This window comes from Triticum aestivum, chromosome 7D, assembly GCF_018294505.1.
Source record: "Triticum aestivum cultivar Chinese Spring chromosome 7D, IWGSC CS RefSeq v2.1, whole genome shotgun sequence".
NCBI classification, from domain to species: Eukaryota; Viridiplantae; Streptophyta; class Magnoliopsida; order Poales; family Poaceae; genus Triticum; species Triticum aestivum.
The window spans coordinates 393594443-393666037 of record NC_057814.1 but is presented as its reverse complement, the minus strand read 5'-3'; the positions used below and the strand labels follow the sequence as shown (position 1 = coordinate 393666037).

Here is a 71595-nt window from a genome sequence, read left to right as displayed (position 1 = left end):
TCGGTGTTCTGGGAATGGGGGTCCCCAGACTTGCCTGCCTGCGGCCCACGGCATGGCTAAGCCAGCGGGCCGTATAGCCCATCTTCATCAACAAAGCATTCAAGACCCTCGTGAGGCGTGGCTAAGCCAGCGGGCCGTACAGCCCATCTTCATCAACAAAGCATTCAAGACCCTCGCGAGGGGCCAAGCCTCCCGAGGGGGATGACGCAAGACCTCCTCAGGAGTGGCCTAGTCAGGCAGGCTCATGAGGAGTGGAGATATCAAGGCGGGGCAAACCTCACGAGGCTCTCGTGACGTGAGCCATGACGATTGGCGCCAGGCGGGCGCCAGGCAGGCGCCAGCGCGCCCAGCGTCCTTGTTTCCTCTTTGGTGCTAAGGAAGCAAGCGCAGGCGAGGAGTACCGAGGCATCAGGCAAAGGTTGCCATGTCGGTGCAACGAGACCAAGACCAGAAGGACGGCAAGACGGAGGTCATCGTGGAGCCCAAGACGGCGTCACCACCAGAGCCTTTGGCAGGCAAAGACCGCTTTTGTCAGGATAGCTTGTATTAGCTGCCCCCCTTCAAATTTGCCCGCCATTGTTGGCTCCCTTCCCGCTCGATATTTGGGAAGAGGACCAGGGCCTATATAAGTAGAGCTAGCCACCACAGTAGGGGGGATCGAGCAGTTCATCCAGCTCTCACCCGCTAAGTTCACCAAGCACAAGAACACCTCAACCTCAGGAGGCTGTTCTTCCCCTTGTACTGTTCTCCATCAGCCCAAGAGGCAATCCACCACCACCACACTGGAGTAGGGTATTACACCACAACGGTGGCCCGAACCAGTATAAATCTCGTGTCCTTCTGTGTTGCGAGTTTGTCGAGTTTGTCTGCGAGATCTTAGTGAGCTAGGGCGTAGATCGGTAGGAGGGAAAGACTTCGCGCGCACCCCAGAGTTCGAACCTTAAGGGTTTGCTGGAACCCCACAACCGTGGCTCACCATGGTACTACCGTAGGATCTGCGCACGGTACTACCGCACCCAGCACGGCGGTAATTTTTTACTGCCGCCTGGGGGAGCGGTACTACCGCCCACGGTGCGGTACTTCCGCCCAGGCGGTACTACTGCGATGACACGCAGTACTATCGTGCAGTCGAGAGCGCGTGGGGGTTAAGAGCGGGCAGGGGGAGTTCCAACTCCCCCATACCCATTCAACTCTTTCTCCTCATGCCGTCTCTCTCTCTCCTGCCCAAGTACGGCGCCGGAGACCCTCGCCGGATCTCCGTCTCCGGCCGCTCTCCTCGCATTCCGTCCATTGGGATCGTTCCCCACCACTTCCTCTTGCCATGGAACAAGGTTTCTCCCCAAATCCCTCTCTCTTTGGTTCGTTCTTTCTTTTCTAGGTTTTTGGGGAGATGCATGTTGTTCTTGAGATTTTAGGCCAAATCTTTGCAAGAGTAGGATGTAGGAGAGTAGTAATGCATAGAGATGGACTTGATATGTTGCCCCGTGGTAGATTTGATCAACCGTAGTACCGCTTCATTGTCACGGTTGTGCTCAGATCCATTTGAGGTTCGGATCTGACACCGTGCGGTACTACCGCTCCTCAGGAGGAGTACTACCGTGCGAGGTGCGGCACTAAAATTCTACTGCCGCTCCGAGACGCGGTACTACCGTGCCACCCTGGCGCGGTACTACCGTGGCTAGGAGCAGCACTAAAATTTTAGTACCGCGCACCCATGCGGTACTACCGTTGGTGTCAAATCTCCCATGTGGCATTTACCAAGTGCGGGCTCTACTTGTTTCACCTGTTTTGCTGTGGTCTTTGCATTGATCCTTCTCGTTTGTCTTGCGTGTTCTTGTGTTGTGTGTCATAGGTGGTGGCTCCGGTTTCAATGCCCGTCGCTCGAACCCCGTTCGCGACACGGGCTCCAAGCGCCTGCGCAACCAAGATGAAGCTCCAGAGGGCTCCAATGCCCCCCAACGCAGAACCAAGACCACCGCCACCAAGCACAAGGAGCCCACCATGGGCATGGATGAGATACCTGTTGCTGAGTTTGTCACTCGAAGGAAGATCAACCCCTATGTGAACCTTCGTGCAAACTTTAGAGCGAATGATCTGTTCTGGACCAAGCAGCAGAATCTCATCTATCTGGATGTGATCAAGGCCAAGCAGAACGTCTACGTGGACGTGCACTGGATTGACATGACTCACATGAGGCAGGATAAGCACCGTGACTATTTTGGTGAGGCTTTGGACCTGATAGAGCAGTTTGGCATTGAGGACGTGATCTCTTTTCACCTGGACTTTGACCCTGAGATCGTGGCCCAGTTCTTTGACTCGGTCCACTTCCATCCTAATGAGGAACGGTCCATGACCTGGATGACCAATGGACAGAAGATGACTGCTAAGTGGAAGGACTTCATGGCTTTGCTACAGGTGCCTGATGAGGGGCTCAACACGCCTGTTGGTGTTCGCCCTCATGCCAACCCCGAGTCCGCTAGCAAGAACAAGCTCCAGCAGTATTATGTTGAGAAGAAGCTTCCCAATGACAAGAAGACGTGGGTGCTGAACCCATTCCTTGACATCATGCATCGTATCTTCCGCAACTCCCTCTTTCCTCGCATTGGTGACAAGGACAAGGTGCATGCCTATCTTGTGGATATGATGCTTATTTGTGAGGAGGCGCGTCACTCTCAGACACAACCTCTTGACGTCTCACACATCATGTGGTGCGAGCTTCAGTTTGCGGTGTTCAACCGTAAGGTACCCATCTATGGACCTTACCTATTTCTCTTGATCACGAGGACTTGGGAGAAGCTCTACCCGGAAGATGAGTTTTTGGCCCCTGACTGGATCCGTCACGACCCCATCAGGCTCTGCATCAAGCTGCAGTGGGCTAACACTACTACTCGTGTTGAGGCAGAGGCTGCTAGGATGGATGTTGATGAGGAGGAGATTGAGGAGGAGGACGCAGATGAGGTCAGCTCTGCTGGGTATGCCCCTCCCTCTATTGAGCCCTCATGGGCTAAGAAGCTGAAGGCCAAGATGAAGGCCTTGTTCTGCATGCAAGCAAAGGGGCAGTACCAGACTCACGTTGCCTCCAAGGAGAGTCACCGCCGCGACAAGAGGATCTTGAGGAATTTTGGAGAGGACATTTCCAGCGGATCCGAGAAGCACATCACTCCAGAGGCTGCATGGATGGCAAAACAGGGCTACAAGTGGACTGATTCTGAGGAGGAGCCCATCCCCGCTGCTGAGACCGACGAGGAGCATGACGAGTGATCACTTTAGCTTGAGCCACCACTTGTGTCGTAGGTGTCCTCTCTGCCTTTTTGGTGTCTCGATGCCAAAGGGGGAGAGAGTGTAGGATTTGCAAGTTGCGAGTCGTGTGTCGTGTTTGTCGCTTTGCTTTCGTCTCGTTTGAACTTCATTTGCTTTGGTTTGGTTTGTGCTTGTGAGACCTTTCTATCATATGGTGTAAGACATATGCACTCTAGCTTACCTTGTTGAGCCTATGCTATCTTGTAATCTTTACTTTATGCTCTTAGTTATTATCTTTCCTAGTGTTAGCCTTATTGTTGCAAGATATGCCTTGTCTATAAAATATAGGGGGAGTGTTAATCCTAGTATGTGTGCCGTGCAATCCAAAGCACTTCTCTAGATAGCACACATCTAGGGGGAGCCCGTCTATATTTTAGAGATGTGGGGTTTGCCCATGTTCTGTGTTTTCTTCCTTTGTGCAAATCCCGTATTGTCATCAATCCACCAAAAAGGGGGAGATTGTAAGGGCATATTTATCCCTTAGTTGTTTTGGTGATTGATGACAATGCTTTTGCGGACTAATCATGTCATTGAGTATTTCAGACATATCATGACAATGCTTTTGAAGACTATTGAAGACGGCGTTTCTCTACGTTTCTTTTTGGTGGATTTGAGTCGTAGGAAAGCCGTACTATTAAGAGGGGGTCCGCTTTGGAAAGGTTTGGGTGGAATCATCACGTACACGTCTACTCCTTTTGCACCACCTTTCCTTTGCCTCTTTGGAGCATCCTTCGTTTTTACGTGTCTCTGTGAAATGAAGGACTCCTAGTTTTGCTGAACTGGGGCTTGCGGTAGTACTGCTCTTCGGAGCGGTAGTACCGCAGGCCCTTGCGGTAGTACCGCGGGCTCTTGCGGTAGTACCGCATGTGCCCACGGTAGTACTGCTCATTGTGGGCGGTAGTACCGTGGCCCCAGAGTAGGCCCAGCGGCTCGAACGGTTGTAGGGGCGGATGTAATTTTTTTACATCCGCGCCCTACATGGTAGTACCGCGCCTCAGGTGCGGTAGTACCGCGAGCTCTGGGCAGGCGCGGCAACATAAGCGGAAGTAGGGGCGGATGTAATTTTTTACATCCGCGCCCTACGCGGTAGTACCGCTCCAGGCTTGCGGTACTACCGTGTCGGATTTTTGCATAGATCCCAACTCAGCGGAAGTTGCCACGGATGTATTTTTATATGCCCGTGCCTTCCCAAAATCTGGACTATCCCTGCCTTGCGGTAGTACCGCACCAACGGTTCTACCACCCTCTGCTTCATCGCATCAGGGCTGCTCTGGCTTCTGCTGCATGGGCGGTAGTACCGCGGTGCCTTGCGGTAGTATCGTGTGCCCTTGCGGTAGTACCGCGTCCCCGGTGCGGTAGTACCGTGCTCCGCAGGCTGAGTTGGTGGATAACGGTTGGTGATACGTCTCCGTCCTATCTACTTTTCCAAACACTTTTGCCCTTGTTTTTGACTCTAACTTGCATGATTTGAATGGAACTAACCCGGATTGACGCTGTTTTCAGCAGAATTGCCATGGTGTTATTCTTGTGCAGAAACAAAAGTTCTCGGAATGACCTAAAAATCAACGGAGATTTATTTTGGAAAATATAAAAAAATAGCGAAAGAATCAAGGCCTGGGGGCCCACACCCTCTCCACAAGGGTGGGGGCGCGCATGCCCCCCTGGGCGCACCCCTGCCTCGTGGGCCCCATGGAGCTCCACCGACCTCAACTCCAACTCCATATATTCGTGTTCGGGGAGAAAAAATCAGAGAGAAAGATTCATCGCGTTTTACAATACGGAGCCGCCGCCAAGCCCTAAACTCTCTCGGGAGGGCTGATCTGGAGTCCATTTGGGGCTCCAGAGAGGGGAATCCGTCGCCATCATCATCATCAACCATCCTCCATCACCAATTTCATGATGCTCACCGCCGTGCGTGAGTAATTCCATCATAGGCTTGCTGGACGGTGATGGGTTGGATGAGATTTATCATGTAATCGAGTTAGTTTTGTTAGGGTTTGATCCCTAGTATCCACTATGTTCTGAGATTGATGTTGCTATGACTTTGCTATACTTAATGCTTGTCACTAGGGCCCGAGTGCTATGATTTCAGATCTGAACCTATTATGTTTTTATGGATATATGTGAGTTCTTGATCCTATCTTGCAAGTCTATAGTCACCTACTATGTGTTATGATCCGGCAACCCCGAAGTGACAATAATCGGGACCACTCCCGGTGATGACCATAGTTTGAGGAGTTCATGTATTCACTATGTGTTAATGCTTTGGTCCGGTACTCTATTAAAAGGAGGCCTTAATATCCCTTAGTTTCCGCTAGGACCCCGCTGCCACGGGAGGGTAGGACAAAAGATGTCATGCAAGTTATTTTCCATAAGCACGTATGACTATATTCAGAATACATGCCTACATTACATTGATGAATTGGAGCTAGTTCGGTGTCACCCTATGTTATAACTGTTGCATGAATAATTGCATCCGGCATAATTCTTCATCACCGATCCAATGCCTACGAGCTTTTCACATATTGTTCTTCACTTATTTACTTTTCCGTTGCTACTGTTATAATCACTACAAAACCCAAAAATATTACTTTTGCTACCGTTACCGTTACTTCCATACTACTTTGCTACTAAATACTTTGCTGCAGATATTAAGTTATCCAGGTGTGGTTGAATTGACAACTCAACTGCTAATACTTGAGAATATTCTTTGGCTCCCCTTGTGTCGAATAAATAAATTTGGGTTGAATACTCTACCCTCGAAAACTGTTGCGATCCCCTATACTTGTGGGTTATCAAGACTATTTTCTGGCGCCGTTGCCGTGGAACATAGCTCTATTCTTTGAGTCACTTGGGATTTATATCTGCTGGTCACTATGAAGAACTTGAAAGACGCGAAAACTAAAATTTATCCCTCAACTACGAGGGGAGGTAAGGAACTGCCATCTAGCTTTGCACTTGATTCACCTTCTGTTTTGAGTAAGCTTGCGACACCTAAACCTGCTTCTGCTATTAATTCTAATATGTCACATGTTATTGATGATGCCACTTCTAGTATGCATGATACTTATGATGAAACTACTTCTATGCTTGATACTAATGTGCCACTTGGTGAATTTCTTGATGAACAACTTGCTAGGGCTAGAGAGAATGAAATTATTGAAACTGATAATATTGATGAAAGTGATGATGAAGATTCTCCCCCTAGATATGAATTGCCTGTTGTGCCTGAGGGCTATGTTATGGATGAAGAAACTGCTAGACTTTCTTGCTTGCAATGATAGAAGTGATCTTAAGAAATTACTAGCTAAGCTGAAACAAAAAACTCTGAATGCTAGAATGAAATATGATCCTGCTTATGCTACTTCACCTATCTTTATTACAGATAAGGATTATGAATTCTCTATCGACCCTGATATAATTACTTTGGTTGAATCTGATCCTTTCTATGGCTATGAATCTGAAACTGTTGTGGCACATCTTACTAAATTAAATGATATAGCACCCTGTTCACTAATGATGAGAAAACCCGCTATTACTATATCCTTAAATATTTCCGTTCTCATTAAAGGGTGATGCTAAGATATGGTTTAATTCTCTTGATCCTGGTTGTGTGCGTAGTCCCCAGGATATGATTTATTACTTCTCTGCTAAATATTTCCCTGCTCATAAGAAACAAGTTGCTTTAAGGGAAACATATAATTTTGTGCAAATTGAAGAAGAAAGTCTCCCACAAGCTTGGGGGAGGCTTCTCCAATTACTTAATGCTTTGCCTGATCATCCTCTCAAGAAAAATGAAATACTTGATATCTTTTATAATGGACTAACCGATGCTTCCAGAGACCACCTGGATAGTTGTGCTGGTTGTGTTTTCAGGGAAAGAACACCAGATGAAGCTGAAATTTTATTGAATAATATGTTAACAAATGAAAATAATTGGACACTCCCTGAAACAACTCCTAAGCCAACCCCGAAGAAAATGGGTATTCTATTTCTCAGTCCTGAAGATATGCAAGAGGCAAAGAAATCTATGAAAGAAAAAGGTATAAAAGCTGAAGATGTTAAGAATTTACCTCATGTTGAAGAAATACATGGTCTTAATTTACCGCCTGTTGAAGAAATACATGGTTTTTATCCATCACCTATTGAAGAAACACATGGTCTTGATAACCCGACACAGGTAGTAAAGGTAAATTCTCTCTATAGATTTGATGAAGGTGATATTCCTCGTTATAAGTCTGTTAGCCAATGCTTAGATGAGTTTGATAATTTTATTGTCAAACAAGAAAACTTCAATGCTTATGTTGGTAGACAATTGAAACACAATTCTTATATGCTTGAACACTTGAGTGATTATATGTCTAGAGTTAAAGGTGAACTTAAACTCATTAGTAAACGTGCTTCTATGGTTACCACTCAAGTAGAACCACTGAAAAAAATAACGCGCTATAGCGTCGCTAATAGCACGCTATAGCTATCGAGAATTGCCTCGCTAAATATATCGGTGTACAATGTCTCGCTAATAGCATGCTATAGCGCGATATAGCACGCTAATAGCATATTTTGAGGTCGCCGCTATTTTGCTGTAGCGCGCTATTTTTTTCATTGAGTAGAACAAGTACTTAAAGCCCGGAATGATTTGCTCAATGAATTAAATAGTAAGAATAATGATTTTGCTGTTAGAGTTGCAACTAGAACTGGTAAAATGACTCAGGAACCTTTGTATCCTGAAGGCCATCCTAAGAGAATTGAGCAGGATTCTCAGAGAAATAATATTGATGCACCTAGTCCTTCTAAAAAGAAGAAAAAGAAAAATGATAGGACTTTGCATGCTTCTAGTGAACCTGTTGTAGACACATCTGAGAATCCCAATGATATTTCTATTTCTGATGCTGAAACACAATCTGGTAATGAACATGAACCTAGTGATAATGTTAGTGATGATGTTCATGTTGATGCTCAACCTAGCAATGATAATGATGTAGAAATTGAACCTGTTGTTGATCTTGATAACCCACAATCAAAGAATCAACGTTATGATAAGAGAGACTTTGTTGCTAGGAAGCACGGTAAAGAAAGGGAGCCATGGGTTCAGAAACCCATGCCTTTTCCTCCCAAACCATCCAAGAAAAAGGATGATGAGGATTTTGAGCGCTTTGCTGAAATGATTAGACCTATCTTTTTACGTATGCGATTAACTGATATGCTCAAGATGAATCCTTATGCTAAGTATATGAAAGAAATTGTTACTAATAAAAGAAAGATACCGGAAGCTGAAATTTCCACCATGCTTGCTAATTACACTTTTAAGGGTGGAATACCTAAGAAGTTAGGAGATCCAGGAGTACCCACTATACCATGCTCCATTAAAAGAAACTATGTTAAAACTGCTTTATGTGATCTTGGAGCCGGTGTTAGTGTTATGCCTCTCTCTTTATATCGTAGACTTGATTTGAATAAGTTGACACCTACTGAAATATGTTTGCAAACGGCTGATAAATCAACTGCTATACCTGTCGGTATTTGTGAGGATGTGCCTGTTGTGGTTGCAAACGTTACTATTTTAACGGACTTTGTTATTCTTGATATTCCCGAGGACGATAGTATGTCTATTATTCTTGGAAGACCCTTTTTGAATACTGCAGGGGCTGTTATTGATTGCAACAAAGGCAATGTCACTTTTCATGTTAATGGTAATGAGCATACGGTACACTTTCCGAGGAAACAACCTTAAGTCCACAGTATCAATTCTATTGGAAAAATTCCATCGATCATTTTTGGAGGTTTTGAATTTCCTCTTCCTACTGTCAAAAAGAGATATGATATTCTTATTATTGGGGACGTGCATATCCCCGTTGAGGTAACATAGTGTTATTCGAAATTTCTCCGGTTCCATGTTATTCGGAATGAGTTTGTTAACAAGACTTGATCAACCTTGTTAGTGGATTCCTTTTGATGAGCATGAGATGGATGAAGTTAGAAAGCACAACCTTCTGTACCCTCCTTTTACTTTCTGTTATTTAGTTGAAATAAAGTAAAATTAGTATTTTCTCTCAGTTTTCTGAATTATCCGTGCAATATAAAAATACCCCGAAAATAAAAGTTCTCCAAATGCCCTGAAATTGAAATATGATTTTTTCTGGAATATTTGAGAATATCTGGCACTGAGAACACAGCAGGGGGGCAAGCACCTGGCCACGAGGGTCCAGGGCGCACTCACCCCCCTGGGCGCGCCCCCCTGCCTCGTGGGCCCATGGTGGCTCCCCTCCACTTATTCCTGCACCCACACACTCCTTCTTCCTCCCAAAAAAATCACCAACCAGCTCATGCACGAGTTCTAGCTCATTTTGCTGCGATTTTCGATCTCCTTGCTCAAAGCACCTCTCACAAAACTGCTTTGGGGGATTGTTCCTTGGTATGTGACTCCTCCAATGGTCCAATTAGTTTTTGTTCTAGTGCTTTATTCATTGCAAATTTGTGCTGCCTAGGTGACCATGTTCTTGAGCTTGCATGTCAAATTTATATGGTTCCAAGTAGTTCTAATGCATGATATAGTCTCTAGGCACTTGTGGGAGTTGTTGCTATCAATTTTGTTGAGTTTGGTTTACTTTTATTTGAAGTTACTAAAATTTTCAGAAATTTTTCAGAGGAAGAAATATGTTTAGGAAAATGTACCAAGGTGGCTCTTCAAGGAAGCAAGGATCCAGGCTCGCAATGCGCGATGCCGATGATGAACCACCAAGGGAAGCTCAAGTGCGGGCTTGTGAATGGCCTTCAGAGGACTTCATGGATCGAGCAGGAATCAAGGAAGAGTTTAACGCATATGTGTGTAACGCGGGCCTTGTGAGCTTCGAGGCAGATAAGTGCCGTCAGCATTATTATCTCACTGATTCCTTTGTGAGGAGGTTTGAATTTTCATCATCACGCAATTCTCAAACTGTCATGTTTGATCTCTATGAAAATTCTTACACTATGGACTTAGAGGATTTTACCACTGCTTGCAAACTTCCACAATGGGGTAGTCCTAGTGAACCTCGCAAATCTGAATTTAGAGATTTTCTTGCTAGTCTAACTATGGGGGAATCTAGAGACATAGCACAAGCTACCATAGGGAGCATTCATTTTCCTGCTATACATTATTTTGCTCTCTTCATAGGTAGGTGCATAAATGGTAAGGATGAAGCATGCCACATTTGTGTCCCCGACCTCAGTGTTCTCAGGAGTGCTGTATTAGGAGATAAACATTATAATTTGGGAGCCATTGTTGCACGTAGATTGCATAATAATAGATTTAATGGAGATTTCTTTGGTGGAATTTATGCAACCCGTTTAGCTAATTTTCTTAATATACCCATACGTGAGTATGATATTGAGTTGCCTCCTGTTTATTTAGATTATGAGGCTATGGTTCGTCATCGTTTTGTTGAGAGGAACGATCAGTTCCTCCAGTACCGACTAATCTTTGACAGACGACGCACCTATCACGTCGCTCTCCCTACTCCTACTTTATTTGACTTTCAGGCGAAGGGGAGATATTTCATAACCAGGGAGGAGGCGAACAAGTACGAGAGGAGGGCTGAGATAGCTCGCCTCCAAGCTGCAGCCCACGATGCAATAACTGCTGCATCTCGGTACTACCCCAGCTATAACTTTGGATATCCGCCAGGCCAGCCGTGGCAATAGACCAACTTAGGCCAAAAGCCTAAGCTTGGGGGAGTACGTATTTCTCACCGACATTACATTTATGTTCACACACTCATTGCTAGTTGTCAGTGCTCATACTCTTTCATTGTATTATCCATGCTAGTTTATTTTCCTTTTTTCTGCTTTCTTCTTGTGTGTTTGAAAAACCTTAAGAAAACCAAAAAAATAGTAGTAGCTTTTAGCTAGTTTACTTTCTTGCTTGTAGTAGTAGTAATTAAAAGAAAACCCAAAAATATTTCATGTTCTTCTTTTGCCTATTGGGAGCTTTCCCGTGTAAATAGTTTTATTTCTTTTCTTTTCTTTGGGGGTCGATAGGAGAAGACCACGATGAAATTGTTGAAGTGGCTCTTATATGCATTATTGTTGATTTAACCAAGAAGCCATATTGCCTTGTCTTCTCCTGTTTATTGAATGCTTGCAGATTCCAGCTTAATCCAATGCACGTGCACTATTATTATTATTCACATCATTCGGTCATGCAAGTGAAAGGCAATTATGACGATATATGATGGACTGATTGAGATGAGAGAAGTTGGTATGAACTCGACCTCTCTTGTTTTTGTAAATATGATTAGTTCATCGTTCCTGATTCAGCCTATTATGAATAAACATGTTTGCAATGACAATTAGATATTATAGTTACTTATGCCATGCTTAATTAGCTAGGAGTTTATAATGGTTTACCTTGCGTACCAACATGCTATTAAAATGGTTGTGATGTGGTATGCTGGGGTGGTATCCTCCTTTGAATGATTCAAGTGACTTGACTTGGCACATGTTCACACATGTAGTTGAAACAAATCAACATAGCCTTTGCGATATTTATGTTCATGGTGGATTATATCCTACTCATGCTTGCACTCAATGTTCATTAATTTTAATGCATGTTCCTGACTGTTGTCGCTCTCTAGTTGGTCGCTTCCCAGTCTTTTTCTAGCCTTCACTTGTACTAAGCAGGAATACTGCTTGTGCATCCAATCCCATAAACCCCAAAGTTATTCCATGCGAGTCCACTATACCTTCCTATATGCGGTATCTACCTGCCGTTCCAAGTAAATTTGTATGTGCCAAACTCTAAACCTTCAAATGAAATTCTGTTTTGTATGCTCGAATAGCTCATGTATCAACTAGGGTTGTCCGTATCTTCCATGTTAGGCGGGTTATTCTCAAGAGGAGTGGACTCCACTCCTCACTCACGAGAAAATGGCTGGTCACCGGGATGCCCAGTCCCATGCTTTATGCAAATCAAATCAAAATAATTGCAAATAAAACTCCCCCGGGACTATTGTTAGTTGGAGGCACTCGTTGTTTCGAGCAAGCCATGGATTGATGCTTGTTGGTTGTCACGCCCAATATGCGACCCTATCCGAGAGGAACTCGAAGGTCCCACCAAGGATAGACCCGCATATTGAAACGCTTTTGCAAGGTGGATATCATTACATCGTACCATTATATAATAGTTGGGGATACATACATAAGGCACAAACACCCCAAGATTACATCAACATCATACATGAGAACAACATCCGACTACGGATGAAACACAAACAGAAACTCAAACGACATCCACCCTGCTAGCCCAGGCTGCCGACCAGGAACCTAACCCAAGATCGATGAAGAAGAAGAAGAACTCCAACACAAATAAACATCGCTCTCGCGTCATGATCATCGCATAACATGTACCTGCAACTGTTGTTGTAGTAATCTGTGAGTCACGAGGACTCAGCAATCCCATTGCCATGGGTATCAAGACTAGCAAAGCTTAATGGGTAAGGAAGGGGTAAAGTGGTGAGGTTGCAGCAGCGACTAAGCATGTATGGTGGCTAACTTACGAATACAAGAGTAAGATGAGAAGCTACGCAAACGGTCGCGAACTAGAAATGATCAAGAAGTGATCCTGTACTACTTACGTTCAAACATAACCCAAACCGTGTTCACTTCCCGGACTCCGCTGAAAAGAGACCATCACGATTACACACGCGGTTGATGCATTTTAATTACGTCAAGTGTTAAGTTCTCTACAACCGGATATTAACAAATTCCCATCTGCCACATAACCGCGGGCACGGCTCTCGAAAGTTTATACCCTGTAGGGGTGTCCCAACTTAGCCCATCACAAGCTCTCACGGTCAACGAAGGATATTCCTTCTCCCAGGAAGACCCGATCAGTCTCGGAATCCCGGTTACAAGACATTTCGACAATGGTAAAACAAGACCAGCAAAGCCGCCCGATGTGTCGACAATTCCGATAGGAGTCGCATGTATCTCGTTCTCAGGACACACCGGATAGGTCAAGCTACGAGTAAAAGCAGCCCTCAAGTTGCCTCGAGGTGGCCCCGCAGGCTGCCCGGGGGTGTTAAAATAAAGATGACCCTCGGGTTGGCCGACACAAGGGAAGGGTAATAGGTTGTTAGGCAAATGTAAAACCAAGGTTGGGCCTTGCTGTAGGAGTTTTATTCAAAGCGAACTGTCAAGGGGTTCCCATAACACCCAACCGCGTAAGGAACGCAAAATCAAGGAACATAACACCGGTATGACGGAAACTAGGCCGGCAAGAGTGGAACAAAACACCACGCATAAGGCCGAGCCTTTCACCCTTGACCAAGTATATAGATGCATTAATTAAATAAGAGATATTGTGATATCCCAACAAAGTTCATGATATCCATGTTCCAACATGGAACAAGCTGCAACTGCACCTGCAACTAGCAACGCTATAAGAAGGGCTGAGCAAAGCGGTAACATAGCCAAACAACGGTTTGCTAGGAAGGGTGAAAAGGTTAGAGGTTTTCATGGCAATTTGGGAGGCTTGGCAACAAGTGGTAGGTAGCGCGACCTAGCTATAGCATCGAGACAACTAGCAAAGCAATGATAGTAGTGAGATCCAAGGTGACGGTCATCTTGCCTGAAATCCCGCTAGGAAGAAGAACGAGTCCATGAAGAAGATGAAGCCACATAGACGAACCCAGCGTAGACGAACGAATCCTCACGATCGCAATGAAACAGGAACTAACTGGAAGGAGCACAACTGGAAAGAAGCAAACAACATGGTAAATCACACAACACATAACAAGACATGATGCTCAACCAAGTATGATGCATGACAAGGCTACAAGATGCTACTCATGGCAAGAGATGATGCATACAAGAACAACACATCAAAGCAAGTTTAAATGAGGCCGGGAACAACATATAACAATTCCGGTAAGTCCTCATATGCAAATTTCAAAATTGGTCCAGATCTGAATAAACCTCATGTTTGAGTTGTTCAACAGCAAGTTAAGATGCACCAAGATGATCTACACGAAATTCTAGTCAAGTTACATATAAAGTTCATTTAATTTGGAGCTACGGCCTAGAAGATGTGAGCAAAACAAGTTAAACATGGCATTGATGCAAAAAGCATTCAAACATCAAGCAAACACACTCAAAACATGGATGCAACAAGGTAACATGAAACTACATACAAAACTAAGCAAGTTCCATATAGAGCACACTCAAAACGGAGCAACGATTCAACACATACACATGAAACAAGTTTAAAGGACAAGCTGTCCAAAACAACAACTGGGCATCTTGCAAGCATCAAAACAACATGCTACGGCACCTCAACATGAAAACAAATGGGATGGACGTGATGTACAGATAGAGCATGACAAAACATGAACACTGAGCTATCTCAAGTAATCACTAGAACATGCTCAAAAGGACATGGCAAGATTTCAAATAATAACAGTTTCACAGACTTTGCAGAAATTACTGGACATGGCAGAAATAACATCAGATTGCAATGTTTAGAGCTATCAAACGATATGTTACAGCAAGCTAACATGGCAAACTAGAGCATGGCATGCTAATAATAAATACAAAGAGAAAAACTCCCTTACTGAACTTATTCCAAAGATCAACCGAAAAGATGGTAGCACCCATGCAAACATGGCAAATGATATGACAAATTCAGAGTTGGTGAAAATAACAGTACATGGCAGAAACAACGATAGGTAGGCATGTTGGTGAGCTTGTACAACTCACTACAGAGTATTTCATGGCATGTGAAGTCCACCAACAGTAATACGGCATAATTACGAAGCTAATCATGGCAATAGGATAGACATAGGGTGCATGGATCACTAGCAAGACACATGGAAAAACTGAACTTCATGTTAACAGGCTGACAGCAACAATATTTAGCAATTTGAGAGTAAGATTACAACAAGCTACAACAGGCTATAAATACAAAAAAAGGGCCTGGATGGATAGAGCATAACATGTATAACAAAACATTCTTAGTGAACATCTCAAGATTATGCATAGAATGACTTGTAGCAGCAGGTTTACATAGCATCATGTTATAACAGATTCAGACGCAAAACAGTAACAGCAAGTAGCTCAATTCACAAGCTTGTTGCACTCACCACAAGGCACACAAAAATACATGGATTGCACCACTTTAAATATATCATGAATATGCTCCTAAAACATGTATTCATCATGCTCAAAGGATGCACACACAAAATGCAACGAAAATGACAAAATAGCAAATTATAATAGTCTCAGCAGGTTAGCATCATATAGCACTCTTGCAACGATGATAAGGGCATCAATATGGATTCCAACAAGCATGGCACTATGGAATGAAATGAAGAGCATCTCTTAATGAACATTTTGACATTTCATATGCACAAAACGGACTAACGAGCATGAAGTTACGGCACGACGAACATGGCACCAGAATGTAAAATTCCACGGGACTTGGAAGAAAACATACCCTCCGAAACTAGGCGGGGTCGTTCCAGGACGGAGAGATCCGGGCGCGGGGAGGCCGTTTGGTTTGCGGGGCTGGTGGATCTGATCCACCCCGGACCGAATCTCCGGCGAGAGCTCCGGCGACGTTGGCGAACTCCGGCGAGGACAGCGGACGGCTGAGAAGACCGGGGCGAGGCGCGGGACGCGTGGATCCGAGCCCGGCGGGGCCGGATCCGGCAGCGGCGGCGCGGGCACGGCGTCTCCGGCAAGGAGGCCGCCCGCGGCAGGCTCAGGCGGCGCGCGGGGCGGCTGGAGGCGCGGGCGGCGAAGCGAGCTAGGCGGCGGCAGCGCACGGCGCCAGGGAGGCGGCGTCGGGTGCGCGCGGCGGAGACGACGGCCAGCGGCGAGCTTCGGCTGGAGGCGGCGGACGCGGCTCGGGGCGCGGTGGCCGATGGAGGTTCGGTCGCCGGCGGGAGGAGGTGAGGCGGCGGAGCTCCCGGGCGGCAACCAGCGGAGGCGGGCGCGGCCCGGTTCGGGCCCGGCAGGGCCGGATCTGGGCTCGCGGGCCTGCGGTGGCGCGAAGTGGGAGACGGCGGCGGCGGGGACACGTGGCGACTGCCAGTTGGCTGCGGGGGCGGGCGGACATGTCCGGCCGCCGGGCGCACACGTCCGGCGGCGCGAGGAGGGAGAGGACTAGGGTTCCATCCGCAATTTCGGGGGAAGGCACATATTTATAGCTAGAGGGAGCTCGGAGAGTCCAAATGGGGAGCGGTTTTCGCCCACACGATCACGATCCAACAACCGAGAGCATGGAGGGGGTTTGGATGGGCTCATGGGTTGTGGTGGAGGGGTGCTGTGTCGCAAAGAGAGAGGGGTTTCGGGCTATGCGGTTAACCGTTAGGGCGTCAAACGAACTCCAAATGGAACAAAAATTAACAAGCGGTCTACCTACTCTAAAACAACACCGCATGCCAAGTTTCATCCCATTCCAAGAACATTTTTATGCCACTCACGAAACGAGGTCCGAGAGGTGCAACAGGCGCGTGTGAGAGTGTCGGAACGTGAAACGGACAACGGGGAAAATGACCGGATGCAAGTTTTGAAAAACATGAGGATGCAATGCATAGGATGACATGGCAAAATGCAACACGCAAGCAAATGACATGGCAATGACGATGAATAAACGGAAGACACCTGGCGCATCGGATCCGGTGCGTTACATTGGTGGAGGGGGAGTATAAACTTTACAATTCTGTTTTGGGAACCACCTATAATGTGTGTAGCATGGAAGATATCGCCATCTCTTGGTTGTTATGTTGACAATGAAAGTATACCGCTCAAAATAGTATTTATCTCTATTTCAAAACTGAGCTCTAGCACCTCTACAAATCCCAGCTTCCCTCTGTGAAGGGCCTATCTATTTACTTTTATGTTGAGTCATCACCCTCTTATTAAAAAGCACCAGCTAGAGAGCACCGTTGTCATTTGCATCCATTACTATTAATTTATATTGGGTATGACTATGATTGGATCTCTTTTACCATGAATTACAATGTCTAGTCAGTCCTTGATCTTTAAAGGTGCTCTGCATTTATGTTTTGCGGTCTCAGAAAGGGCTAGCGAGATACCATCTTGTTATATCACATTATGATTGTTTTGAGAAAGTGTTGTCATCCGAGATTTGCTATTATTTCTCGCTAATTGATTATGCCATTGATATGAGTAACCATGAGACCTAAGAGTTATTGTGAATATGGTTAGTTCATAATCTTTGCTGAAAACTTGAATGCTGGCTTTACATATTTACAACAACAAGAGCAAACAAAGTTTGTAAAAGTTTTTCTTTATCACTTTTAGTTTATCAACTGAATTGCTTGAGGACAAGCAAAGGTTTAAGCTTGGGGGAGTTGATACATCTCCGTCGTATCTACTTTTCCAAACACTTTTGCCCTTGTTTTGGACTCTAACTTGCATGATTTGAATGGAACTAACCCGGACTGACGTTGTTTTCAGCAGAATTGCCATGGTGTTATTTTTGTGCAGAAACAAAAGTTCTCGGAATGACCTGAAAATCAACGGAGATTTATTTTGGAAAATATAAAAAATACTAGCGAAAGAATCAAGGCCAGGGGGCCCACACCCTCTCCACGAGGGTGGGGGGCGCGCCTGCCCCCTGTGCGCGCCCCCTGCCTCGTGGGCCCCCTGGAGCTCCACTGACCTCAACTCCAACTCCATATATTCGTGTTCGGGGAGAAAAAAATCAAAGAGAAAGATTCATCGCGTTTTACGATACGGAGCCGCCGCCAAGCCCTAAACTCTCTCAGGGGGGGCTGATCTGGAGTCCGTTCGGGGCTCCGGAGAGGGAAATCCGTCGCCATCGTCATCATCAACCATCCTTCATCACCAATTTCATGATGCTCACCGCCGTGCATGAGTAATTCCATCGTAGGCTTGCTGGACGGTGATGGGTTGGATGAGATTTATCATGTAATCGAGTTAGTTTTGTTAGGGTTTGATCCCTAGTATCCACTATGTTCTGAGATTGATGTTGCTGTGACTTTGCAATGCTTAATGCTTGTCGCTAGGGCCCGAGTGCCATGATTTCAGATCTGAACCTATTATGTTTTCATGAATATATGTGTGTTCTCGATCCTATCTTGCAAATCAATAGTCACCTACTATGTGTTATGATCCGGCAACCCCGAAGTGACAATAATTGGGACCACTCCCGGTGATGACCATAGTTTGAGGAGTTCATGTATTCACTATGTGTTAATGCTTTGGTCTGGTACTCTATTAAAAGGAGGCCTTAATATCCCTTAGTTTCCGCTAGGACCCCGCTGCCACGGGAGGGTAGGACAAAAGATGTCATGCAAGTTCTTTTCCATAAGCACGTAGGACTAAATACTTTGTTGTAGATATTAAGTTATCCAGGTGTGGTTGAATTGACAACTCAACTGCTAATACTTGAGAATATTCTTTGGCTCCCCTTATGTCGAATCAATAAATTTGGGTTGAATACTCTACCCTCGAAAACTGTTGCGATCCCCTATACTTGTTGGTTATCAGTTGGATTTGTTCTTCCACTATAAAAGGGGTGTCTTCTTCTCCGAGTTTACTACCTCTTTGATCCCCAAGCTCCATTGTTGCTCCAAGCTCCATTTTAGCCCGATCTCTTTCCCTAGCCAATCAAACTTGTTGATTCTTTAGGGATTGGTTGAGAAGGCCCCGATCTACACTTCCACCAAGAGAAATTTGATCCCCCCCCCACTAATCCTTTGCGGATCTTGTTACTCTTGGGTGTTTGAGCACCCTACACGGTTGAGGTCACCGCGGAGCCATATTCCATTGTGGTGAAGCTTCGTGGTATCGTTGGGAGCCTCCAATTAAGTTGTGGAGATTGCCCCGACCTTATTTGTAAGGTCCGGTCGCCGCCTCCAAGGGCACCAATAGTGGAATCACGGCATCTCGCATTGTGTGAGGGCATGAGGAGAGTACGGTGGCCCTAGTGGCTTCTTGGGGAGCATTGTGCCTCCACACCGCTCCAACGGAGACGTACTTCCCCTCAAAGGAAGGAACTTTGGTAACACATCCTCGTCTTCACCGGCTCCACTCTTGGTTATCTCGTGCCTTTACTTGTGCAAGCTTATTTGTGTTATATTCCTTGCTTGCTTGTGTGCTTGTTGTTGTTGCATCATATAGGTTGCTCACTTAGTTGCATATCTAGACAACCTACTTTGATGCAAAGTTTAATTTGGTAAAGAAAAGCTCAAAAAATTAGTTGCCTATTCACCCCCCCCCCTCTAGTCAACTATATCGATCCTTTCAACCAGGCTGAAGCCTTTTAACATAAGTGTCGCAACCCCAAACTTTTAGAAACCACAGCTTAGGTTTCTTGCCAAACCACAGTTCATACGGTATCGTCTCAACGGATTTAGACGGTGCCCTATTTAACGTGAATGCAGCTGTCTCTAATGCATAACCCCAAATCGATAGTGGTAAATCAGTAAGAGACATCATAGATCGCACCATATCTAATAAAGTACGGTTACGACGTTCGGACACACCATTACGCTGTGGTGTTCCAGGTGGCGTGAGTTGTGAAACTATTTCACATTGTTTTAAATGAAGGCCAAACTCGTAACTCAAATATTCGCCTCCGCGATCAGATTGTAGAAACTTTATTTTCTTGTTACGATGATTTTCCACTTCACTGTGAAATTCTTTAAACTTTTCAAATGTTTCAGACTTGTGTTTCATTAAGTAGATATACCCTGATACGTCTCCATCATATCTATAATTTTTTATTGTTCCATGCCAATATTATACAACTTTCACATACTTTTGGCAACTTTTTATACTATTTTTGGAACTAACATATTGATACAGTGCCCGGTGCTAGTTCCTGTTTGTTGCATGTTTTTTGTTTCGCAGAAAATCCATATCAAACGGAGTCCAAACGGGATAAAAACTGACGGAGATTTTTTTTGGAATATATGTGATTTTTGGAAGAAGAATCAACGCGATACGATGCCCGAGGGGGCCACGAGGCAGGGGGCGCGCCCCAGGGGGTCAGGCGCGCCCTGGACCCTCGTGGCCATCCCCGTAAGGCGGTTGGAGCTCTTCTTTCGCTGCAAGAAAGCTAATTTCCGGATAGAGATCGTGTCCAAAATTCAGCCCAATCGAAGGTACAAATCTCCGGTTATAAAAGAAACGGTGAAAGGCCAGATCTGAGAACGCAGAAACAGAGAGAGACAGGTCCAATCTCGGAGGGGCTCTCGCCCCTCCCATGCCATGGAGACCAAGGACCAGAGGGAAACCCTTCTCCCATCTAGGGAGGAGGTCAAGGAAGAAGAAGAAGAAGGGGGGCCCTCTCCCCCTCTCTTCCGGTTGCGCCAGAACGCCGCCGGGGCCATCGTCATCACCGCCATCTACATCAACAACTTCACCGCCATCATCACCAACTCTTCCCCCCTCTATGAAGCGGTGTAACCCCTCTTTTACCCGCTGTAATCTCTACTTAAACATGGTGCTCAACGCTATATATTATTTCTCAATGATGTATGGCTATCCTATGATGTTTGAGTAGATCCGTTTTGTCCTATGGGTTAATTGATGATCGTGATTGGTTTGAGTTGCATGTTTTATTATTGGTGCTGTCCTATGGTGCCCTCCGTGTCGCGCAAGCGTGAGGGATTCCCGCTGTAGGGTTTGCAATATGTCCATGATTGGCTTATGGTGGGTGGCGTGAGTGACAGAAGCATATACCCAATTAAGTAGGTTGTTTGCGTATGGGATAAAGAGGACTTGGTGCTTTAATGCTATGGTTGGGTTTTACCTTAATGATCTTTAGTAGTTGCGGATGCTTGCTAGAGTTCCAATCATAAGTGCATATGATCCAAGTAGAGAAAGTATGTTAGCTTATGCCTCGCCCTCAGATAAAATTGCAATAACGATTACCGGTCTAGTTATCGATTGCCTAGGGACAAATAACTTTCTCGTAACAAAAAGCTCTCTACTAAAACTAATTTAGTTGTGTCTTTATCTAATCAGCCCCTACTTTTTATTTACGGGCTCTTTATTTTCTTGCAAACCTATCCAACAAGACCTACAAAGTACTTCTAGTTTCATACTTGTTCTAGGTAAAGCGAATGTCAAGCGTGCGTAGAGTTGTATCGGTGGTCGATAGAACTTGAGGGAATATTTGTTCTACCTTTAGCTCCTCGTTGGGTTAGACACTCTTACTTATCGAAAGAGGCTACAATTGATCCCCTATACTTGTGGGTTATCAAGACCTTTTTCTGGCGCCGTTGCCGGGGAGTCATAGCGTAGGGTGAATATTCTCGTGTGTGCTTGTTTGCTTTATCACTAAGTAATTTTTATTTGTTGTTCTTAGTTGTTCTCTATCTTTAGTTATGGATATGGAGCACGAAATACCAAAAAAATTAGGTGTACTTGCTACTCATAGATATGGGGAACCTCCTAAAACCCTCGATGCTCTTTATTTGACAGATATTATGTACTACTTTGATAATCCTGAGAAAACCCCATTCAATCTGGTAATGGGAGACACGTTGGATCAACGTGAATACTTTAGGGATTATCGCTTGACTCAAAAAGGGAAACTATTATGGGATCAAATTTATATGTTGAAGTGGTATGCTTGGCAAGTATGCTTGAGTTATGATTATACTTGTTGCTCTAGGATGAAGGCTCCACACCTTCCCTTTTTATGCAAATTTAATGATAATAAAACCTTGGCTTCTTATGCTAATGGTATATATGATTACTATGATGTGGAACAAATAGAAGAATTTGTTGCTTTTATGGGTGCTTATGAAATTGAATATTTGTTCAAAGAGTGTGAAAATCTTTATGATGCTGTTTATAGACCTGAAAATTTAGCTATCCTTAAATATTGCTATGAGAATTATGAATTCAATTCCAATATTGATGAATTTATTGAGAAAGTCTCCGCTGTCCAAGAAGAGACTAATATTTTGCAGGAGCCTATGGAAGAAGAAATTAATGAAATTGTGAGCTCATTGGATGAAAAAGATGAGGAGGAGAGCGAAGAACAAAAGGAGGAAGAGCGGATTGATCACCCGTGCCCACCTTCTAATGGGAGTAACTCTTCAACTCATACATTGTTTAATTTCCCTTCGTGCTTACCGAAGGATGATTGCTATGATAACTATTATGATCCCGTTGATTCTTTTGAAATATCCCTTTTTGATGATGCTTGCTATGCTTGTGGCCAAGATGCCAATATGAATTATGCTTATGGAGATGAACTTGCTGTAGTTCCTTATGTTAAACATGAAATTGTTGCTATTGCACCCACGCATGATAATCCTATTATCTTTTTGAATTCTCCCGACTACACTATATCGGAGAAGTTTGCCCTTATTAAGGATTATATTGGTGTGTTGCCTTTTACCGTTGCACATGATGATTTTGATGAATATAATATGCATGTGCTTGCTGCTCCTACTTCCAATTATTATGAGAGAGGAACTATATCTCCACCTCTCTATGGTTCCAATACGATAAAATTGCAAGAAACTGTTTATACTATGCATTGGCCTTTACTTTGTGTGCATGAATTGTTCTTTTATGACATGCCGATGCATAGGAAGAGAGTTATACTTCATCATTACATGATATATGTTACTTTGTGCTCACTACTAAATTACAAATCATTGTTAATTAAAATTGGCTTTGATATACCTTGGGATCCGGGTGGATCCATTACTTGAGCACTATATGCCTAGCTTAATGGCTTTAAAGAAAGCGCTGCCAGGGAGACAACCCGGAAGTTTTAGAGATTCATTTATTTCTGTTGAGTGCTTTCATATAGTTTAAAAACAAAAAAAAATAAAGAGGGGAACCCAAAACTTTTCAAAAAGGAAAGTGAAAGTGAGATAGACAAGCATTGTTGAAGTGGGGGAGCTCCTTGAACTTTGTTCATGCTCACGGAAACTTTGTGAATCTTGATTACAGAAACTTTTCAACAAAAATAATTATCCCCTTGTACAATTCCACTGTATTATAAAAATAATGTGCCAAGGTTTGCCTTTAGGATGTTTACAATGCTTGTTGGTTTGTGCGGTGCAGGACAGAAACTTTGGCTGTAGTGCGCGATTTTACATTTTTTTTACTGGAATGTCAAATGGTTCTGAAACTTTTTGCACTGTATTTATATACAAATTGTTTATTTTTCATAATTTTGGTAGAATTTTTGGAGTACCATAGGTATGGTGAATGTTCAGATTATTACAGACTGTTCTGTTTTAGACAGATTCTGTTTTTGATGCATGGTTTGCTTGTTTTGATGAAACTATTGATTTATATCAGTGGATTAAGCCATGGAAAAGTTATATTACAGTAGCTACAATGAAAAAAATATGAATTTTTTTGCAACATTACTTAGAGTAGTGATTTGCTTTATTATACTAACGGATCTTACCGAGTTTTCTGTTGAAGTTTTGTGTGGATGAAGTGTTCGAAGATCGAGGATGTTTCGATATGAGGATAAGGAGGTGAGGTAAGAGATCAAGCTTGGGGATGCCCAAGGCACCCCAAGTAAATATTCAAGGAGACTCAAGCGTCTAAGCTTGGGGATGCCCCGGAAGGCATCCCATCTTTCTTCAACAAGTATCGGTATGTTTTCGGATTCGTTTCGTTCATGCGATATGTGCAAATCTTGGAGCGTCTTTTGCATTTAGTTTTCACTTTTATTTCATGCACCATGATGGTATGAGATAGTCCTTGGTTGATTTATAGAATGCTCTTTGCACTTCACTTATATTTTTTGAGTATGGCTTTATAGAATGCTTCATGTGCTTCACTTATATCATTTGAAGTTTGGATTGCCTGTTTCTCTTCACATAGAAAACCGCCATTTGTAGAATGCTCTTTTGCTTCACTTATATTTGTTAGAGCATGGGAATATCTTTTGTAGAAAGATTAAACTCTCTATCTTCACTTATATCTATTTAGAGAGATGACAGGAATTGGTCATTCACATGGTTAGTCATAAAATCCTACATAAAACTTGTAGATCACTGAATATGACATGTTTGATTCCTTGAAATAGTTTTGCGATATAAAGATGGTGATATTAGAGTCATGCTAGTGGGTAGTTGTGGATTGTAGAAATACTTGTGTTGAGGATTGTGATTCCCGTAGCATGCACATATGGTGAACCGTTATGTAACGAAGTTGGAGCATGAGGTATTTATTGATTGTCTTCCTTATGAGTGGCGGTTGGGGACGAGCGATGGTCTTTTCCTACCAATCTATCCCCCTAGGGACATGCGTAGTAGTACTTTGCTTCAAGGGCTAATAAACTTTTGCAATAAGTATATGAGTTCTTTATGACTAATGTGAGTCCATGGATTATACGCACTCTCACCCTTCCATCGTTGCTAGCCACTTCGGTACCGTGCATTGCCCTTTCTCACCTTGAGAGTTGGTGCAAACTTCGCCGGTGCATCCAACCCCGTGATACGATACGCTCTACCACACATAATCCTCATTATATCTTCCTCAAAACAGCCACCATACCTACCTATCATGGCATTTCCATAGCCATTCCGAGATATATTGCCATGCAACTTCCATCATCATCATATACATGACTTGAGCATTTATTGTCATATTGCTTTGCATGATCGTAAGATAGCTAGCATGATATTTTCATGGCTTGTCCTTTTTTGATGTCATTGCTACGCTAGATCATTGCACATCCCGGTACACCGCCGGAGGCATTCATATAGAGTCATATCTTTGTTCTAGTATCGAGTTGTAATATTGAGTTGTAAGTAAATAAAAGTGTGATGATCATCATTATTAGAGCATTGCCCCAAGAAAAAAAAGAGAGGCCAAAGAAGCCTAAATAAAAAAGGGGGCCAAAGAAGCCCGCCAAAAAAAGAGAGAAAAAGGGGCAATGTTACTATCCTTTTACCACACTTGTGCTTCAAAGTAGCACCATGTTCTTCATATAGAGAGTCTCTTGAGTTATCACTTTTATATACTAGTGGGAATTTTCATTATAGAACTTGGCTTGTATATTCCGATGATGGGCTTCCTCAAATGCCCGAGGTCTTCATGAGCAAGCAAGTTGGATGCACACCCACTTAGTTTCAGTTTGAGCTTTCATATACTTATAGCTCTAGTGCATCCGTTGCATGGCAATCCCTACTCCTCACATTGACATCAATTGATGGGCATCTCCATAGCCCGTTGATTAGCCGCGTCGATGTGAGACTTTCTCCTTTTTTTGTATTCTCCACACAACCTCATTATCATATTCTATTCCACCCATAGTGCTATATCCATGGCTTGCGCTCATGTATTGCGTGAGGGTTGAAAAGGCTGAAGCGCGTTAAAAAGTGTGAACCAATTGCCCGGCTTGTCATCGGGGTTGTGCATGATGTGAATATTTCGTGTGGTGAAGATGGAGCATAGCCAGACTATATGATTTTGTAGGGATAACTTTCTTTGGCCATGTTATTTTGAAAAGACATGATTGCTTTATTAGTATGCTTGAAGTATTATTGTCTTAATGTCAAATGATAGACTATTTCTTTGAATCACTCATGTCTTAATATTCATGCCATGATTAGATTACATGATCAAGATTATGCTAGGTAGCATTCCATATCAAAAATTATCTTTTTTATCATTTACCTACTCGAGGACGAGCAGGAATTAAGCTTGGGGATGTTGATACGTCTCCGTCGTATCTATAATTTTTTATTGTTCCATGCCAATATTATACAACTTTCATATACTTTTGGCAACTTTTTATACTATTTTTGGGACTAACATATTGATCCAGTGCCCAGTGCCAGTTCCTGTTTGTTGCATTTTTTTGTTTCGCAGAAAATCCATATCAAACGGAGTCCAAACGGGATAAAAACTGATGGAGATTCTTTTTGGAATATATGTGATTTTTGGGAAGAAGAATCAACGCGATACGATGCCCGAGGGGGCCACGAGGCAGGGGGGCGCCCCAGGGGGTCAGGCGTGCCCTGGACCCTCGTGGCCACCCCGTAAGGCGGTTGGAGCCCTTCTTTTGCCGCAAGAAAGCTAATTTCTGGATAGAGATCGTGTCCAAAATTTAGCCCAATCAGAGTTACGGATCTCCGGTTATAAAAGAAACGGTGAAAGGCCAGATCTGAGAACGCAGAAATAGAGAGAGACAAAGAGACGGATCCAATCTCGGAGGGGCTCTCGCCCCTCCCATGCCATGGAGACCAAGGACCAGAGGGGAAACCCTTCTCCCATCTAGGGAGGAGGTCAAGGAAGAAGAAGAAGAAGGCGGGCCCTCTCCCCCTCTCTTCCGGTGGCGCCGGAACGCCACCGGGGCCATCGTCATCACCGCCATCTACATCAACAACTTCACCGCCATCATCACCAACTCTTCCCCCCTCTATGCAGTGGTGTAACCCCTCTTTTACCCGCTATAATCTCTACTTAAACATGGTGCTCAACGCTATATATTATTTCCCAATGATGTATGGCTATCCTATGATGTTTGAGTAGATCTGTTTTGTCCTATGGGTTAATTGATGATCGTGATTGGTTTGAGTTGCATGTTTTATTATTGGTGCTGTCCCATGGTGCCCTCCGTGTCGCGCAAGCGTGAGGGATTCCCCCTATAGGGTTTGCAATATGTTCATGATTTGCTTATGGTGGGTGGCGTGAGTGACAGAAGCATATACCCGAGTAAGTAGGTTGTTTGCGTATGGGATAAAGAGGACTTGATGCTTTAATGCTATGGTTGGGTTTTACCTTAATGATCTTTAGTAGTTGCGGATGCTTGCTAGATTTCCAATCATAAGTGCATATGATCCAAGTAGAGAAAGTATGTTAGCTTATGCCTCTCCCTCATATAAAATTGCAATAACGATTACCGGTCTAGTTATCGATTGCCTAGGGACAAATAACTTTCTCGTAACAAAAAGCTCTCTACTAAAACTAATTTAGTTGTGTCTTTATCTAATCAGCCCCTACTTTTTATTTACGCGCTCTTTATTTTCTTGCGAACCTATCCAATAACACCTACAAAGTACTTCTAGTTTCATACTTGTTCTAGGTAAAGTGAACGTCAAGCGTGCGTAGAGTTGTATTGGTGGTCGATAGAACTTGAGGGAATATTTGTTCTACCTTTAGCTCCTCGTTGGGTTCGACACTCTTACTTATCGAAAGAGGCTACAATTGGTCCCCTATACTTGTGGGTTATCATACCCATATCTACTCAAATCATCTGTGAAGGTCAGAAAATAACGATACCCGCCGCGTGCCTCAACACTCATCGGACCGCATACATCGGTATGTATTATTTCCAATAAGTCAATGGCTCGCTCCATTGTTCCAGAGAACGGAGTTTTAGTCATCTTGCCAATGAGGCATGGTTTGCAAGTATCAAATGATTCATAATCAAGTGATTCCAAAAGCCCATCTGCATGGCGTTTCTTCATGCGCTTTACACCAATATGACCTAAATGACAGTGCCACAAATATGTTGCACTATCATTATCAACAATAACATGGAAAAGAAAGTTATCCCTGCAAAATTGTATTGTCTGGCTATGCCCCATCTTCATCACACAAAGTATTTCATCATGCACAACCCCGATGACAAGCCAAGCAATTGTTTCATACTTTTGGTGTTCTCAAACCTTTTCAACTTTCACGCAATACATGAGGGTGAGCCATGGATATAGCACTATAGGTGGAATATAATATGGTGGTTGTGGAGAAGACAAAAAGAAGGAGAAAGTATCACATCAACTAGGCAAATTAATGGGCTATGGAGATGCCCATCAATTGATATCGATGCAAGTGAGTAGGGATTGCCATGCAATGGATGCACTAGAGCTATAAGTGTATGAAAGCTCAAAAAGAAACTAAGTGGGTGTGCATCCACCTTGCTTGCTCACGAAGACCTACCCATCATTGGAATATACAAGCCAAGTTCTATAATGAAAAAATCCCACTAGTATATGAAAGTGACAAAATAGGAGACTCTCTATTATGAAGATCATGGCGCTACTTTGAAGCACAAGTGTGGAAAAAGGATAGTAACATTGTCCCTTCTCTCTTCTCTCTCTTTTTTTTGTTTGGGCTTCTTTGGCCTATTATATTTTTTGTAAAGTCCGGAGACTCATCCCAACTTGTGAGGGAATCATAGCTTCCATCATCCTTTCCTCACATGGGATAATGCTCTAATAATGAAGAACATCACACTTTTATTTACTTACAACTCGATACTAGAACAAGATATGACTCTATAAGAATGCCTCCGGCGGTGTACCGGGATGTGCAATGATCTAGCATAGCAAATGGCATCAAAAAAGGACAAGCCATGAAAACATCATGCTAGCTATCTTACGATCATGCAAAGCAATATGACAATGATGGCGAGTGTCATAATAAAACAGAACGGTGGAGCTTTCATGGCAATATATCTCGGAATGGCTACGGAAATGCCATAATAGGTAGGTTGGTGGCTGTTTTGAGGAAGGTATATGGTGGGTTTAATGCACCGGCGAAATTTGCGCGGTAGAAGAGAGGCTAGTAATGGTGGAAGGGTGAGAGTGCGTATAACCCATGGACTCAACATTAGTCATAAAGAACTCACATACTTATTGAAAAAATTATTAGCCATCGAAACAAAGTACTACACGCATGCTCCTAGGGGGATACATTGGTAGGAAAATGATAGAGGCAAAGGTGTCCCGTCTTTCGATGAGATGATGGATATCGCTTTGGTGGAAGTCGACTTTGACGATCCGACTACGAACGTGCGAGGACGTCGCGCCTTAGCAATCGCTAAACCAACTCCAAGAGGTTATCGACCACGCCGGAGCACGATCAACCTGACCACGAGGGTCTGTTTCCTGCGAGCAAACGAAGAACAAGCAAGAAACTGAGATTGCAATCTGGATATTGCGAATATAAGATGAAAGCTTTATTGATCAAGGTGGAGTTCTGTGACGCCTTTGTCTGGTCGCTGAACACAAACGAAGTACGCGAAGTTGCAGCTATGGCGAACTTTTAATCTAAACAAAACCCAAAGTCTAAACGACGCCCTAAGGGCTGTATATATGGAGGAAGAGGGGGGGGAATTTCGTGGCCCTTGAGGAAGGGGTCCGAAACCAACCCTATCTCTTGTTTCCCCACACATACGGACTCTAAAAACAGCCTATACTTATGTATTTCGAAATTACATGGGCCTGGCCCAATAATAAGGTGACGCAGCACCTAGAATAGCCTCTGGACGAAAGTTATGAAGTAGCATCTTGTATATTTTGTCCAAGGCTTCATGCACGCATTATGGTGGCTTCAACGTCCTGAAATCATCACTTGTAACTCCGTTCTTGTTCCCCATGCGCATGCCATCATCTCCATGCTTGTTCTTGCTCCAATGTTCATCCTTCTCAAAGCTAGGCCCTTCATTTGTAAGCAAAACAAATGTATCCAATTTAGGCAGCATCATATTCTCATGAACATTAGAATCATTACCAAGAAACGAAAGTACCTGGTAATTTAATTGGCGTGCGCGAGCTCTAGTAATTGGTCCAGTATGTATAGCAGCAGGGGCTGTGGGTGTAACAATGGTATTGATGTCCTCATCAGAAAAGACCATCGCTCTTCCCCGGCCGCCACTCATAAGGAAGACAATCTGTGGCACCCCGGCTCAAAGCAACCGGTTTACCCTGCATTGCCAGCCCAGAGATCGAGTCTTTTGGCAACACACAACAACATGGTACAGAAATAACCGCTTTATTGATACTAGCGGGGTACATAGGTCTGATATTACATCAAGATTCGAGGCCAAGCGGCACACACGATGCTGCTGGACAGTATGTATATTATTTAATGAACATGGCTGGGGCCTTGATCACACGAAACTACGCGGCAGCGGAAGAAAGTCGTAGCGGAACTCCATAGCACAGGGACACCGACGTGGACATGGCCTAGACACAGGATGCGCTCCGATGCGAATCAACTTGCCTGAAAGCTGGCATAACACGCCAGGTCAGTACATTGAATGTACTTGCAAGCTCACAACAAACATAAGCACGATGACAGACAATATCATGATAATTAATCAGGTTAAATTAATGCATGGAAATACTACAGATGCAAAGCAGCCAAACAGCGCACCGAGTCACACGGACTCGCTTACCAGACGGTTACCTCGTAACCAAATGATGACCACACCGGGGTCACACCTGAAACCAATCGCTCATGAACACCTCGAGTGTTCAAGGTTCACCACGAAACAAAGCATCACAACAATTTCTAGTTGGCAAGATTAATTATAAAAGTTGATCCATGGTGTGACTTACTTCCGAGTTTTGCCCATAACCGAGGATGCGGCTATCGATAGATTAAATACACTCTGCAGAGGTAGCGCACTTTACCCACACTACGGAATACCTGGCCTCGCACTCCCATTCGGGTGGACCAAAGTATCCCGACGAAACCCTCCCTTTGTCATGCACTCTCCCCGGCCACTCCGACCATCTCCCTCCCAGGGCTAGGTCTTGGGTGGCCCCGTGTCTACCAAAGACACCAACGGCCACCGTCGTGGCAAAACGGTCCCAAACGGGGACAAGGTACCATAAAAACAAAAACGAGCACACAAGGTTATGTCTGCCTACCAGGCCAGGGTATGCATGCCCATAACCTTCCCTCGCGGGAGGCACCGGTGAGAGCTACAACAAAGGACCGAATCAAGACCTTCCCATTAGGTAAATGTGGTCGCACTGAACTAAGAACCCGATTCAGTGGCACCATGATGGGATCAACATCATATTCAAGTTGAACTTAATCAAATTTAACTCTTAAGAAAACTTTTTATTACTAACAATGGCATAATACCGGAAATCATGCAACTACTCACGATGCAAAGCAAACAACTCATGCTCATGGATCAAACTTAACCACATAATTATCTTGCAACACTAAGGGTCAAACTTTCTGGTTATACCTCATTTTTATCAACAAGCAATATTTTCATTGGTTCTTTATTTAAATGAAAATTTCATTTAGTAAAATTAATACCACCAATTTCCATAGCAATATGCATAGTGTAAAAATCTTACTCTACTTAACCAAGCAAGGTCATGCATGCAACCAGTAACTAAAACAAGCATTTCTAACAGAATAAAGTGACTAGCAATTTACCAAAATTATTTACCAAATTTCAATGCACTTAAGAACTCATATTCAAGTAGAAAATCATAGATATTGAAATAACACCATCCAAATGCTGGTGTGGCTTGCCTTAGTGTAGAGGAGGATCACACTCCTCTTGGTTTGCTTCAAGACAAGCTTCTCCTTCTGAAAATCAATTTAAAACCACAAAAATAAATGTCAAAACACATTCTGAAAATCACCAAAAATTCTAGACAGCAAGGAAAAATCTACCTTTTGGTGTGCTGCTAGAGCTTTCTGTAACAAAGACAATGCAAAAAGAATCAATTCATTTGGACTTATGGTTTAGAAGTAATGGCTGGTCAAAGTTTAGTCAAATTTTGAATTAAATTTGAATAAACAGAAAATCCTGGGGGGGTGACGTCGAAGGCGTGAAACGGGAGTGCGCCTCCACTCGTACCGCTTCGGGCGCGAGTGGTGAGGCTGACACTGGGCCCCGCCCGTCAGGAGAGAGAGAGGGGGAACGTGATCAGAGGAGGGGCGGCGTTTCGCCGGAGCTCACGCCGGCGACGAGGGGTCTAGGACTAAACTAGAGGGATGGATTGGAAGCGGGGCTCGCGGCGCACCTGTCCGTACCCGTGGCTTGGCGAGAGGTGGACGGAGCTGGCCGCAGTCGAGCTGGCAAGCTTCGGTGGCGGAGGGGTTCGCCGGAGAGGTTGAAGACGGCGGCTAGAGGCAGCTCCGAGGGCTTGGCGGGGTCCAGGCAGCACTAGCAGACCCCCAATGTCCCGCCCAAGCAGCTGCTTGAGCTCGAGAGGCACCGGAGCGCGGCAGCTGGACTGCGGGGATCGCCAGAGTCCTCGGGTCGGGGCGACGGCCAGAGGCCTGCCCGACCGGGCTTCTGCTCGTCTACGCGTTCATGCAGGTGGTGTGGAGTGGTGCGTGGCTAGCAAGGGAGGCGGGGACGCTGTATATAGTCGGAACGGAGGGGGGAGGGATGTGTCACCGCCTGGGCGTTCTGGACATGCGGCGAATGTCGACGAGAAGCTCCAACGCGAGGGGGCACGATGCTGCGTCGTCTCAGGAGCTTGCCTACGCTTGCGGACGTGCACAGGAGGCTGTTGGAGAAGAGGACAAGTGCATGCGCGCACTGTGTTGATTTGAACGCGACGCGCCCGTGCTTGCTACGGCGGCTCCGGCGTCGGCGAGCGCCAGGGAGGGGTCAAGGGTGATGGGTCGAGGGTTGTGGCGCGGTGCGGCAGTTGGAGGCGAGCGCTGGAACGGGCACGCGCGAAACAGAGGGCAAGGCGACAGCCAGAGCGCGTCGAGACGCTGCCAGGCGTCGTGTCCTCGCGCGGTCACCATGCTGGCATGGTCAAAACGACGGCCAGGAGCAGCCAAACCTTATCCAAGTGCTCGACCGTGCAGTGTTACGTCAAGGAGGGGTGATGGATCATACCCAGGCCGACCAGACGCGACTCTACCAAGCTGGCAAGTTTCTGGTCAGAAACTTGGTCGCCAAGTTTGGCCACCTTCTAGAAGGCCATTAGGGCTAATCTCATGGGGTTTAGGGTTACTTAGGAAGGTGTTCAAGCTCAAGAAAACTCAGGCCCAAAAGCTAAAGGAAAAATGCACTTGCTGTACAAAGTGCATTTCAGGTCCAGAAGTGAAAAGATATTCTACAACAAAAATATTACAAAAAGTGATGCAATATTTTTGCATGGGAAGGTGTGCCAGGGTTATAAGAATATTTAGGAATTATCTCAGATTTTTCTGAGCAAGAAAATTGAGGTTCCTTTGGAGCACATGGTTCTGAAGTGAGTTTAAGAGAGAAAAATGAATATTTTTCTAAAAGGAAAAATATTCATTTGATTATTTTGGGAATTTGTGGGAGAAATAAGATAGATGGGTCACTTGGGTGAAAGCCAAGGATATGCCCAAGTGACAAGTCCATTTGAATTGATCCAAAACCCAAATCAAATCAGGGCAAAAACCACGGTGAAAACCAAGTCCGAAAAAAGAGAGAAGGCAAGTCCGGCAAAAGAGAGAAGGCAAAATCCAGGCTGTCACACAATCAAAAAATAAATCATGCTCCGACTTAATCACATAATGGTTCACCATTCGTGCATGCTACGGGGATCACAAACTTTAACACAAGTATTTCTACCAATCCACAATTACTCACTAGCATGACTCTAATATCACCATCTTTATATCTCAAAACAAATGCAAGGAATCAAACTTCTCATCTATTCAATGCTCTTTATATGAAAGTTTTTATTATATCCCACTTGGATGCCCATCAGATTAGGACTAAAATCTTAACATAAGCAAATTACCATGCTATTTAAGACTCTCAAAATAATATAAGTGAAGCATGAGAGTTCAACAATTTCTATAAAATAAAGCCACCGCCGTCCTCTAAAAAGATACAAGTGAAGCACAGCAAACTACCTAGCTCAAACGATATAAGTGAAGCACATACAGTATTATTATAAATTCACGTTTAATGTGTGTCTCTCTCAAAAGGTGTGTACAGCAAGGATGACTGTGGAAAACTAAAAAGCAAAGACTCATATCAAACAAGACACTCCAAGTAAAACACATATCATGTGGTGAGTAAAAATATAGCCTCAAGTAAATTTACCGATGGATTGAAGAAAAAAAGGGGGTGCCATCCGGGGCATCCCCAAGCTTAAATGCTTGTTTGTCCTTGAATATTACCTTGGGCATCCCCAAGCTTAGGCTCTTGCCACTCCTTATTCCGTTGTCCATCAAATCTTTACCCAAAACCTGAAAACTTCACAACACAAAATTCAACAGAAAACTCGTAACCTCCGTTAGTATAATAAAATAAATCACCAATTTAGGTACTGTTGTGAACTCATTCTTAATTTATATTGGTGTAATATCTACTGTATTCCAACTTCCCCATGGTTCATACCCCCCTGATACTACCCATAGATTCATCAAAATAAGCAAACAACACAAAGAAAACAGAATCTGTCAAAAACAGAACGGTCTGTAGTAATCTGGAAACTTCCTATACTTATGTAACTCCAAAAATTTCTGAAAAATTACGAATTCCTAGGAAATTATTATATCAATCTTGTGTAAAAAATTCAGAATTTTATCACGCTTCTGTGATTTTAAACAATTCTGCTACTGGGCGCAAAAGTTTCTGTTTTTCAGCAAGATCAAATCAACTATCACCATAGACCATCCCAAAGGTCTTACTTGGCTCAAACAGTAATTAAAAACACCAAAGCACTATTAATACAGAAGTAATAATGTGTATTTATTGAAGAACAATAGCAAAAACAAAAAACATAAAAATAAAATTGGGTTGCCTCCCAACAAGTGTTGGGGAACATAGTATTTCAAAAAAATTGCCTGCGATCACGCAAGATCTATCTAGGAGAAGCATAGCAACGAGCGGGGAGAGTGTGTCCACGTACCCTCGTAGACCGAAAGCGGAAGCGTTTAGTAACGCGGTTGATGTAGTCAAACGTCTTCGCGATCCAACCGATCAAGTACCGAACGCACGGCACCTCCGCGATCTGCACACGTTCAGCTCGGTGACGTCCCTCGAACTCTTGATCCAGTTGAGGCCGACGGAGAGTTTCGTCAGCACGATGGCGTGGTGACGGTGATGATGAAGTTACCAACGTAGGGCTTCGCCTAAGCACTACGACAATATGACCGAGGTGGAAATCTGTGGAGGGGGGCACCGCACACGGCTAAGATCAACTTTGATGTGTTCTAGGGTGCCCCCCTCCCCACGTATATAAAGGAGGGAGGGGAAGGCCGACCAGCCCTCATAGGCGCGCCAAAGGGGGAGGAATCCTCCTCCTAGTAGGAGTAGGACTCCCCCCTTTCCTAGTCCTACTAGGAGAAGAAGGAAGGAGGGGAAAAAGAAGGAAGGAGGGGGCACCGCCCCTCCCCCTAGTCCAATTCGGACTAGGCCCATGGGGGGGCCAGCCCTTGGTAGCCCCTCTCTCTCTCCCCTAGGCCCAATAAGGCCCATTACTTCTCCGGTGGTTCCGATAACCCTTCTGGCACTCCGATATATATCCGATGACCCCCGGAACTCATCCGGTGTCCGAATATAGTCAGCCAATATATCAATATTTATGTATCGACCATTTCAAGACTCCTCGTCATGTCTGTGATCACATCCGGGACTTCGAGAGCAATCTTCGGTACATCAAAACACATAAACTCATAATACCGATCGTCATCGAACGTTAAGCGTGCGGACCCTACGGGTTCGAGAACTATGTAGACATGACCGAGACTCATCTCCGGTCAATAACCAATAGCGTAACATGGATGCCCATATTGGTTCCTACATATTCTACGAAGATCTTTATCGGTCAAACCGCATAACAACATACGTTGTTCCCTTTGTCATCGGTATGTTACTTGCCCGAGATTCGATCGTCGGTATCATCATACCTAGTTCAATCTCGTTACCGGCAAGTCTCTTTACTCGTTCCGTAATGCATCATCCCATAACTAACTCATTAGTCACATTGCTTGCAAGGCTTATAGTGATGTGCATTACCGAGAGCGCCCAGAGATACCTCTCCGATACTTGGAGTGACAAATCCTAATCTCGATCTATGCCAACCCAACAAACACCTTTGGAGACACCTGTAGAGCATCTTTATAATCACCCAGTTACGTTATGACGTTTGATAGCATACAAGGTGTTCCTCCGGTATTCTGGAGTTGCCTAATCTCATAGTCAGAGGAACATGTATAAGTCATGAAGAAAGCAATAGCAATAAAACTCAACGATCATAATGCTAAGCTAACGGATGGGTCTTGTCCATCACATCTTTCTCTAATGATGTGATCCCGTTCATCAAATGACAACACATGTCTATGGTCAGGAAACTTGACCATCTTTGATTAACGAGCTAGTCTAGTAGAGGCATACTAGGGACACTCTGTTTTGTCTATGTATTCACACACGTACTAAGTTTCCGGTTAATACAATTCTAGCATGAATAATAAACATTTATCATGATACAAGGAAATATAAATAACAACTTTATTATTGCCTCTAGGGCATATTTCCTTCAACAGGCGCTATTGTTTAATGCCCCTAGCTAGGCATAAAACATAGATCTAGGTATTGTCATATTTGGTATGCAGTTATTTCCTAGTCAAATATTCCAAAACTTTTCTTAGCAAATCTCTTTTTTCTTCCCTTTCCTTCCTAAAAGGTGAACTCAATTCATGGAAAGGACTTTGATTAGTGATTTTAACATTCATAATTCCATACTCAGGATCATCACCATAAATATCTTCATATAAAATACGTATCTCATCTTTAATAGGTTCCCTAGACATTAGCTCCATCCATTCATCATTAAATCCTACATAAATTCCCTTGGTTACCAAATCAAAATTTTCGTAAGTATCAAGATAAAGGGCTGAGCTATTTCTGCGTAGGGAACTCTTCTCCTAAGATTGTTACTGTAAGAATGATAATCTCTAGGTTCTAGACTACGCAAGGTTTCTTTATCATGGAGAATTTCTTCAACTGGAGGATGCTCAATATTTTTATTATAGAAAACAAAAAATTCCTAGCTTCTTTTATTATGAAGTCAAATTCTCGCATAAGGATGATAGTTGCAATCTTTTTAGCCTTAGGATGAACTATATTGGGAAGTTCATAAAATATCTTTTGTAAAGCGGGATGAATATGCACAAATTTTCTCTCCAGTTTAATGACAAGCATAGCAATAGCGTCCTCATAGCAATTTTTGTCAAGAAGAATAGATCCCTTATCAATTGGCATGACTCTCGTACAATCAAATAATTCTTGGATAACACTCTTCCCAATAATATTACCGTCTCCCACATGAATTTTTTTGCCTTAAGATTAGAGGGAGTTTCGGGTTTCATGATCTAAAGAAGAAGATCCAAATTTTTCCTCAAGATTATTAGCAAGATCCTCAGAATTTTCAATGATAACCTCCCCATATTCAGACATGATGGCATGAAACCAATCTAGCACACAAGCAACCAAAAGGCAAATGAGACGAACGAAAGAAGGGCGAATAAAAAGGCAAATTTTTTGTGTTTTTCTGAAAACGTTTTAGAAGCGGGGTAGAGGAAAAGGAGAGGCAAATGGCAAATAATGTAATGCAAGAGATGAGAGTTTGTGATGGGTACTTGGTAGGCTGGATGTAGAACCTCCCCGCCAACTGCGCCAGAAACTCTTCCTGCTACTTCTTGAGCTTGCATTGATTTTTTTCCTTGAAGAAGAAAGAGTGATGCAACAAAGTAGAGATAAGTATTTCCCTCAGTTAAGAACCAATGTATCAATCCAGTAGGAGGCACAAGCAAGTCTCCAATCTATGCACCTGGACAAACTAACAAACACTTGACTCAACACGAAAAAGGGGTTGTCAATCCCTTCACGGTCTCGAACAAGAGTGACATCTAATAGAGATAGGTACAAAAGATAAATAAAAAGGCAAACTAAAGTAAATATAAATAAAGTGCAGCAAGGTATCTTTGGGTTTTTTGGTTTATAGATCTGAAAATATATGATGGAAAATAGACCCGGGGGCCATAGGTTTCACTAGAGGCTTCTCTCTTGAAGATAGCATACGGTGGGTAAACAAATTACTATCGAGCAATTGATAGAAAAGTGCAAAGTTATGACGATATTTAAGGCAATGATCATGAATATAGGCATCACGTATGTGTCAAGTAGACCGAAACGATTCTGCATCTACTACTATTACTCCACACATAGACCGCTATCCATCATGCATCTAGAGTATTAAGTTCATAAGAACGTAGTAACACCTTAAGTAAGATGACATGATGTAGCGGGATAAACTCAAGCAAGATTGAACCCAAAACTAAGCACCTCTCCCATTGCAAGAAAAATCAATCTAGTTAGCCAAACCAAACCGATAGTTCGAAGATAAATACAAAGATATCTTAATCATGCATAAAAGAGTTCAGAGAAGACTCAAATAATATTCATACATAATCTGATTATAAATTAATTCATCAGATCTTGACAAACACACCGCAAAAGAATATTAGATCGAATAGATCTCCAAGAACATCGAGGAGAATATTGTATTGAAGATCAAAGAGAGAGAAGAAGCCATCTAACTACTAGCTATGGACCCGTAGGTCTGTGGTAAACTACTCACGCTTCATCGGAAGGGCATCAAGGTTGATGTAGAGGCCCTCCATGATCGAATCCCCCTCCGGCAGAGTGCCAAAAAAGGTCCCAAGATGGGATCTCACGAGAATAGAGGCTTGTGGCGGCGGAAAAATATTTTCGTGGATGCCTCTGATGGTTTGGGAATATTTGGGAATTTATAGTGCAAAGATTAGGGTTGGAAGACCTCCGAGGGGCCCACAAGCCCTCAGGGCATGCCTGGCAGGCTTGTGGCCTCCTCGGGAACCTTCTGGCCCCCTCTCCAAGCCTTCTGGTCCAAGAAAAATCATCGCGAAAGTTTTATTCCGTTTGGACTCCGTTTGATATTCCTTTTCTGTAAAACTCAAAAACTAGGAAAAAACAAAAACTGGCACTGGGCTCTAGGTTAATAGGTTAGTCCCAAAAATAATATAAAATAGCATATTAATGCATATAAAACATCCAAAATAGATGATATAATAGCATGGAACAATAAAAAATTACAGATACGTTGGAGACGTATCACCAGTTACGTTGTGACATTTGATAGCACACACGGTATTGCTCCGGTATCCGGGAGTTGCATGATCTCATGGTCGAAGGAATATGTATTTGACATTAGGAAAGCAGTAGCAATAAACTGAACAATCATATGCTAAGCTAACGAATGGGTCTTGTCCATCACATCATTCTCCTAATTATGTGATCCCCTTATCAAATGACAACTCACGTATGTGGTTAGGAAACCTTAACCATCTTTGATCAACGAGCTAGTCTAGTAGAGGCTCACTAGGGACACGGTATTTGTTTATGTATCCACACATGTATTTAAGTTTTCGATCAATACAATTCTAGCAGGAATAATAAACCTTTATCATGAATAAGGAAAAATAATAACAACCACTTTATTATTGCCTCTAGGGCATATTTCCAACACAGGGCATGGGAGACGGCGGTGCCTCGAGTCCCGCGAGCCAGTGCGTGCCCCATGTCCTAATCTACCTCGCCGGCGATCGAAGCAACACTTCGAGGGGTGTAGCCGACCGCCGGACATGGACAGGGCAGAGTCGGACGAGTTTTGCTTGGATTAAGTTTCAGGTTGCATGTAATTGTGTGGGTTTGAGGTTCTAATTGAGGTCTCCTGTTGTGGAAACTAAAATATGAGGTCTGACTGGTCACTGTCCGGACGCGTTCGCGGTCGTTTGAGGGTTTGGATTTGGTGTACCCGACTGTAGATGCTCTCCGAGAAACTCTAGCAGATGCGCTATAACCTCGATGGCCCGCATAATTCCGGCTAACGACGTCCTGGACTAGGGGGTCCTAGCCCAGCCGGACTAATGTATGGGTCGGACCATCAGCCCATCAATGGAAGAGGACTCCGGAGGCCTTCTATGTGCGGCGACCGAAGACTTGGCGTGTACTCCAAGCATATCTGATTAGATTCGGCATGTAAATCCTTAGATGGCAACCGACCATGTGTAACCCTAGATACCCCTGGTGCCTATATAAACCAGAGGGTTTAGTCCGTAGAAGCCATCCATGCACCCATTCATACATTCATCATACCCCTAGGGTTTAGAACACAACTCACGATCTCGAGATAGATCAACTCTATACTTTGATACTTCAATAATATAAGCAAGAGCACGATGTAGGGTTTTACCTCCATAGAGAGGGCCCGAATCTGGGTAAACTTTGTGTGTGTTCTCTCTTGTTACCCATTGATCCGATCTAACAACTCGGCCCCCCTACCCGAGATCTGCTTTGACACCGACACTGGCCGATATAACGTTTTTTCAATTTTTGTGGGCTGAACAGGTCCGCTCTATCTAGCCCAGCTCGCAAAGCCGCCCTTCGGCCACTATATCTACGGGACCGCCATCGATTTAGGGTTCCCGCCTCTCATTTCCTCCGCCGCAATCCACCTTCTCGACCGCCTCCCTTCGCATCTCTAGCGAGCAATTCCGCCAGCCGTAGTCTTTTTCCGACGACTAATGGTAGGTTCCGCACGTGGTGTGGTGGCCGTGCTGGTGGGGGGGGGGGTCGCTATCGCGCAAGATCTCGTGCAACACCGCGGAGGCCAGCAGCTTCATCCCCTCCCCTCGTCGAGGTGTGGCGGTCCAAGCAAGCACGGGAGCATGGCCGCCTCTTCCGCAGCGGCGGCCGGTTCCCCTGGGCCAACTTCAACCGCCTCCACGAAGAGCTCTACCCGCACATCGTGCAGTGCCGGGAGGCGGATGAAGCGCTCCTCGCCACGGAGCGCGCCATGCAGGCCGAAGAAGAAGGGGCCGCCGACAAGCTCGCCGCGGCGAAGGAGGACCAAGCCTACGCCCACGCTTGGCGCAGGTCCGCGGAAGTGTCCTTCCTCGGCGTCAGCAACTGAGCTGGCATCCCTATCTATTCTATGTTAGATCTCAAGTTAATCTATGTTTTAGCTATGCATGAACTCCGGTGTGTAGTGATAAGCTTTGTAGCGGGAACTATATACTCCCTCCGTTTCAAAATACTTGACTTCCATTTGTCCAAAAATGCATGTCTAGATATATCTATATTTTGATAAATGGAAGGCATGTATTGTGAAACGGAGGGAGTATGATCTATGTTTTTAAATTTACGATACGCTTTAATGGATCTGTTCTGCTAGGACCTTCGAGTTTTCACAAAATCGTTTTAGGGCGGCCTGTAAAATGATTTTGCGATTTCTAGCCCCTTCTCCCCTCTCAACTTGAGGTGCTTTCTTCTGCCGTCGCCGACCCTTCCCTTGATTCCCATCACCACTAAATTGTCTTTTTCCCTTGTTCCCAGCACCATTGGACTTTGCAATTTTGAATTTTGAGATGCGGTATCATGTGTGTTCACATGATATATGGTGACTTGTCCAACCCTAACAGCTGCAAGGCCCCATTTTGCCAGCTCGGACGCTTCCAAAATCTCCAATCGCCGGCACCTTGCCAAGGAGTGACTGGGTCGAGTGCACCGCGGCGGGTGAGCGTGTCGGAGCCGACCCGGATCTTCTCTTCTCGCAAGGAGGAAGAGGCGGAGGGCGGAAGCTTCTAGAACCAGCCGGCCGCGATGGGAGACGCCGCCTCCGCCGCGCAGCCTCCGCCCGCGGCGTCGCCCGCCTTCTCCTACCTGGCCGTGTTCGGCAACTGCCCGCTCATCGCCGCCGTGCTGGCCTTCGCCATCGCCCAGTCCATCAAGGTCTTCACCACATGGTACGCCTATCTCTCGCGCGCCTCACCCGCCCTACCCTGCCATCCGGCGCCGGCTGCTGGATCTGAGCTCTCCGTCACGGGATCCGTGCGCGCGTGCGTAGGTACAAGGAGAACCGGTGGGACGCGAAGCAGCTGGTGGGGTCCGGGGGGATGCCGTCTTCGCACTCGGCCACCGTCACCGCGCTCGCAGTCGCCATCGGCCTACAGGAAGGGTTCAGCTGCTCGCTCTTCGCCACAGCTGCCATCTTTGCCTCTGTGGTTAGCGCTGTTTCTCTCTTGAGTCTTGATTGTTCTAGCTGTTAGAAATGTTGGATCTTTCGATGATGGGTCGTCGATCTGACGAGTAGTATCCTTTTCTGGTAAATAATTTGGTAAACCTACACATCATTTCGTTCATTTCTTGGATCACTTCAGTAGCTAAATTTTAGTCAAGACTGAAGTTTTAGTAGAAAACCTAAAGACGGCATATCTTGGTTCAGTTATTACTACTATAATAATAGAAAGTACAGTACACATGAGAAGAAATGCAAGCGCCTTAAACACCTGAAATCTATGATTACATAGAGGATAATATATGTGGTTGGGGGCATGGTGTGGTCATGGTGGTGATATTGTCTGACTTTATTTGCGAACTTGAGCAAACAAGTAGAAAGTAGGACAGTAGCAAGCATGAGAAAATCACCCCTACTTGTGCATAAGTAGTACTGAAAATCAATCGTGTGGAGGAGTTCATCACAAGGCACAGCCATACAAACAGATAGTCTCTCCGCCTACTCTCACGGCTGTATTTTTTTTAACTCCCCTACGTCTTGCATAGTGGTATCCCGACGAGCTCGCCATGTTGCTTATGATTCCATGTCATCTTCAGAAAATGCAGCACTCTGCGTTACATATGCGCTACTTTTTTTCAGCATCTTCGCTAAAGCCATCTTTCTGGCAATGCAAATTTGCAGGTGATGTATGATGCTTTTGGTGTTAGGCTACATGCAGGGAGGCAAGCAGAGGTACTATCTGAAACCTTCAAATATTTGTAACTAAAAGTAAAATAATTTATGGACGGAAAGGATTATGTCAAATAAATACTGGAAGCAACGAACAACTTTATGAATGCCAAGTGGTGGCCCATTGCTAAAACTACGGTCTCTTATTCAGCTAGAAAAGCACAAATCTAGCTGGAAGCCTAGAACAATCTAGGCTTTGTTGCATTGTTGACATGTTGTAACACTTTGTAGTCTCATTAGTAAGTACCGTATGTACTTCCTTGCTTGTTTTGTTGCTTATGTCCACTTAAATAGCTCATACAACAAACTATACTCGCTATTTGAATTAACATTTTACCACAGGAGGAGTAACATTATTTGAAGTAACAAATTAGGTGATCACCAACAAATTATGTCCACTTAAATAGCTCATGGAGTAACATTTTACCACAGAAGTCATTGGTGATCTGTGCCTTTAGTTAAATTTTGTGAACCTAAGAGGCCATGCTATTATTAAGTCCATATGCATAACCTGGGAAGCACCATAATTTTCAGTTGAGTATATTCACTATTTTTCTGCTCTTCTGGCGATGCTTCTATCCCAGTTATAACTTGTTTTAAATAAATTGTTAGGTCTTGAATCAAATTGTATACGAGCTACCATCAGAGCATCCACTTGCTGAAACAAGACCGTTGCGAGAGCTCATAGGACACACGCCTCCTCAGGTTTGATCTGTTGCTCCCTTATCAGCCATGCTAAGGAAGATGAATGCCTAATTCTTCATGAACTAACGCATGGTACTTGCACACAAGTGCATGAAGCGATTAGTCCCTATCCCATCATATTTGCTTCTTACCTGATGAAAGTGCACGAAACCATGGGACATACTCCCTCCGTCCCAGAATAAGTGTCCCAACTTTGTACTAGCTTTAGTACAAAATTGTACTAAGGTTAAGACACTTATTTTGGGACAGAGGGAGTATTCAACATTCTTGGTCTCACATATGTATTTATTGACTCTGAGGTATCTTATCAGGTTTTTGCTGGCGCGGTGCTTGGATTTGCAGTAGCCACATTTACGGGGATGATGGCTGGGCTTGGTAACAGTGGTTGATTCTCTTGACCGGTGGATGCACGGTCTCCATAGCTTCAGCATTACTTGCATTGAAGTGTTAGAATACATACAAATTGGGTTTATGGTTTCAGGAGGCCAGCTTGTTCTAGGTAATGCTTTTTGTATAGGTGTGTTTACTTTGCTGCAATTCAGCGTCTCGAGAAAGAGAGAAATTGTCCCATTCTTTTGTAACTAACTGGTAAATAACCATTTTGCTATATTCTGATGTTGTTGATGTGAAATTTGGTAGCTATAAAGCATACCATTTAACTATTTCTTGGTTGTTGTTTTTTTCTTCTGAATCAGTTGGTTCTAATTGAATAGAAGTACAAGACAATCGGAACCCTTTGGTACTCCAAAGTTTTCTGGTTTGGTACATGTTACAGTTCTCTTGGTTGAAACCAGAGGGGCGAAAATGTGTTCTTCAAAATTTCAAGTCTCAACGCAACTGTGTCAAACGCTTTGGTTATGTATTTCTTCAGTTAAGAACAGTGAAAATTTGAGCGCACTAGGTGTGCTTAAGTGCTGAGCAGAGGCCTGCCGCTTCGCCTTTGGGTAAGGGCTGGACCCCTAGGGTTTGTCAAAGGAGAGTGGGTGAGAGAAACAAAGGAGAGCAAGTCAGACCGTGCGCATCGGGCTTTCTTCCCTGACCTCACCACCCATCTTCTTCCCTGACCTAGCGCCGTGGCTGGACTTTGAGCTCCCCTTCCCCGACCTCGCCGCCAGTCCTTCCCCTTCTCCTCGGTTCCCAGGCTCCTCCTCGTCTAGGCTGGAGCCTGGTGGCTTCTCTTTCCCGAGCTCGTCGCTGCCAGCTTTCTTGCCTTACATGCTCTGAAAATTGATTTTTGGGCGCCCTTGTTCCTGTCCTGTCCGTACGATATCCGTACAGAAAGGCATCGCTTAGAGGATGTTTGGTTACAGGGACTTATTGATGTAGGGGTTTAAAAAAGTTCCTTTAAGTCCCATCTAAACCAAACAGGAGGGACTTGTAGGGACTTAAAGTGGGCATTTGAGACTTATGAAATAAGACTCTCAATGAGGGACTTATAGTTGTAATATGGTCTTTTAGTCCATGTTAAGTCCCAGGAACCAAACATGTAGGGACTTTTTGGGGACTTGGGACTTATAAGTTGGGACTAAAAAAAGTCCAAAGACTTATGAACCAAACAGTACCTTAAGCTGTCATTGCACTAAGCAGAGGCACAACGCTTGCTCAGCGCCTAGGGCTTGGAAAAACACCTTGGTTAAGAATGAACTTTTGCTAGTGAGCGCTGGAAAACTGTTACTCCTACACAAACGACGCTGGACATTGATTGATTTATCTTTCCTTATCTAGTGGTTAACTGAGTAATTGCAAACTGTACGAATTTTGTGCAGCTTCGGATTTAGAGATGTGCTGCTTTGCACATTTCTAGACCAGACTAGCTACCACAAGCAGGTACTCCCTCTGTCTCATAATATAAGACTCTGTCTCAAAAATGCTCTTATATTATGGAACAAACGGAGTACTCAATTATGACAAGCCTAGAACTTCAGTAGACTTGGTCAAAGTCAAAGAAGATAGACTTAGAACCAACCTAGAACTTCAATTAATTTGGAATGGAGCATGCTTGCCGACAACACCAAAACAAACCACAAGCACAAGGCTTAAAGGACCCATCAGTCTTCATACGGATAAGAATCAGATATGTTTTCAATTTCATACATTACACCGCTAAATATGCACACAAAATATGTTCACCAGCCATCGCCTTTTGCACAGTGAGTCCCACAATTGTTCAAACAGAAGCACGCACCCAAAATTCTCTACCTCAAATGATGGCACAAGTACGTATATTTCAAAAATTTGTGTCCGCGTCTTGGCTTTTCCCTAATGTGACGCCACTACACAAGTGTGGAGTCTCTCACCGAAAGCTGCCCACCTCGTCCTAACATCCAAAGGTTTTCTAAGCCAGGATATAATTCCTCCAGTACTGTTTACCGGTAGTACGAAGCCGTGATGCACAGCAGAACAGAGGCAGCTGCCGTAACAATCAACTCCTGAAACAAATAATTACACACAATAATTTAGTACATCACAAGTGAGCATAAGATGATGTGATGCAGCAAGGACCAAAAGTTAATCTAGCCAGCATGCATGTTCTTGACATGGAACGTTACCCTCCATGAACAAGTGTGCTCAACTCACAGATCACAATGGTTCTACAATATGGCTGATGCATCTACACACACTTCACATTTGATATGAAAAAAGCTAGTGCACACTGATGTTAACTATACCTGGTAGTAATAAACAATACGGGGAGTCTGCTGCCAAGATAACTCAACCAAGTTAAGAGCTATTGTATAACCCTGAAAAGAATAGCAGACAGAATAGTCAACCAAAATGCAAATAAAAAGTACAAGCGGTCATAGATAACATTGCAGCAGGAAAACCCAAGAAGAATCTAGCGGTAATGCATTGTGTAAGATAACACCACTGACCAGGGACGCAGCGAATACACATCCAAATATCAAACCCAAAGCGCGGAATACACGTTTTGCCATTCGTACCCCTCTTCCCTCAACCTCACCATACTCCTGCAGAAAGCACCAGAAAATGTGATTATGTTAAACTCCTGAATACATATAAAATCCACGCAGACAACAATGGCTCAACACTGTACAGTGATGTGCTAATTATAGGCTAGTAAGTGTCTAGGAAATGGTCTCACATTATATATTGGAGTTATTGGTGGTTCAGTAACCCTCAGCTTCTGAAGTATTCTGTAGAAGAAAGCAAAACACAAGAACTGCAAAGGCTTCCAGTCCGCATTACCGATGATAGCAATGCAAACAACCTGCAATATAACTGAAATAAACATCTTTTGCAAAATAAAGATACACTTCTAGTCAAGGAATAAATATCCATAAACATAATTTCATTTGCCCAAATAGATGCATTCGAACTTTGTGCACACAAGATGAGGAAAATACCAACACCTTAGTTTTTGATATGTTTGGCCTTAATAAATTGGCCAGGGAGACATACGAGCATTTAAACAAAGACTTCGTTGAAGAGATTCAGAGAGGCATTTCGTAGCATTCAATACTTAATAACGGCATTTTAATGGAAACATTACCCAAAGAACACAAAATGAGAAGTATTGAACACCAGACTTTTAGGCTAATACGACATCTACTTTTAACTAGGAGGATGGTGTAACTTCTTAACTGATAACAACACTAAATTAACATGCACGCAGAAATTTCAAATGCACGCTCAAGCATTACAACTTATAATAAGTATATTTAGAGTTGGTAACTTTAAATCAATCGAATTTGTTATAAGAATAATCATATCAACGTGATAGTCACAATAACTAGAAAGTAGACACTGAAAAGCATAAAAACATGATAGTGAATAGACCAGTAATAGCTAGGAATGTGTTAAGATCATACAATTGTTGCTGATATTGCCATATTTATGCGCACATCCTTTACTGCTGATTTGGAGGGTCTGCAAGATGCATAAATTTATCAATAGTATTAACTTCACATGCATGCTGCTGTTTAGTTCAAATTACAAGTGCCTGGTGCATATATCCTTGTTACAAAAAAGTTGTGCTGCCCATACAGAATAAGAGTATTGGTCCTTGGTATCAAATTAAACGCATAAACAAGGAGAAGGCTGAACTAAACAGGGCGATGCACGCTTGTGGGATAGGCCTGCTTATCATGCTGACTTGCTGAGTTAAAATTGTCCAGTAACATTTTCATGACGACATTCATGGATAATAAAGAGAATGAATTTGCCATTTTCATAACGTGCATCACAAAAATTAAGTGAACCCAGAAAAATAATGTCGATGGAACAAGGAAATAGAAATTCCTTATATTGAACTTGAGTTAAATGTACCTAGGTCCCCAAGGAACTATTGGTTGATTGTCAGCGTACTTGATATCCTTTGATACCTGACATTCAGAAAGTAAATGAGACAAGTAATGAAGAAAATCATATTAAGCGGAGAACATTAGTAGGAAAGGACTTAGATGATTTCAACCTACAAGTCTATCCATCTGTACATTTCCTAGGATATATACAATGCAGTTATAACCGCGCCGTACCTTTGACTGACAATGCCTTCTATAGGATATGTTTAGTTACTCCATTCTATCCTTCTACAAATAGGATATATATAAAAGCATCTACATATGTAACAAATGCAATGCAAATCTTGTAACTTGTGAGTATCCCAATTATGAAAAATCAGCATCCATGCATGCCATAACAGCCTACCTGAACCGATCCATATGTGACCCCCTTCTTCCTATACTGTAGCTGCTGCATCATCACAGTGTCATATGCTTTCTCGAGCTGAAATCCCAATAGCACCACCATTATTAGTGCACCACAACAAAACTAATAAGGAGTGCAAGCCAAAATCACACAATCAGTCAATCTTCAATACAGCGCGTAACCTTGGCCAAGAAGTCCTCATCTCCTGTCTCCTCCGCTTCCTTGCGCTTCCTCTTGTATGCTAGCTTCATGTTGTCAAAGCTATCGAGTGGGGTAATGCCCAGAATCTAACACCCAAACAGCACAAAATCAAAACACAGGTTCAGTAGGTGCACAGCATTAGATAGAAATCTGGTCATGTAGCCCATTTCAGCGTCTACCTCATAAGAGCTCTCATCGTCACTGAAGTCAGGGGCTCCTGCCGCCGCCGCCGCATTCACGACCACCCCACATCTCCTCGGGGACGCCGACGCCAAGAGCCTTCAGTTCCCGGCAAGAATTAAAAGGATTTATCGCGTCCAGCCATTAAAATCCTCAAAAAAGTACCGAGAAAAAGGCGAGGTGGTACGGAATTACCGCAGAGACCGAGGGATGGCGGGCTGGCCGGCGCGACGGGGGAGCGGGAAGAAGGCGCGGCGCGATAGGGGAGAGACGAGCGCCGGGGCGAACACGGCCGGTGCGGCAGCGGTCGCCGTCGCGGCCGCCATTGGGAATGGCTGGTTTCGGTGCGTAGGGTTTCAGAGCCTGTGCGCGACGCGACGGCGAGGGGACGGCGAAGCAGCCGGCGAGTCCTATCTGTGTGGGTCGTTGCGGAAGGTGGGGTTGGGGCGCCGCGGTTGGGCCTTTGCGGGCTCTTCCCTAGCCCCCGAACGAGCCGGGATGGATTACTGGGCTTTGACGGTCCACGTTTCTCACTATGGCGGTAACCACCGTGGGCTCCCGGCTTCCGAGTCGGACCCATTGACGGTTGCGGGTTAGCCGCCACGCATAATAACTGGCACCGCGAAGAAAAAGAAAAAAAATCCTCCAAATTCGTTTGGGTGCGTTCCTCTCTTTCCTCGTCGTCTCTCGTTATCTCGCCGCCGTTCGTCGCCGCCGGCGCAGACTAGGAGAGGCAGGCGCCATGGCGACCGCTTCAGGTGAGTCGATCTTCTCGAAACTCTAACCCTATCTCGGTTCTCGCCGGTGCGGATTTCGCATCGTGAACCGCGCGGACTCTCTCCGATTTTAGATCCGGGGGCATATTCTGCGGCATAATTGGTTCGAGGGGAAATAGGGTTTCGCTGGGAGCCGCGCGGGCTTTTCGTTGCCTAATTTCTAATCGGGGTGTCGAATTACCGTCGACAGTTATCTTAACGGTGTGATTTTTGCGTTTATGGCAGTATCGTTCAAGTCTCGTGAGGACCACCGGAAGCAGCTCGAGCTTGAGGAGGCGCGTAAGGCGGGGCTCGCCCCTGCCGAAGTCGACGAGGATGGAAACGAGATTAACCCTCACATCCCGCAGTATATGTCCTCGGCCCCATGGTATCTCAACGCCGAGAAGCCGGTAAGTTGTTCTGTGCCCTATTAAAATTCTAGTTTTTGCGGTGGGGGATGATTTGGTTAGTGGATCCCTGACTTGTTGTTTGGATGGGTTTCAGAGTTTGAAGCATCAGCGGAAATGGAAGTCGGATCCGAATTACACAAAAGCGTGGTACGATAGGGGTGCCAGGCTTTTCCAGGCCAACAAATACAGAAAAGGCGCTTGCGAGAAGTAAGTGCGGTGTTCATCTCATGCTGCTAGTTTTCGTCCAGCAGTGATGCTCATTGTTATGTGGATTTTCTTGTTAGTACTTACCGTGACTTCGTAACGAAGTCCCTAAAGTAGCTAGCATGGATGTTCTTTGGACTCTGTAGTGAAGCATTTCTTGCGGATAATGTCTCTTGATATTTCAGCTGTGGAGCCATGACTCACAATAAGAAGGAATGCATGGACCGACCTCGGAATGTTGGAGCTAAATATACTAATATGAATATAGCACCGGATGAGAAAGTTGAGTCGTTTGAGCTTGATTATGATGGCAAGCGTGACCGTTGGAATGGTTATGACACATCAACCTACACTCGTGTTATCCAAGATTACGAAGCTAGAGAAGAGGCCAGGAAAAAGTTCCTGAAAGAACAACAGCTCAAGAAGCTCGAGGAGAAGGACGGTGAGCAGGATGGTGAGAATGTGGGCAGTGAAGAGGATGAAGAAGATGGCCTGAAGATAGATGAGGCTAAAGTTGATGAGAGCGCTCAAATGGATTTTGCTAAGGTAGAGAAGCGTGTGCGCACAACAGGCGGTGGAAGCACCGGAACTGTGAGGTATGTTCTTGTTGGATACAAATGTTGTCCCTTTTAAAATTCTAGATTATACTAGATCATGTGAACCTCAGTTGTATGAGAATCGGTTCTAATGCATATGTTTATTATTGATCTTCACAGGAATCTGCGTATTAGAGAAGACACTGCAAAGTATCTTCTGAATCTTGATGTGAACTCTGCATATTATGATCCAAAAACCCGCTCCATGCGTGAGGATCCTTTGCCAGATGCAGATCCCAATGATAAATTCTATGTGGTAAGTTATAGAGAAGATACAAGTTAAATTCCTTACACTGTTCAAAGTTCTGTCAAATCTCCTCCTGGCTATGCTATCAGCTTCAGTATTCTGATATATTATTATGATGCAGGGTGATAACCAAAATAGACTTAGTGGACAAGCTCTGGAGTTCAAGCAACTCAATGTCCATGCATGGGAGGCTTTTGACAAGGGGCAGGATTTCCATATGCAAGCAGCCCCATCTCAAGCTGAACTACTGTACAAGAGTTTCAAAATCAAGAAGGAGAAGTTGAAATCTGAAAGCAAGGACAAAATTATGGAGAAGTATGGGAATGCTGCATCTGACGAACCAATCCCTCGTGAGCTTCTTCTTGGGCAAAGTGAGAAAGAGATTGAGTATGACCGGACTGGTCGCATAATCAAGGGACAGGTTGGTACATAATACCGAGTGCTGCCCATTAATAATTATAATCATTTGCTATTCTTCTGTTGCTATGATGCGAGGTTGTGGTTTGATTATAATGTTTTGAAGATTCACATCAATTATATGGTGTGAACAATCTTCTGTGTGACTGTTTTCTTAACCTCACACCATATTACAGCACCCTATGGTTTCACTATAGATGATTTTATATGCACTGTTACAATCCTAGACCTGAGAAGGCCAGCTAACTGCAGCGGGTTGCATGAAGAGATGATGATCATCTTGAGGTTTGTTATATGCAGTCGTAAGCGATGGGTGTCATTGGATACCAAAAATAACCATATAAAACTTCTCAAAATAAGATAAATACTGTAATTGCTGACCAATTAACTTGGAATGTAGGTTTTCTAGGGCTTTTATTTGAGTTGTGATTACCGTATAGTATTGGCTATTGCTTTGCCATTTAAAATAAATTTAGATTTGAATTTTCTTTTACTTGATGCCAGCTATTTTGTTTCGACAGTTAAGATTGGATACTATCATTCTAGTTCAACTGTTCACACTTTCTCTGTTATTCTACAGGATGTAGCTCTTCCTAAGAGCAAATATGAAGAGGATGTCCTAATTAATAACCACACAACAGTGTGGGGTTCATGGTGGAAAGATCATCAATGGGGCTATAAGTGCTGCAAGCAGACTATTAAAAATAGTTACTGCACAGGCCTTGCTGGAATTGAGGCTGCTGAAGCATCAGCTGATTTGATGAGGGAAAATATGGCCCGCAAGGAGGCTGCCGAAGGTGTGTTGTTGAGAAATTATTTTGGCTTATATTTGTGCATGCGGGAGCTACATGCACCGGGCTGCTCTTTTTATATTTGCGCATGCCAGATAATGTTACACTGTAAAGTGGATAATGGTGAAATCATATCTTTAGCATAGTGTCATAGGATAAAACTGTTGCTGTTGAAAAAAACACCAAATTGTATTAATTAACTATTAGGTCATGCTATAGTCAACTACACAGCGATCTGTTCTGCTATAGAAGGTGGTTCTCTTATTTATTTATCTGAAACTTGTCTAGTTAAGAAAGTAGTCCCAGATTTCAGTTTATTCATGTTAGCTTAGTTTAGATAGTGTTAAATCAACTGAGGCGTTACTCTACGGTGGTCATGAACAGCTCAAGTTAACTTGGAATTTCTTGGTGCAGAGGAACCTGTACGACAAGAAGAAAAGAAACTAGCCACTTGGGGAACAGATATTCCTCAGGATCTTGTCCTGGACCAGAAGTTGCTCGAGGAATCCTTAAAGAAGGTTAGCATCTCTTGTTCATCCACCTTTGCATATTTCTTCTTTTTTGATTCATTGTTGCTGGTGCTGAAGTTAGGCTACTTTTTTCTGTAGGAGGCAAAGAGGAAGAAGGAAGAGATGGACGAAAGAAAGAGGAAGTACAATGTGAAGTGGAACGACGAGGTCACCGCGGAAGACATGGAGGCCTACCGTATGACGAGAGTCCGCCACGACGATCCTATGAAGGATTTTCTCAATTAGGCGTTCATGTCCCCTGGTTGCTTGGCAGCTGTTGTGTAATGCAGGTGTAAGCTGGCTACGCCTGAACTCCTGGTCTGCCCATCCTTTGCCGGATTGTCGTGTCTGTATTCTCTGCGATCTCTAGGAAGACGGGATGGCATGCCAGTTCGTGAGTTGCTGATGTTGTGAAGTACAGATATGACTCGTGATGTCCAAAAGCAGAATGAAGTTTGTTCTCATATGTTCTTTGTAACCTCTTGGTAACCATGGCATACGCCCACTTATATGGATATTTGTACCGTTCATGAGTAATAAGTTATTGTTGCTAGCTCTGACCCATTAGTCACATGCTTTATTTTCTGCGAGAGAAATGATCGGCGACATCAACTCAAGTCTCGTGGATCTTCAATATGTAAACATCAAATTTCTGGTGCTCTTAGCTTCTACTCCCTCAATTCCTAAATATAAGTCTTTTTAGAGATTCCAATATGAAACGGATGTATATAGACGTATTTCCTCCGTTCCGAATTAATTGTCGCACGTATGGATGTATCTAGATGTATTTTAGTTCTAGATACATCCATTTCAGCGACGAGTAATTTGGGACGGAGGGAGTAGTTTAGAGTGTAGATTCATTCATTTTACTCCGTATGTAGTTTATATTGGAATCTCTAGAAAAGCTCCATATGTAGTTTGTAGTTCATATTGAAATCTCTATAAAGATTTATATTTACGAAGAGTAGACTAGAAGCAACTGTATGTTGCAAACACAAGTAGGATGAATACATGATAATGCTCTGATATACGAAGGTATACAATTTTTTTTTGTTATCATCTTTTCATCTTTTAATGAATACCCAACAGTACATGTACTTCCATGCGATGATCAACGAATGCTACCATCCTATATACAAGTCGAAAACCAAGCTCTACAATCCTATACACAAGGCGATATCCAAGCTCCCAATCGAAACATTTTCCAACTTTCTTCAAGCGGCAAACCAAACCAAGCTATAGCTAATCTACGCATCCTCATGGCTAATTAAGTACATCCATGAGAAGACGAGTTATTATTACTAGTACGATGGAGGTCATAGGCCTCTTGCAAGCATGGCCTGGAGTTCCTCGGCCGACCTCTGGCTCTGCAGCCTCATCTCCTCCCTGAACTTCCTGATGAACATCTCCGCCCTCACGTCCACCTCCCCCATCCCAACGCCTCCTCTGCCCGGGCTCAGCAAGAAGCCCCTCACGCCGAGGCTCTTGGCGGCCGCAGCCGCCGCACATGCTTTGTTGCCACCGGTAGCAGCGGCGACGCCATGCACGCGTGCCTTGTTCACCCCGCCGGCTGGCCGTGCGAGTTTGCTGGTGCTGGGCTGCGGCCGCTGCTCCTCGTGCACGACGCTGAGGCCCTTGGGCTGGCTGTAGAGCTCGTCGACATAGACCGGCGCGAAGCTCATGTGGTCCCCGCGCTGCACAGACAGCAGGGGCGGCGCCGGCGCGCGCCGACGGTGGCCGCCCAGCCGCCCCGTCGCCGACCACCGGACGCGTAAGACGGTGCGGCGGAGCTTGGTGTGCGCCGCGGCGGCGAGGCCCGCGCACTTGCGCCACCACCGCCACGGCTGCCTGCTGCCGCTTATCCTCAACGACGACGACGAGGTGCGCACGGGCACGGCGAAGCAGGACATGGCTAATCCAGGCAGCTGGCTAGCTGGCTAACTACTGTGGAAGTGATCTACGGGATTGAGAGACGAGATCAGGAGACTAGATTGTGTGTGTGTGTGTGTGTGTGTGTGTGTGTGTGTGTGTGTGTGTGAGTGTGAGCGTGTGCAGGGGACGGCCTGGGAAGGCATGATCGGCTCTTTGTAGCGTGGGCTGGCTGTGGCCTGTGGCTGGCGTGAGGGGTAAAGGCCGCGTCGGATAGCTTTCGGCGGTTGGGGCGGGTAAGACTCACGCTATGTGGTTGACTCCACCACCCTTCGCTCGCTTTTGTTGGGTTTGGCTCTGGGGGTTGGCAGGCAACTTGGCATGGCATGGCATGGCCTCGCGTTCCCTTGCTTGCGTCCTCACTGATTCTCTTTTTTTCCTTAGCGGAGGGGGGTTGCGATGCGATGCCATTGTATGCCTGCCAGGAACTAGATCCCACGGTGGCCCTGCGAGGGAACGATACATCATTGTCGTTTCTATATTCATAAATACATGTTGTTATTCTTAAAATTTATGTATTGTTGAACGATTGATTTGTCAGAGGCCGTCCACACCTGAGTCGGCAAAGATTTCGGAATGTCTAAGTCGATGGTGCATGTATTGTTGGCTTGTTGCTAGCCGTCCACAACGCGAATCTTCTTATCAAGGAGACATGGACCGCTCAGACCTGCACATATCTCTGGTGAATTGAACTTGGCAAAATCTGATTGGTTATTGTCATGAAAAGCAGCCTTGGGACGAGTCGGTTCCGCTCCAAAATTATCCTTTTGAGAATTTAGTAACGCTATATATTTCATTTACTTGCCTGATGCCAATAGTTTTCACGAGTAAGGAATTGAACAGCTAGCTAGCGTGGCATCGCCAGGTAGCAATCCTGTGTGGATCTGTGCTAGCTGTCTATGTACATGTGGACAGCAGAGAGTACCAGAGGCTAAGGCAAGTGCAACACACTCAAAGCGTTAGAGCAAGCAAGCAAAGAGCGGCCACCGGCCTCCTGTGGGAACAGAATCCGTAAATTCCTCCCGAGTTCAGTTTCTTCTACGCTTGCAGCAGATTAATTTTAGTTGCGCGGGTTAGCAATAAATTATTCTGGCGTGGTCAGTAGTACGAGGTTACCTCGGAGGCTGAGGACTAAGGTTGTTAAAGGTGAGGACACTGTAGCTCGTTAGCTCAGGAGCTTGCTCAGTTTGCTAGCACGGGTGGGGATTCTTCAGTTGAAAAGCTTGACACACTGCGCTGTAATTTGGAACAACTCCTTTTCTCATGTTGATCGAAGAGCGCTCTTGCCCAGAAAAGAAGAAGAGAAGAGAATCTCGCGTGGTCAGGGAGGAAGCTTCTCTTCATTTCCTTGGGAACAAATCCCTCTCCTCGACTCGTCCCAACTTGCAGCAAAAGTGGATTCCTTCTTGCTGGTTGGTTGCTTGAAAGCTAAGAGAATGTTCGAGGAATAGGCCGTCGCTTTACTCGCTTCCAACAAATCAGCAAGAGATGGTAGCTTAGGTAATTAATCCTCTAACTCTAAACATTGTGGCAATATGAGGATTGCTTGCCAAAGAAAATTGTTCTTGTATCAACGGGAGTGTGAATTGTGGGCCTGAGTTTCTACTTTGATTCACGCAAACGAATCCTAGGCATAAAATCTACAAGCACATACCATATCTCTAGGATCGGCGTCACAAAAATATTCTTAATTAATCACTTGGATTCACACACTTGCTCCGCGGGCGACCGAGGGGCTCCAACCCTACCCATCGGGTCACCGCTCCTTCCTCTCCCTCCCCTTCGCCGTCGCCGGTGGTCGACGCCGGGCATAGCCTGTACGCGTGCGACGGCGGCGACGGAGGCACTCCTCCCTCTCGCGGGTCATAGGGTGACGCGGGGCGCCCTGGCTCGAGGGTGTGACCCCGATCTAGACTGCGGTGGCGCTGATCTGTTCATGACGGCCCAGATCTGAACGACGGCGGTGTGGCGGCCGGCGTCCTAATGGCGGCTGTGGTGGCAGTGTTGGCGACGGCAAGGACTGTGGCGTGGCGGCGTCGGAGGCGGCGCAGGCTGCGAGCACGGTGGCCTGCCCTGTTTGGGCGGCGGCGGCGCGCCAACCTTTGATCGGCGGCGGCGGCGTGGAGGGCCTGGTGGTCATGTCGGCGGCACCTTCGGTTAGATCTGTTCTGACCGGTGCAGCCGGCGGTGGTGGTCATCCCTTCCGTCAGAGGTGGCGGGCATGCGGCTGGATGGTCGGATCTCGAGATTCGTCATCTAGTCCCGGCTACGAGTCGGGGAGACATAGTTGCCGGTGAAAACCGAGCCGTAGGCGGGCGATGGCGGCGTTTTGCGCCGTTAGTTGATGAAGGCATCGTCGTGCAATTGTTGTCGACCCACTCGTGCTGATTCGGGGAAAACCCTAGGGTCTGGTCTTCCAGATCGGACGATGGCGGTACTACGGTGCCGTTTCTCTTTTCGGAGCATCGTTTGTGGAGCAGCGCTGGAAGACGGAGGTAGGAGGTGGAGCGGTTTTGTCTTGCATGGAGCTTCGGTGGAGCTGTCAAGTCATGCCTGACCGACAGGCGCTACGCTGAGTCATGTCTGGTTGGCAGGTGCTACGCACGACGGATCTTCCAGAGTCTTCACGTCTGGACGGACGAGCACAGGGCGGTGGCGCCGTTGAGCGTAGTGGTGGCGTCGACGGATGTCTGGAATGGCAAGGATGATGCGGATCTCTCTCCTGAAGATGGGTCAGTGGTCTGATGATGATGACGGCTTCTAAAACGTATGTATGTGGTGTGTGCTTTAGGTAGGCTGCACCGGCTGTTGGTCCCGATATGTTATGTGTAACGATCGGCGACGACACCGGTTTTAGATATGGGGAATGAGAGCACTCCACATTATCGAGTTTGTAGGTGTGAGTGGTGGCTTCGGATGAATTGATTTATGTTCTTGTCAGACCTTTGTGGAATAATTAATAAAGATGGTTACATTGCATAGGTTGATGTAGAGTGAAAGTGCAATCATGCCCTTAATCATTTTTTTGATATTGTTGACGACATACATATAGGGAACTAATCATTTCGGTCAAGTACATCTCAGGTTTTGTTCCCAAAAGATTTTAGTGTGGTTCATAACTGTCATGTTCAAGATACTCAAAGGAAGGAGAAACAAGACACAAAGCTATAGATCTTTCTCAGTTTTTCCTTTTCTTTGAGTATAGGGATCCCGCACTATTAAGAGGAGATCACTGGTTCTCGCAAAAGACTTGCTCAAAATCTAGGAAAAATCTCTTAGGAGGTGTTCTTATCTTAGCTATGTTATTTGGCCTCTGCTGTGTCCGGACGACCGAAGGTCTCCGGACGACCGGTGCTTCCCAGTTGTCCGGCTGTCCAGTGTTCTCCGGATGTCCGGTGGCATGCCACAGAATAGAAATTCACGGATTTCTGGTCCTTCCAAACGACCGGCTTCCGGACGTCCGTGGGTGACCGGTCATCCGGTGCCACTTCACAGAGCCGAAATTAACGGAAGTCCGTCCTCTCCAGACAACCGTGCACTGGACGGCCGATGTTCTCAGACGTCCGCTCCTTGTGCTCCTTTCCTCTCTATTTCTATGCTAGACCACTGCATCTTCTGATTGCCGGACGGTCGACGCCTGTCAGACATCCGGTCCAACTTTTCTGTCTGGACGTCCGGTACATGTCGGACGTCCGGCATCTGTGCAACATAAGTGACCTCCAACGGGCACTTTTGCACTATGACTATAAATATCCTTCTTCCATCTCGTGTGGGGGTTGTCCAACACAGTGCAAAGATTCCAAGAACACCTTTCTCTCTCACTCTCTCTTTCTTTCACCAAATCCTAGATCCCAAGAGCATTTGTGAGGATTCTTGAGTGTTGTTCCAATCAAAAGATAGATCGCCCCTCTCTCCTCCTCTCAACCAAAGGAATTCATGATTTGAGCAAGTTTTGAGCGGTTCCCTTGATCTTGTTACTCTTGGAGGTATGAGACTCCTAGGCGGTAGGAGTTCTTTGGTGAGGAATCAAATCATTGTGATTACCCTCAAAAATTTTGTGAGGGTTTAGAGACCACCCCAAGGTCTACCACTAGTGGTTGAGAATCGCCTTCGTGGTGATATCTCAAAGAGAGAATAGGGTGAGCCTTCGTGGCGTTGGTGTGCCCTCGTGGTAACACCCACCTCTCCAAACGGTGATGTAGCTTCCCTCCAAGGAAGTGAACATCAGCATACATCCTCGTCTCTCGGAGTTGCGGTTATCCCTAACCCTAGCTCCCTACTTGTGGTTATTTGTCTCCAAGTATTTACTGGATTATATTGTGCTTGCTCTCATATACTTGTTGATCTTGTGTACATTGCTTAGCTCATGTATCATCTTTGCAATTGTTAGGCTTACCTCCATATTCCGCATCATTGCCTAAAATTGCTAAGTGATAATTAAAATTTGTAGTTGTACCTATTCACTCCCTCTAGGTCCATCTTGATCCTTTCAATTGGTATCAGAGCCTCGTGCTCTATTCTTGTGGCTTAACCGCCCTAGAGCGAGATGAACCCCGATGGGACTCCCCGTGTTGCAGATCCGAAGGAGAAGGGCACGACTTCTTCGGAAGCCAAGTACTTCACATCTGAGGATCTGGAACGGGCCCTTGCTAAGCAAAAGGAGGAGCATGATGCTTCTCTTGAGGCCTTAGTCCAAATGAGGTTAGCCACATTAACCACGATGCTCGCACCACTTTCGGGTGGTGCAGCCTCAAGGCCAACTGTGCCTACTCCTTCACTTGGCCAACAACCTCCTAGCAATGATCACTCTAGTGTTGCATGGCTTTATGCAAGACCTCAAGTAGAGAAACCTAAGTATAATCCTGGAGGAAAACCTCCTTTGCTTGATGACAGTTTTGATTTTGCTTTGTGGAGAGTTGGTATGCAGGACCATCTTAGGTACGCCAATGATGAAATGTTGGACATCTTGGAGCATGGCTACAACCCTGTCGACCCAAAGAATCTCACACCAAGAGAGACATATGACAAGCATCTCAACGACACCGCAATCATGTGCATAAGGAAAGGAATGAATGATAAGCAAAGGAGACCTTACATACACATCACAAGTGCCAAGGAGTTATGGGATAGTATTGCGAGGACCAAGACCGGTACCTCCACTCTCCGGCTAGCTCAATATGAAATTGCCGAGGGTCAATTGCAAAACTTTTGTATGGAGAAAGGTGAATACACCAAGCAGCTCCTTGAGCGTCTCATGACTTTCACTGCCGACATTGAGTCCTGTGACTATGACAAGACAGAAGATGGATTCAACTTGACTAAGCGATTTCTCGTGGACACATTGCTTGATGCTCTTGCTCCGTATCATCACCAAATGGTGTGGGACATAAGGCAACATCATGGATTCAAGGAAATAACTCGGGATGACATCATATTCACTTTTCAACTATTCGGAGAATCCAAGGCAAATGCTACAAAAAATCTTGCCATGCATGGTACCTCAACATCAAAGATCAATCTTGCTTTGAAGGCCAACCATGTATGTAAGGAAGAGCAAAATGAAGAATAAGAAGAAGATGATGATGAAGATGGTGATGAGATTGACTCTGATGAGAGCCCTTCATATGAATACATTGCCCTCTTTGTCAAGAAGTTTAGCGCAGGAAAATTCAAGGGAAGATTCCAGAAGAAGAAAGTGAGAAAGTGCTACAACTGTGAAGAAACCGACCACTTCTCCAACAATTGCCCTTATGAGAAGAGAGAAGATAAACCAAGGTTTCCCAAGACCTTTCCTAAGAAGAAGTTGCCAAATCCTTTGAACTACAAGCTCAATAAGAGAGATGGGAAAGCAATGGTTGGCCATGAAGAATCTGATCCGGATGATGTTGGAGGTGTTGCCGGAGTAGCACAAGATTCTCAAAACACATTGAGGCTAGTCAACAAGAGTGGTGATGTTGTCACCTACAACTACATGAAAGATTACAAGGGCAACACTCACAAGTGTTTAATGGCAAAGGCCGTGGTAGAAGATGGAGAGGACCAAAACTCTCGTGACAAGGTTAAGGTAACCCCAAGTTCAAATCCTCCTCTTTTCACTCCGTCTACTCCTTGTGATGAGTATCTTGATGCGGAGGATAATTATGAAGATGCTGATATAGATGATCCTATGCTTGCTAAACTAAATAAGTTCATGTGATCCCTTAAAGGAAATAAGCTCACTATGTTTCGTATGCTTATGGAGATGGTGAGTAAGCACACCATCACCATTAAGGAACTTGAGACCCTCGTCACCGAGGAGAAGGAAAAATATGAAATCCTTGAGCGGAAAGTCCAATCTGAGGAAGCACCAAATGATGAGTTATGCTTAAAAATTGGTGCAAACATTGATGTTCATGCTAAAGAACTTGCCTCCTTGAAAAAGGCTAAGAACGCTTGCAAGGAGTTGATGAATGATAAAAGTAAGCTTGTGGAATCTCATGCTTCTCTCTCTAAGGATTGTGAGCTTCTATCCATGTCCCTCAAGACTAAGGAAGAGGAGCTCACCCTTCTTACAAAGAGCTTTGAGACGCTCAAACTTACTTATCTTGAAACTCTAGCCAAGGTTTACTCTTCACCTATTATCAATGTTGATGCTTGTACTACCAACTCTAGTGGTGACCTAGCATATATTCTTGAGGAAAACCGTTTTCTAAAGGCACAACTCGAGAGAGGACTCATGACATGTGCTCAAGGACAAAAGAACCTTAATGAGGTGTTGATACAACACAATGAGGTGTTTTCCAAGGAAGGGCTCGAGTTTGACCCAAGCACAAGCAAGAATAAGACGTCTTTTCAAAAGTGCTCCACCCCTATCAAGGAGACATTTGTACGAGAAGGGCACATGGAGAAAGGTAAGGTTGTGAGTGGGAAGGCCACTAGGGGCATGCCCACTCTCAACAAGCCAAAAGAGTTCATGCCTCCATCCTATGTACTTCGTAAAACAAAGGATGGAGAAGTTTATGCTAAATTTGTTGGTCCTCGTAATGCATTCCGGTTTTATGCTATTTGGGTCCCTAAGACCTTTGTGACTAACTTGAGAGGTCCCATTACAAAATGGGTGCCTCTAACCAAGTCATAAATTGTGTGTAGGTTCCCTTCTCCGGTGGAGTCAAATGGGTGATCGATAGTGGTTGCACCAACCATATGACCGAAGATAGCAAATTGCTTTTCGATTTCATCGAAGCAATCCAACCATTTATTAGCAAATTGCTTTTCGATTTCATGGAAGCAATCCAACCATTTATGAGCATTGTGTTTGGGGGAGGATCAAAAGGACATGTACTCGGGTTGGGCAAGGTGGCTATCACAAATGACACGTCTCTTGTGAATGTCATGCTTGTCCAATCCCTTAAAAACCATTTGCTTTCTATTTGTCAACTGGCTTCCATTGGTTATGATACACTATTTGGACTAACGGATGTGAAAATATTTAAGAGAGATACTCTTGAAGTGGCCTTTGTTGGAGAGTTGGATGGCAACCTTTATACGGTTGATTTCTCGAAAGAGAGCACATTCTATGCAACTTGTGTGATGGCCAAGGCCGACAAAGGGTGGCTATGGCATCGCCAGCTAGCCCATGTCGGCATGAGAAATCTTCAAGATCTCTTAAAGGGTAATCACATCCTTGGACTAACCAATGTCTCTTTTGAGAAAGATTGTGTGTGTAGTGCATGCATAGCCGGGAAGCAACATCAATCAAAGCACCCACCCAAGAATATTGTATCTACTTCAAGGCCTCTAGAGTTCCTTCATGTGGATCTCTTTGGGCCTCCTTCATGGGATAGTCTTGGTGGGAAAAAGTATGGAATTGTCATTGTTGATGATTACTCAAGATACACATGGGTGTTTTTCCTCAAGTCCAAGGACGAGACGAAGATCACCTTCATTGATTTTTCCAAGCAAGCCCAACGCAAGTTTGACCAAGAAATCTTGGCAATAAGAAGTGATAATGGCTCCGAGTTCAAGAACTACACCTTGGAAGAATTTCTTAGTGATGAGGGGATTGAACATCAGTAGTCCGGACCCTACACTCCTCAACAAAATGGTGTAGCCAAGAGGAAGAACTGTACACTTGTGGAAATGGCAAGGTCCATGTTGGATGAGTACAAGTCACCACATAGTTTTTGGGCCGAGGCCGTCAACACTGCATGCCATGCATCAAACTGGCTCTTCCTCCGCACGATATTGGAGAAGACTCCTGCTACCTCTTGAGCACTGCGCTGGTTTTTCCCTTGAAGAGGAAAGGGTGATGCAGTAAAGTAGCGTAAGTATTTCCCTCGGTTTTTGAGAACCAAGGTATCAATCCAGTAGGAGACCACGCTCAAGTCCCACGCACGTACACAAACAAATAAGAACCTTGCAACCAACGCAATAAAGGGGCTGTCAATCCCTTCACGACCACTTGCAAAAGTGAGATCTGATAGAGATGATAAGATAATATTTTTGGTATTTTTATGATAAAGACTAAGAATTAAAGATTGCAAAATAAAAATAGATTCGAAACTTATGATGGAAAATAGACCCGGGGGCCATAGGTTTCACTAGTGGCTTCTCTCAAGATAGCATACGTATTATAGTGGGTGAACAAATTACTGTCGAGCAATTGATAAAATTGAGCATAGTTATGAGAATATCTAGGTATGATTATGTATATAGGCATCACGTCCGTGACAAGTAGACTGACTCCTGCCTGCATCTACTACTATTACTACACACATCGACCGCTATCCAGCATGCATCTAGAGTATTAAGTTCATAAGAACGGAGTAACGCTTTAAGCAAGATGACATGATGTAGAGGGATAAACTCATGCAATATGATATAAACCCCATCTTTTTATCCTCGATGGCAACAATACAATACATGTCATTTCCCCTACTGTCACTGGGATCAAGCACCGCAAGATTGAACCCAAAGCTAAGCACTTCTCCCATTGCAAGAAAGATCAATCTAGTAGGCCAAACCAAACTGATAATTCAAAGAGACTTGCAAAGATAACCAATCATACATAAAAGAATTCAGAGAAGATTCAAATATTGTTCATAGATAATCTTGATCATAAACCCACAATTCATCGGATCTCGACAAACACACCGCAAAAGAAGATTACATCGAATAGATCTCCAAGAGAATCGAGGAGAACTTTGTATTGAGATCCAAAGAGAGAGAATAAGCCATCTAGCTAATAACTATGGACCCGAAGGTCTGAGGTAAACTACTCACACATCATCGGAGAGGCTAGGGTGTTGATGTAGAAGCCCTCTGTGATCAATTCCCCCTCCGGCGGAGCGCCGGAAAAGGCCCCAAGATGGGATCTCATGGGTACAGAAGGTTGCGGCGGTGGAAATAGGGTTTTGGCTCCTCTCCTGATGGTTTGGGGGTATGTAGGTATATATAGGAGGAAGAAGTAGGTCGGTGGAGCCACAAGGGGCCCACGAGGTTGGAGGGCGCGCCCTCCTGCCTCGTGGCTTCCTCGTTGGTTGCTTGACGTCCACTCCAAGTCCTCTAGATCACGTTTGTTCCGAAAATCACGTTCCCGAAGGTTTCATTCCGTTTGGACTCCGTTTGATATTCTTTTCCTTCGAAACACCGAAATAGGCAAAAAATAGCAATTTGGGCTCGGCCTCTGGTTAGTAGGTTAGTCCCAAAAATAATATAAAAGTGTATAATAAAGCCCATTAAACATCCAAAACAGAATATATATAATAGCATGGAACAATAAAAAATTATAGATACGTTGGAGACGTATCAACTCCATATGAGCTCCTAACCGGGAACAAGCCAAATGTCAAGTACTTTCGTGTCTTTTGGTGCAAGTGCTTCATTCTCAACAAGAGAGAACGGTTAGGAAAATTTCACTCCAAAACATTTGAGGGAATATTTGGTTGTCATGGATCAGACTCTCACGCCTATAGAATCTACAACAAATCCAATGGATGTGTTGTATAAACTTGTGATGTGGTGTTTGATGAATTTAATGGCTCCCATGGGGAGCAAGTTGATCTAAGTGATGTAGGTGAAGAAGATCCTTCTCAAGATATTTTGACCATGGGTGTTGGTGCTCTTCTTCCAATGGAACAAGAACCTCATGATGATGATGATGAAGATGGAAGTTTCACTCATCCTCAAGCCACTTCAACACCCATACCACCACAAGATCCTATTGCTCAAACGCTGCCCATTGTTCAAGAACAAGAAGGAGAACAAGTCCCACACCATGATCATATTCAAGAACAAGATCATCACCAAGAGCAAGAACAAGAAAGTGCAATCCTTGATGATAAACCTCAACAAATGCAACATGAAGAGGAAGATCTGCCACCACACATTAATGATCCATATGTTGAGGATGTGGATGATGGAAATGAAGTTGAACCTCATGAAACCCTAACCTTCATCATGCCACGAGTGGCCGGCCGTGTTGATGTTGATCAAATTCTTAACGGCATATCGGATGGTAGAGTCACTCGTAAACAATTGACAAACTTTTGTGCTCACCTTTTGTTTGTCTCTAGTGTTGATTCACTCGAGGTACAAGATGCATTGATGGAAAATGATTCACTACTGGAATCAGAGAATTTTCCGTCTGTCAGTTCTTTATCATCCGCTAGCTGATGGCAAAGAAGGTCTTTGCCGTCTGCTTACAAAAAACGGACGACAAAGAACTGGTTGATGGCAAAGATATTATCTGCCATCAGCCTGTTCTTTGTCGACAACTAGCGGATGAAAAAGAGGTGGCATGGGGTCCAGTGGAGGCTGGCACGTGCGGCCTGGCTGATCCCCCCTCTTTGTCGTCTGCTAGCTAACTTTGTCGCCTGCTAGCTGACGACAAAGTTTCTAAGTTAGCTCTAAAATGACACAAATAAGGAATAAGAAGAAGAAAAAGAAGGAAGAGGAGAAAAAGAAAGAGTAGAAGAAGAAAGAGAATAAAAAGAAAGACTAAAAGAAGAAGAATGAGAATGAGAAGGAAAAGGGATAAAAATATAGAAGAGAAGAAGAAAGATGAGAAAAGAAGAAGAAGAAAATATCTTCTTATTCTTCCTTTTTCTCTTCTTTCTTTTTCTCCATCTTATTCTCCATCTTCTTCTCCTTCTTCTTCTCCATCTTCTTCTCCTTCTTCTTCTTCTTCTTCTTCTTCTTCTCCTTCTTCTTCTCCTCCTTCTTCTCCTTCTTCTCCTGCTCCTTCTTCTCCTTCTCCTTCTCCTTCTTCTTCTTCTTCTTCTTCTTCTTCTTCTTCTTCTTCTTCTTCTTCTTCTTCTTCTTCTTCTTCTTCTTCTTCTTCTTCTTCTTCTTCTTCTTCTTCTTCTTCTTCTTCTTCTTCTTCTTCTTCTTCTTCTTCTTCTTCTTCTTCTTCTTCTTCTTCTTCTTCTTCTTCTTCTTCTTCTTCTTCTTCATTTATGACATAATTAGCTTATTCATTTCAAAAATGGCATAATAACCTTGGTTAGCTCATAAATGTCATATACTTAGCTTATTTTCCTCCAAGATGGCATAATTACCTAAGTTAGCTCTAAAATGACCTATACTTACATAAGTTAGCTAAGTTAGCTCTAAAATGCCATCTACGTTCTTTGCTGTGTGCCACCGACGGCAAAGGTTCTTTGCCGTCCGCTATGAGAAAGCAGACGACAAATAAGCCGTTTACCGTTACTTACTGTGCCGGGCATGTTTGCCGTCCGCGGCTGACGGCAAAGACCTTTGCTGTCCGCTTTCCGGTCCTTTGCCGTCTTCCATGGCAGATGGCAAATCAGCTGATTCCTGTAGTGATTGGCTCATTGCTATGCAAGAAGAGTTGAAGAGTTTGAACGCAACAAAGTGTGGTCCTTAGTCAAGAGACCAACTAAGGAACACAATGTCATTGTAACAAAATGGATTTTCAAAAACAAGAAAGATGAAAATGGTGTAATCATCCAAAATAAGGCAAGGTTAGTGGCGCAAGGGTACTCACAAGTTGAAGGTTTGGACTTTGATGAGACCTTTGCCCTAGTTGCCCGTCTTGAGTCTATTTGCATCTTACTTGCTTATGCTTCTTCCAATGGTTTTACTTTGCATCAAATGGATGTAAAGAGTGATTTCCTTAATGGTCCTCTACAAGAAGAAGTATATGTATCACAGTCACCCGGGTTCGTTGATTCCGATCACAAAGACTATGTGTATAAACTTCACAAGGCTTTGTATGGCCTCAAACAAGCACCTCGTGCTTGGTATGATCATCTTAATAAGTTTCTACTCGACGATGGCTTTGTGAGTGGGGTGATCGATCCCACTCTTTTTACTAAGAGGGAAAAGGGTGATTTGATCCTATGCCAAATCTATGTAGATGACATCATTTTTGGTTCTCCTAACATTCATTTGTGCAAGAATTTTGCGGCCTCCATGACTAAGACCTTTGAGATGTCACTCAATGCGGACTTGAAGTTCTTTCTCGGATTTCAAATTCAACAATTTCAAGAAGAAATTTTATTGTCCCAAACAAAATACCTCAAGGACATTCTAGAGAAGTTTGACATGACAAATGCAAGCCTATGTAAGACACCCATGCCAACAAAACTTGTTCTCATGAAGACACCAACGGTATCCCTTTTGACCCATCTCTTTACTGCTCAATGATTGGTTCATTGCTTCATCTTTGTGCATCTAGACCAGACATCATGTTAAGTGTAGGCATATGTGCAAGATTTCAAGCTTCCCATAGGGAAAGCCATCATAAGGCGGTTAAGCATATTCTTAGATACCTTGTTCACACCCCAAAGTTGGGTCTATGGTACCACAAGGATGCCAAGTTTGATCTCACTGGTTACACGAATGCGGATTGGCCCGGAGATAAAGTGGGACGGAAGTCTACCTCCAGTGCATGTCAGTTTCTTGGACGCTCCTTGGTAAGTTGGTCCTCGACGAAATAGAATTGTGTGTCTCTCTCTCCACCGCCGAAGTAGAATACATTGCAACGGCAAGCTGTGCAACTCAATTGCTATGGATGAGGCAAACTTTGAAGGATTACGATATCACCTATAGACATGTGCCTCTTCTATGCGATAATGAAAGTGCCATCAAGATTGCTGAGAATCCTATTGATCTCCTCGCACCAAGCACATTGATATTAGGTATCACTTCTTGCGAGACCATGTGCAAAAGGGTGACATTGATATTGCTCATGTTGGTACAGATATGCAACTTGCCGATATTTTCACCAAACCATTGGATCAAGCAAGGTTTTGTCAACTTAGGCGTGAACTTGGTATGTTGGAGCTTGATAACATTATGTGAAATCTTGTACCCATTCATATATTTACCTTGTGTATGTCTAGATGTAGGAATATATTTAGGGGGAGAAATCCAATTCATGAATTTTCTTCTCTCTATATGATGCACAAATAAAACAAACACTCTCAAAGTTACCATGTCACCTCTGTGTGACCATGGTACTTTAAAATGATGGAGTTGTGGCGATGGGCTCAAGGTTCTCTTCCTTCAGTACCACACCACGGTTACTCAAACATGGTGGCCTAGGCCACTGCCCAATGTTAGAGCAGCTTAAATAGTTTATCTAGAGTCATCATTGTTTCGTATGATCATGTTCTTTGTGTGTTCTTTATGCCACATCTCATAATCTCAACACTATATGTGTGACTAGCTAAAAATCATGTGATTCCATCTCTATCTATCTACTTACATTCATTATATATACATCTCTCCCATCTGTTTGAGGTTCATTCAACATTCTACCATCACTGTCATTTGACACCAGATTTCCGACATATGTCGGACGTCCGGTGACTCGCAGCATACCGGTCGTCCTACATCGCTCGGATGTCCGGTTGCTGTGCTGCCTTCCTCCTCGTCCCTCAGTAGTCATCCCAGGTCTCGGACGTCCGAGGTTTTCTGGTCATCTGTCGCCTGACTAGTCTGGTGCACCTATCAGCTCCTAGACGTCCGACATCTGTAGGTCGTCCGGTAAACTCTGTGACACATATAAAAATGGGGGATGGGATCTGAACGGCCCGTTACCCTATCTTTCCCCCTCCCCGTCCTATTCCTCTATCCGCCGCCGCGCTGCCTGGGTGTGGATTCGTCACGCTGCTGCCGGGATGCCGCGCTGTCGCCGGAATCCGGCGCCACCGGAAGGATCATCCATCGATCTGATCCTCCCTCTCCTCGATCCGGCCCAGTACTTCCTCTGTCTGTCCTATTCTCCTCCCGGCGTTTGTTTTCGTGCACTGTGGTGATCCCCTTTTCAATCCTGGATGATTCTTTAGGTGTGGTTGACCAAATGATGCTGAAAATCAAGCACACCGCTCACAAAAATACCGGGGGCTCGTCGGCTCGCGCGTCACGTCGTGGTGCTCGGATGACTCACAAGAGTGTCTTCGTCCGTGAAAATGGGTTGGGAAACGGCCTGTCTACAAGGATACACTTCACGTGACATGTCTAACTATGAAGAGGATATGGAATACGAAGAACGGGCAGAATATGTTGTTGTTCGTGCAAATGTTCCAAAGCGTGGAACACGGAAGCCCTCCTACATGCCTCCTCCGCCTCAAAATCAGCCTCCTGGTGATGCTCGCCGCATTTCTTTTGAGCCTCCTCCGTCTCTAGGTCGTGAGATCAAGGATTCCACTTTAGTCTCCAAACCTGCCTACCTTAAGTTTCTTCGTGATGTTGACCAATTCTCCGTTGAGCATGACTCAATGGATTCTCATTTTCGTACACATGTTCACGCAGACATTTTCACCAATGTCATTGTTCCTAAGGGTCTGTCTGTTCACCACTATGTTGACTTAGAGCATATCCGGTCTCATCCCGTGAAATATCCGGGAGCCATTGAACTCATTGAGTCCCCTGGCATTGCTGCTCCATTCGCTTTTCACCATGGTTTCAATCATGCTGCTATTCATCAGTTTTACGCCACGTGTTTCTTTGGTCCTGACAAGACCGTCACCTAGATGGCTTCTGACACCAAGCTCATCGCCTCTTATGCTCAGTTTGTCGCTGCTCTTGGGTTTCCTGACACTGGGTTCAAAATCCATAAGCTTGACCCAAATCATGCGCCCAAAAACATTGAGGCATGTGGCTATCTCCTCAAACCTCTTAGTAAGCTTGATGAAGTGGAAAGGGGCAAGGATCTGAATCAAGTGTCTATTTGGCGATCTCCCTTTTTCATTATCTATCAGTGTGTCATTCGCACCATCTATCCCAAGATGGGTGACAAAGGGTCCTGTAATGGGTATTGTATTGATCTCATGTATCGTCTCTATGAGTATCCCAACGGGAAGATCAATGTAACTCACTTTCTGTTGTCGGCGTTTTGGGAATGGGGGTCCCCAGACTTGCCTGCCTGCGGCCCATGGCGTGGCTCCTCTAGCGGCCTGGTACGGCCCATCTTCACCAGCAAACACTCAAGACCCTCGCGAGGCGGACGACACAAGACCTCCTCGGGGGCAGCCCCACTAGGCTGGCTCGCGAGGAGTGGAGAGATCAAGGCGAGGGGCATCTCGTGAGGTTCCCGTGACGTGAGCCATGACGACCAAGGCCAGGCAGGCGCAGAGTACTGGTTTCCTCTTTGGTGCTAAAGGAGCAGGCACAGGCGAAGAGTCCCGAGGCATCAGGCAAAGGTTTTCATATAGGTGCAACAAGACCAAGACCAGTAGGACGACAGGACAGAGGTCATCGCGGAGCCCACGACGGCATCACCACCAGAGCCTTTAGCAGGCGAAGACCACCTTTTGTCAGGATAGCTTGTACTAGCTGTCCCCCTTCAAATTGGCTGTTGTGGGATCCCTTCCCGCCTAACATTTGGGAAGAGGACCGGGGCCTCTATAAATAGGACTAGCCACCACCATAGGAAGGGGGGACTACGGATAATTCAGATCATCCTCAACCACACAAGCTCACCGAGCTCAAGAACACCTCTCCTCAGGAGGCTGTTCTTCCCTTGTACTTGTTCATCCTCAACCTACAAGGCAATCCACCACACCACACTGGAGTAGAGTATTACACCACATCGGTGGCCCGAACCAGTATAAACTCTTGTGTCCCTTGTTCTTCGAGTTCGACGAGCCGAGCTTTGAGATCGTGGTGAGAGAGAGAGCTAGGGGGAGGGAGAGATCTTCGTGCGCACCCCAGAGTTCGAACCTTAAGGGTTTTGCCGGAACCCGCAATCCGACATTTGGCGCGCCAGGTAGGGGTGCGCTGAAGCTTTCCTTCCGTCGATCCATGCTCCACCGCTCCACCACGTCCATGGTAGACGCGCGTCGACCTCGCGCCGAGCGCCGGGCCGCCCTGGCCGCTCGTGTCGCTCAGACGGCCCCTGTCGGCGGGCCTCCCCGTCGTTCTCCATCACCCGCCGCCAACACCGCCACCGGCCCGGCGGGAAACAAGCAGCAAGCATCTTCGCTGCACCCCTCGGTGCGGCGGGACGGCCGCACCACCACCTCGTCGCTGACTCCGGCCGGCTCGTCGTCCCACGCTCGCCGCGCGCCCACGGACGCGCAGGTCGCGCTGCTCATAGCACTCGAGCTCCTGCGCTACCGCCCGGTCGACGACCTCTACGAGGACTGGCTTGACCGCATCGCCGAGCTCGTCAGCGCTGCTGGGGGCTCGCCTGTCCCGTCTCTCTCGCTACCTCGCCCTCCTCCAACTGCGGGTGACGTAGCCCATGGAGCGCCTCCACCACCTCCGCACCAAGACGGCGCCCTGGCGCCAAGACACACGGCCCCTCGGCGCGACCCACCGCGCCGGGCGCCCGCGCGCGAAGAAGGAAGCTGCCAAGAAGTTCCCCGGCCGCAAGAAAACGCTCCTGCGCTCCTGGCGCCACCACGACAAGACCGTGTGCCGCCTGCGATGGCGGTGTGCGAGCATCAAGAGCAGGCTCCGCCTTTACAAAGGGCCCGGGTGGCCACAGCAGGCTGCCGCGCCTTCACTCCAGAGCTGCGTAGCATCGTCTGGCCAGGCAAGTTCAAGCCAGACCCGCCTCCTCGCTACGACGGCACCCCGACCCTGCGGAGTTCTTGCAGCTCGATGAGCTGAGCATCAAGGCGGCCAACGGCGACGAGAAAGTCATGGCGAACTAGTTCCCCATGGCTCTCAAGGATGGTGCTCGCTCGTGGCTCCTAAACTTGCCC

General features: G+C 44.9%; 4 protein-coding genes across 4 annotated transcripts; 2 read left to right on the top strand and 2 right to left on the bottom strand.

The window, feature by feature from the left end:
• The first annotated feature begins 41501 nt into the window (after positions 1-41501).
• Positions 41502-44191, top strand: LOC123168193 (uncharacterized membrane protein YuiD). Its single transcript, XM_044586070.1, has 5 exons — positions 41502-41823; positions 41925-42081; positions 42777-42827; positions 43437-43529; positions 43841-44191. The coding sequence occupies exons 1-5, from the start codon at positions 41681-41683 to the stop codon at positions 43916-43918; spliced, it is 522 nt and encodes a 173-aa protein (XP_044442005.1). The 5' UTR covers positions 41502-41680; the 3' UTR covers positions 43919-44191.
• A 1374-nt stretch (positions 44192-45565) lies between these two features.
• On the bottom strand, positions 45566-49072 carry LOC123169808 (uncharacterized). The gene is made up of 10 exons (XM_044587680.1): positions 48774-49072; positions 48578-48677; positions 48380-48484; positions 48198-48275; positions 47817-47872; positions 47360-47417; positions 46633-46758; positions 46403-46498; positions 46199-46270; positions 45566-45958 (listed from the first exon to the last, which is right to left on the bottom strand). The coding sequence occupies exons 1-10, from the start codon at positions 48902-48904 to the stop codon at positions 45896-45898; spliced, it is 885 nt and encodes a 294-aa protein (XP_044443615.1). The 5' UTR covers positions 48905-49072; the 3' UTR covers positions 45566-45895.
• Positions 49073-49139: 67 nt separating this feature from the next.
• Positions 49140-53064, top strand: LOC123169807 (pre-mRNA-splicing factor SLU7). The gene is made up of 9 exons (XM_044587679.1): positions 49140-49336; positions 49580-49743; positions 49838-49950; positions 50133-50543; positions 50664-50799; positions 50912-51211; positions 51788-52004; positions 52413-52516; positions 52607-53064. The coding sequence occupies exons 1-9, from the start codon at positions 49321-49323 to the stop codon at positions 52751-52753; spliced, it is 1608 nt and encodes a 535-aa protein (XP_044443614.1). The 5' UTR covers positions 49140-49320; the 3' UTR covers positions 52754-53064.
• Positions 53065-53515: 451 nt separating this feature from the next.
• LOC123166003 (uncharacterized) lies at positions 53516-54677 on the bottom strand. Its single transcript, XM_044583765.1, has one exon. The coding sequence runs from the start codon at positions 54415-54417 to the stop codon at positions 53824-53826; it is 594 nt and encodes a 197-aa protein (XP_044439700.1). The 5' UTR covers positions 54418-54677; the 3' UTR covers positions 53516-53823.
• Between the last annotated feature and the right edge of the window lie 16918 nt (positions 54678-71595).

Excerpts from the sequence above, each read along its gene's own strand:
- LOC123168193 (XM_044586070.1), top strand. The coding sequence starts at position 41,681 with ATGGGAGACGCCGCCTCCGCCGCGCAGCCTCCGCCCGCGGCGTCGCCC. Across the intron at positions 42,828-43,436 it reads ATGCAGGGAGGCAAGCAGAG|GTCTTGAATCAAATTGTATA; the intron begins GTACTATCTGAA and ends ATAAATTGTTAG. Across the intron at positions 43,530-43,840 it reads TAGGACACACGCCTCCTCAG|GTTTTTGCTGGCGCGGTGCT; the intron begins GTTTGATCTGTT and ends GTATCTTATCAG.
- LOC123169808 (XM_044587680.1), bottom strand. The coding sequence starts at position 48,904 with ATGGCGGCCGCGACGGCGACCGCTGCCGCACCGGCCGTGTTCGCCCCG. Across the intron at positions 48,276-48,379 it reads ATGAGGACTTCTTGGCCAAG|CTCGAGAAAGCATATGACAC; the intron begins GTTACGCGCTGT and ends TTGGGATTTCAG. Across the intron at positions 45,959-46,198 it reads GTATTGTTTATTACTACCAG|GAGTTGATTGTTACGGCAGC; the intron begins GTATAGTTAACA and ends TATTTGTTTCAG.
- LOC123169807 (XM_044587679.1), top strand. Across the intron at positions 49,744-49,837 it reads ATCTCAACGCCGAGAAGCCG|AGTTTGAAGCATCAGCGGAA; the intron begins GTAAGTTGTTCT and ends GATGGGTTTCAG. Across the intron at positions 52,005-52,412 it reads CCGCAAGGAGGCTGCCGAAG|AGGAACCTGTACGACAAGAA; the intron begins GTGTGTTGTTGA and ends TTCTTGGTGCAG.
- LOC123166003 (XM_044583765.1), bottom strand. The coding sequence starts at position 54,417 with ATGTCCTGCTTCGCCGTGCCCGTGCGCACCTCGTCGTCGTCGTTGAGG.